Raw genomic sequence first — 72,089 nt, 5'->3', positions numbered from 1 at the left:
TCTGTGCTCTAAAAGATATAAGTGAAGCACACAGAGAAAAACCAACTAGCTCAAAAGATATAAGTGAAGCACATGTGAGCTGAATTGTCTAACCAAAGGATATAAGTGAAGCTCGACAAAATCACGGTGAGTACATGTCTCTCTCTCTCTAGGTGTGCAGCAAGGAAGATTGTGACACAACAAAAATAAAAGACTCATACGATACAAGACGCTCCAAGTAAAACACATAACATGTGGTGAATAAAAATATAGCCCCAAGTAACATTACCGATGGATTGGAGACAAAAGAGGGGATGCCTTCCCGGGGCATCCCCAAGCTTAGGCTTTTTCGGCATCCTTGAATCAACTTGGGGTGCCTTTGGAATCCCCAAGCTTGAGCTCTTGCCACTCTTTATATCTTCTTCCATAAGAACTTCACCCAAAACTTGAAAACTTCACAACACGAAACTTAAACAGAAACTCGTGATAACATTAGTATAAGAAAGCAAACCACCACTTCCTTAGGTACTATAGCAAACTTAAATTTTACTTATGTTGATGTTGGGTTACTGTATTTTCAATCTTCCATGGCTAATATCCCCCAATACTATCCATAGTTTCATCAAAATAAGCAACCAACTCAACAAAAACAGAATATGTTAACAGTAGACCAGTCTGTAGAAATCTGTATACTTCGTATACTGATGGTACTTCAAAATTTCTAAAACATTACGACAGTCTGAAGAATTTGCGTAGAAATCAGAACCAAAAACAATCAACTCAATAGCTCTTACACAAAAAAACGAAAATTCTTTTAGTGAGCAGAAAGTTTCTGTCTTTTCCAGCATGATCAAACGATCATCCCCAAGGCTAATCATAACGGTTTTCCTTGGCACAAACGCAAAAGAAACACAAAAACACAATCATAGCAGAATTATGAAAGTGTGGAAAACACAAAATAGAAAGAAAAAGATAAATTCATTGGGTTGCCTTCCAACAAGCGCTATTGTTTAACGCCCTTAGCTAGGCATTGACAATTCAATGATGCTCACACAAAAGACAAGAACTGAAGCACAACGAGAGCATCATAAAGCATGTGAAAATCACATCTAAGTCTAACATACTTCCTATGCATAGGCATTTTATAGGAAAAAATATTGTCACGACAACCAACAGTTACCATATGCAAGGAAGAAGAAAGAGATAATAGCAATCTCCACATAACGAGAGGTAATTTGGTAACATGAAAGTTTCTACCACAATATTTTCCTCTCTCATAGCAATTACATGCGGGATCATAATCAAATTCAACAAAATAGCTATCTCATAGGATATTCTTTTCATGATCCACATGCATGCAAAGTTGATGCTCTTCAAAAATAGTGGGATTATCATCAACTAAAGTCATGACTTCTCCAAACCCACTTTCAATATTATTGCAAATATCATTGCAACAAGTAGTGGACATAGCAAAACTAGCATCCCCAAGCTTAGGGTTTTGCATATTTTTCGCATGATTTTCACTAATAGAGTTTATAGTGAAACCATTGCAATCATGCTTTTCATTCAAGGAGCCCTCGTGAATCACTTCATGAATTTCTTCATCACGATTTTCAGATTCACGCATCTCAAGCAAAACTCCCTAGAGAAAGTCAAGTGCACTCAATCACTAGCAATTTGATCAACATAATTGGATCTCTTAAAGATATTAGCAAGTGCATGAGGATCCATATCACTAGATTTTCAGCAAGCAAAGATGCAAGCATATTGAAGGCACATAGCACACAAGCAAAGGAAAGGCAAACGAAAAAGGCAAACGAAGAAAAGGGCAAAGGAAAAAGGCAAATGAAAACGGCAAATGTGAAGTGGGGGAGAGGAAAACAAGAGGCAACTAGCAAAAAAGGTAAATGCCAGAGATGAGTTTGTGACACCTACTTGGATAGATCTTGACTTGATCTCTCCTCCCCGGCAACGGCGCCGGAAATAGTTCTACTACGGCAACAAAAGACCTTCCCTGGCAACGGTGCCAGAAATCCTTCTGCTACGGGCTACGCCTTTAGGGATTTCCTTGGCAAATATGCAAAGGATTCCCCCGCGGCATTGGAGCCTTGCGTTGGTGTTCCCTCGAAGCGGAAAGGTTGATGTAGCACAACGGCGGTAAATATTTCCCTCAGTTTGAGAACCAAGGTATCAATCCAGTAGGAGGAGCGTTCAAGTCACAAGTACCTGCACAAACACAAAGAGCTTGCACCCAACGCTATGAAGGGGTTGTCAACCCTTATAGATTGTTTGCAAAGTGAGAACTGAAAGCAAAAAGTAAACAAAGCGAAGTAAAAGTAAAAGTGGAAACGATAGTTGTGAATAGACCCGGGGGCCGTAGTGTTCACTAGTGGCTTCTCTCATGAAAGCAAGTAGACGGTGGGTGAACGAATTACTGTCGAGCAATTGATAGAGCCGCGCAAAGTCATGACGTTATCTATGGCAATGATCATATCTATAGGCATCACGTCCAAAACAAGTAGACCGATACTTTCTGCATCTACTACTATTACTCCACACGTCGACCGCTATCCAGCATGCATCTAGTGTATTGAGTTCATAAGAACAGAGTAACGCCTTAAGCAAGATGAAATGATGTAGATGGACAATCTCAAATCTATGATGAAAGCCCATCTTGTTACCCTTGATGGCAACAACATGATGCGTATCTTGCTGCCCCTTCTGTCACTAGGAAAGGTCACCGCACGGTATGAACCCAAAACCTAGCACTTCTCCCATTGCAAGAATCATAGATCTAGTTGGCTAAACAAAACCCAAGACTAGGAGAGACTTACAAGGATATCAAATCATCCAAATAAGAAATCAGCAAAGACTCAAATATAATTCATAGATAATCTGATCACAAATCCACAATTCATCGGATCTCGACAAACACACCGGCAAAGAGGATTACATCGGATAGATCTCCATGAAGATCATGGAGAACTTTGTATTGAAGATCCAGGAGAGAGAAGAAGCCATCTAGCTACTAACTACGGACCCGTAGGTCTGAAGTGGACTACTCACGAGTCATTGGAGGGGCGATGATGTTGATGTAGAAGCCCTCCAGCTCAAAAGTCCCCTCCGGCAGGGCACCGGGAAGGGTCTCCAGATGAGATCTCGCGGAAACGGAAGCTTGCGGCGGCGGAAAAGTGGTTTCGTGGATGCCCTGATTTTTTCTGGGACTTTATGGAATTTATAGGCCAAAGAGCTAGGGCAGTGGAGCGCCAGGGAGGCCACAAGCCTGGTTGCCGCGGGCCCCCCTGGCCGCGGCAATAGGGCTTGTGGGCTCCCTGTGGGTCCCCTGCCTTGGCCCTCGAGTCCCCCGATCTTCTTCTGTTCTGGAAAAATTTATTTCGGGGATTTTATTCCGTTTGGACTCCGTTCCAAAATCAGATCTGAAAATAGTGAAAAACACAGAAAAAATAGGAACTCGCACTTGGCACTGAATTAATAAGTTAGTTCCAAAAATATATAAAAGGTATATAAAACATCCGAAGTTGACAAGATAACAGCGTGAAACCATCAAAAATTATAGATACGTTTGAGACGTATCACGCGCCTACCACGCCGCGGCAGCGGAGCACTCGGACGACGAAGAAGACGAGCCACCTCGCGGGGACCCATGCAAGAAAAAGAAGCAGCTCATCCCCATGGAGCGCCCTGGGACTTCGGGCCCCGTCCCCGGGGACGTGGTCTTGCCTCCCATCGCATAGTAAGGCACGCTTGGCACCCCCTTTGGGTTAGGACTGGGGGATCCCACCGGGGAGGTTCCCGGCTCGGCCAGTGAGGGGAGGGTGGCGCTCGAGCACAACCCAAGGGTGCACTCCGGCGCGTGTCCGCCCAGCTCCCGCGAGTCCGTTACCAGAGAAATCCAAGAACTTTGAGAGGCCCGGGACGTGCGAGGCAGGGACTACCCTCCATCGCCAATCGCAGTCGCCATCGTCGGCATGGTCGATCGGCCGCACGAGCTAACTATGGGTGGTATGCCCGGGCGCTGGCACTCTCATGCCCTTCGGGTTGGGGAACGCGGCTACTACCTGCCGGGGGCTCCATCAGGCCATGCTCATGCCTTGCCTGCTGGGGCATGGAGAGGAAGAGTAGGAGATGCTCGGGCCTAGCGAATGTCCCGAGCCTTGGGAGACGGCGTACATGTGAGGGTCACGACCGTGGAAGCAGGAGATCGGACGATGACGGCGCCTTCGGCCCTTCAGCGGCACGGCCGCCAAGTGACTTTTTGTTGGCTGCTGCGAGGTAACTTTTTGGCTCCCTCTGTCCGAGGGCGCCCATAGGGCCATGTGGCCTCCAGGAGTTCAGGGAACTCCCCAGCTGCCACTTTCATTTGCGCATCCTTCAATTGTTTCCATCGCACCGACTTCGAACCCTAACGTTCTACCTTGCTTGCATCTTTGGGCGGTCCTTGCAGGCCTCCTGAGTCAGCAGACACCCAGCCTCACTCCCAAAGAAGAAGAAGTCAACATGGTTTACCAATGACACAAAAGGGAATCATGCGCCTATGCCTCGGGGCTAGGGACACTCGCGAGGCCAACACGTCCTCGCGACCTCCCACATACAGCCCCACCTTGACGCTCTCACGTAATAACGAGTTGGGTTGTATACGCCCGGGCCCCCTAGGACGCGAGGGGTCCCTCCCACACCTAGTGGCAGCCCTACGCTGCGCGCTAGGGAGAAGACGAAGACAATCAAATCAGCCCGCAGCTGGCAAGGAAATCAACTCAGTTCGCCAATGACTATGCCCGCAGCTGGCAAGGAAATCAACTCAGTCCGCCAATGACTATGCCCGCGGCTGGCCAGGAAATCAACACAGTCCACCAATGACTATGCCCACAGCTGGCCAGGAAGTCAACCCAGTCCACCTGCGACCACGCTCACGCCCAGTGCGGGGGACAGACAACTTGAGGTACGGAGACGCTCGTACGTCAAGGGGGGCTGACCATCGCGACTCACGGGCCTAACTACGCCCATAGCCCCTTCCCTCTTGGGCCGTCCTGAATCTGGTCGGTTCAACGGCGATGGAGGTACGTGTGGGGCGGGTCGTGTCAACACAGAGCCTAGTGCGCTCAACAAGGCACTTAAAGTTTCTCAGGGAGAACGCTGGAGTCACTCGTACGTCAAGGGGGACTCCTCAGCATCACGACTCAGGAGCCTGGATTGCGCCCGTAGCCCATTCCCTCTTGGGCCGCCCAGGCAGTTCGACGGCGGCGAAGGTACGCCCGGGGCGGTCCCTGCCGATGCAGAGTGCCGAAGGAGTTCGAGAGTCTCAAATTGTCAGTTTCTTAGGAGGCACATTGGAGTCGCTCGTACGTCAAGGGGGACTCCTAAGCATCGTGACTCGGGAGCCTGAACTGCGCCCGTAGTCCCATCCCTCTTGGGCCGCCCAAGCGGTCCAACGTTGGCATAGGTACGTGCGGGGTGGGCCCTTCCAACGCGGAGTGTTGAAGGTATTCTGAAGTTTCAGAAACTTCGTCGCGTTCCCCTCCCGAGGGTTGCTCGCACATCAAGGGGAACTCCTGAGCATCGTGACTTAGGGGCCTAACTGTGCTCGTAGCGCCTCCCCCCTTTGGGCCGTCCTGGTATCCGGTCGTTCCACTCGCGATGGAGGTACACGCAGGATGGGCCCTGTCGACGCACAGTATCACAGCAAGCATGAAAGAAACAAGGCGAAGAGAACATTCCAGTAGTCAGCCAGTTATTACAAGCCTTAACAAGTTCTTGAAAACACAAATGAGTTTGATGCCTCCACGAGGCACGATGTGCATTGCGGGGAAAACACGGGAGAAATCAGGAGGAACCACTGCCGTCGGTCGCTCCATCTTTAGGGGGCTTGTCATCGGCATCGCTGGAGTCGTATTCCCCGCCACCGGCTTCAGCGGCGTCCAGAGATGATGGAACTACGACACAGGCGAACCTCTTCACCAACGCCTCCACGGGGGCCTTCACCGCCTCTGTAGTGTCGTCGCGGGCCTGAGCAGGGACCGGCAGGATCACGGAGCCAAAGTCAAACCCCAGCACACGAAGATGAAGGTGACTGAAGACGCATGTCGCGGCCTCAGAAAAGAGGTCGCGACACTCACTGTCCAAGACCTTGTCCACCTGGATGACGTCGTCCTCCAATGCCACGGCGAGCTCCACCGCGAGCATGGCGAAGCCGTCCTCTGGGGTGGCCAGAGGTTCGTCGAACCCATCCCGGCAGAGGGCATGGAGCGTCGAGCGAAGCCTGAGCTCAACATCAGGGAAGTCGACCAACTCCGTGGCCTTCTCCTTCTCGGTCGCGGCGAGGGCTTCCCCCTTGGAATCTAGAAGGGTCTTCTTCGAGGCGATCTCCTTCTCCTTCTCGTCCAAGTGCGTGTAACGCCCAAGATGCGACCCTATCCTTATTTTGGCACAAGGGCCTCGACAGTGATAGAAGCGCATCTCGTCATTTCGCAAGAATGGATATTGTTACAAGTACATGTACTGAAAAGATGAGATATATGGAATTGTCTTACACTCGCCACAAGCTACATCAGAGTCACATCAGTACAATACATAAACATCATGAAGAAGAGAAGGGTCCGACTACGGATGAAAACAAACGATAAAAGAATGACGTCCATCCTTGCTATCCCAGGCTGTCGGCCTGGAACCCATCCTAGATTGATGAAGAATAAGAAGAAGCAACTCCAAATGAACAATCATCGCGCTCACGTCTTAATCACCTTACATGTACCTGCAACTGGTGTTGTAGTAATCTGTGAGCCACAGAGGACTCAGCAATCTCATTTCCAAAGGTATCAAGACTAGCATAGCTTAATGGGCGAGATATGGTTAAGTGGTGAGGCTGCAGCGATCGACTAAGCATTTATATGAGGTGGCTAACTTACGAGTACAAGAATAAAGAGGGGGATGATCTACGCATAGCCGACGTGAACTACTGATGATCAACTGAATGATCCTGAACACCTACTTACGTCAAACATAACCCCACCGTGTCCTCGATCGGAGATGGAACTCGCGAAGAGACAGTCACGGTTACGCACTCAGTTGGCAAGTTTTAATTATGTTAACTTCAAGTTGTCTAGAACCAGTGTTAAACAAAGTTTCCACGTTGCCACATAACCGCGAGCACGGCTTTCCGAAAGATTTAACCCTGCAGGGGTGCTCCAACTAGTCCATCACAAATTTCTGTTGGAAATATGCCCTAGAGGCAATAATAAAATGGTTATTATCATATTTCCTTGTTCATGATAATCGTCTATTGTTCATGCTATAATTGTATTAACAGGAAACAGTAATACATGTGTGAATAAATAGATCACAATGTGTCCCTAGCAAGCCTCTAGTTAGCTAGCTCGTTAGTCAATAGATGATCATGGTTACCTGATCATGGGCATTAGATGTCATTGATGACGGGATCACATCATTGGGAGAATGATGTGATGGACAAGACCGAATCCTAAGCATAGCACTGGATCGTATTGTTCGTATCTTAAAGCTTTTCTAATGTCAAGTGTCTTTTCCTTCGACCATGAGATTGTGCAACTCCCGGATACCGTAGGAGTGCTTTGGGTGTATCAAACGTCACAACGTAACTAGGTGACTATAAAGGTACACTACGGGTATCTATGAAAGTATCTGTTGGGTTGGTACGAATCGAGATCGGGATTTGTCACTCCGTGTGACGGAGAGGTATCTCTGGACCCACTCGGTAGAACATCATCATGAGCTCAATGTGACTAAGGAGTTAGTCACACGATGATGTGCTACGGAACGAGTAAAGATACTTACCGGTAACGAGATTGAACAAGGCATAGTATACCGACGATCGAATCTCGGGCAAGTTCTATACCAACAGACAAAGGGAATCATATACGGGATTGATTGAATCATTGACATCGTGGTTCATCCGATGAGATCATCATGGAGCAAGTGGGAGCCACCATGGGTATCCAGACCCCGCCGATGCTTATTGGCCGGAGAGGCATCTCGGTCATGTCTGCCAGTCTCCCGAACCCGTAGGGTCTACACACTTAAGGTTCGATGATGCTAGGGTTATATGGAATTGTTATACGAGGTTACTGAAAGTTGTTCGGAGTCCCGGATGAGATCCCGGACGTCACGAGGAGCTCCGGAATGGTCCGGAGGTAAATATTGATATATAGGACGGATGGTTTTGGACACCGGGAGTGTTTTGGGCGTCACCGGTAACGTACCGGGACCACCGGAGGTGGCCCCGGGGTCCACCGAAGGGGGGAAACGACCCCAAAAGGCTAGATGGGCCTAGTGCGGGAGAGAAACAGCCCCTAGGTGGGCTAGTGCGCCTCCCACACCCAGCCCAATGCACAAGTGGTGGGGAGAGGGGGCAACCCTAGGCACAGGTGGGCCTTAGGCCCACCAAGTGGTGCGCCACCCCCTCCCACCCTAGACGCGGCCCCCTTTCCCATCTGGTGGCTGCCGCACCACCTAGGGGGGAACCCTAGGGGTGGTGCACCCCCCTCCCCCTCCTCCTACAAATAGAGAGGGGTTTTGGCCCTTGGGAGATAGACTTCTCCCTCTCCCTCGGCGCAGCCCTGCCCTTCTTCCTCCTCCTCTCTGCCGGTGCTTGGCGAAGCCCTGCCGGGAGATCTCGTCTCTCCATCGACACCACGCCGTCGTGCTGCTGGAGTTCTTCCCCAACCTCTCCCTCCTCCTCTCTGGATTAAGGTGCGGAAGACGTCACTGGGCTGCACGTGTGTTGAACGCGGAGGTGCCGTAGTTCGGCACTAGATCGGAATCGCTGCGAGTACGACTCCATCAACCGCGTTCTAGCAACGCTTCCGCTTAGCGATATTCAAAGGTATGAAGATGCTCTTACCCCTCTCTCGTTGCTGGTCTCTCCATAGGAAGATCTGAATATGTGTAGGAAAATTTTGAATTTATGCTACGTTACCCAACAGTGGCATCCGAGCCAGGTTTTCTATGCGTAGATTCTATGCACGAGTAGAACACAAAAGTTGTGGGCGATGATTTGTCAATTTGATTGCCGCTACTAGTCTTATTCTTTTCCGGCAGTATTGTGGGATGAAGAGGCCCGGACCGACTTTACACGTACGCTTACGTGAGACTGGTTCCACCGACACATATGCACACCGTGCATAAAGGTGGCTAGCGGGTGTCTGTCTCTCCTACTCTAGTCGGATTGGATTTGATGAAAAGGGTCCTTATGAAGGGTAAATATCTTTCGCATATCATCGTTGTGGTTGTCACGTAGGTAAGAAGGCGATCTTGTTAGAAACCCAAATCAGCCACGTAAAACTTGCAACAACAATTAGAGGACGTCTAACTTGTTTTTGGAGGGTTTGACATGTGATGTGATATGGCCAAAGTTGTGATGTTGCATGTATGATGTATGAGATGATCATGTTATTGTAATAGGTTTCACGACTTGCATGTCGATGAGTATGACAACCGGCAGGAGCCATAGGAGTTGTCTTAATTTATTGTATGAGATGCAATGCCATGTGCTTACTACTTTTACTTCATTGCTAACGGTTAGCTATAGTAGTAGTGATAGTAGTAGTTGGCGTGACGACTTCACGGAGACACGATGATGGAGATCATGATGATGGAGATCATGGTGTCACGCCGGTGACTATGATGATCATGCGATGCCTGAAGATGGAGATCGAAAGGGCGAAGATGATAATGGCTATATCATGTCACTATATGATTGCATTGTGATGTTTATCATGTTTTTCATCTTATTGCTTAGAACAACGGTAGCATAATAAGATGATACCTCTTAAAATTTCGAGAACGTATTCCCCTAAGTGTGCACCGTTGTGAAGGTTCATTGTCTTGAAGCACCACGTGATGATTGGGTGTGATAGATTCTAACGTTCGCATACAACGGGTGTAAGCCAGATTTACACAAGCGAAACACCTAGGTTGACTCGACGAGCTTAGCATGTACAGACATGACCTCGAATACAAGAGACTGAAAGGTCGAACATGAGTCGTATGGTTGAATACGATCAGCATGAAGTTGCTCACCATGGTGACTAGTCCGTCTCACGTGATGATCGGACACGGGTTAGTCAACATGGATCATGTATCACTTAGATGACTAGAGGGATGTCGATTTAAGTGGGAGTTCATACTTAATATGATTAAATGAACTTAATTTTCATGAACTTAGTCTAAAAGGTTTGTCTTTATAAATATTGTAGATGGCCAACGTCAACCTCAATTTCAACGCATTCCAAGAGAAAAACAAGCTGAAAGATGATGGTAGCAACTATGTAGACTGGGTTCGCAACTTGAAGCTCATCCTTGAAGCAGCTAAAAGGCTTATGTCCTTGATGCACCGCTAGGCGACCCTCCCGCTCCCGCAGCAGCCCAGGACATTCTGAACGTCTGGCAAACGCGGAGTGATGACTACTCTCTGGTTAGGTGTGGCATGTTATACAGTTTAGAAATTGGGCTTCAAAGGCGTTTTGAGCAGCACGGAGCATATGAGATGTTCCAAGAGCTGAAGCTAGTTTTTCAAGCTCATGCCCGTGTCGAGAGATATAAAGTCTCCGACAAGTTCTTTAGCTGTAAGATGGAGGAGAATAGTTCTGTCAGTGAGCACATACTCAAAATGTCTGGGTTACACGGTCGTCTAACTTCACTTGGAGTCGAACTTCCGGATGATGCTATAATTGACAGAATCCTCCGGTCTCTCCCACCAAGCTACAAAGGCTTTGTGCTTAACTACAACATGCAAGGGATGGAGAAGACCATTCCTGAGTTGTACTCGATGCTCAAGTCTGCAGAAGTAGAAATCAAGAAAGAGCATTAAGTGTTGATGGTCAACAAGACCACTAGTTTCAAGAAAGGCAAGGGTAAGAAGAACTTCAAGAAAGATGGCAAAGTTGTTGTCGCGCCCGGTAAGCCAGATGCTGGGAAGAAGAAAAAGAATGGACCCAAGCCTGAGACTGGGTGCTTCTATTGCTAGGGAAAGGGTCACTCGAAGCGGAACTTCCCCCAATACTTAGCGGACAAGAAGGCCGGCAACGTTAAAGGTATATGTGATATACATGTTATTGATGTGTACCTTACCAGCGCTCGTAATAGCTCCTGGGTATTTGATACCGGTGTTGTTGCTCACATTTGCAACTCAACGCAGGAACTGCGAAATAAGCGGAGACTGGCCAAGGACGAGGTGACGATGCGCGTCGGGAATGGTTCAAAGGTCGATGTGATAGCCGTCGGCACGCTACCTCTACATCTACCGTCAGGATTAGTCTTAAACCTTAATAATTGTTATTTAGTACCAGCTTTAAGCATGAGCGTTGTATCAGGGTCTTGCCTAATGCGAGACGGCTACTCATTTAAGTTAGAGAATAAAGGTTGTTCTATTTATATGAGTGATATGTTTTATGGTCATGCTCCGCTGGTGAATGGTTTATTCTTGATGAATCTCGAACGTGATGTTACACATATTCATAGTGTGAGTACCAAAAGATGTAAAGTTGATAATGATAGTCCCACATACTTGTGGCACTGCCGCCTTGGTCATATCGGCGTTAAGCGCATGAAGAAGCTCCATACTGATGGACTATTAGAGTCTCTTAACTTTGAATCATTTGACACATGCGAACCGTGCCTCATGGGCAAGATGACTAAGACTCCATTCTCAGGTATAATGGAGAGAGCAACCGACTTATTGGAAATAATACATACTGATGTGTGTGGTCCAATGAACGTTGAAGCTCGCGGTGGCTATCGTTATGTTCTCACTCTCACCGATGATTTGAGTAGGTATGGGTATATCTACTTGATGAAGCACAAATATGAGACATTTGAAAAGTTCAAGGAATTTCAGAGTGAGGTTGAGAATCAACGTGACAGAAAAATTAAGTGTCTACGATCTGATCGTGGAGGAGAATATTTGAGTCACGAGTTTGGCACACACCTAAGGAAGTGTGGAATCGTTTCACAACTGACGCCGCCTAGCACACCGCAACGCAACGGAGTGTCTGAACGTCGTAATCGCACTTTATTAGATATGGTACGATCTATGATGTCTCTTACCGACTTACCGCCATCATTTTGGGTATACGCATTAGAAACTGCAGCATTCACTTTAAATAGGGCACCGTCTAAATCCGTTGAGACGACACCGTATGAACTATGGTTTGGCAAGAAACCTAAGTTGTCGTTTCTTAAAGTTTGGGGCTGCGATGCTTATGTGAAGAAACTTCAACCAGAAAAGATCGAACCCAAAGCGGAGAAATGCGTATTCATAGGATACCCTAAGGAAACTATTGGGTATACCTTCTATCTTAGATCCGAAGGTAAAATCTTTGTTGCCAAGAACAGATCCTTTCTAGAGAAAGAGTTTATCTCGAAAGAAGTAAGTGGGAGGAAGGTAGAACTTGATGAGGTAATTACACCCCCTCTCGAACAGGATAGTAGCACAGCGCGGGAAGTTGTTCCTATGGCGCCTACACCAACTAAAGAGGAAGTTAATGATGATGATCATGAAGCTTCAGATCAAGTTACTACTGAACCGCGAAGGTCCACAAGGGCACGCTCCGCACCAGAGTGGTACGGTAACCCTGTGATGGAAATCATGTTGTTAGACAACGGTGAACCTTCGAACTATGAAGAAGCGATAGCGGGCCCGGATTCCAACAAATGGCTTAAAGCTATGAAATCCGAGATAGGATCCATGTATGAGAACAAAGTATGGACTTTGGTGGACTTGCCCGATGACCAGCGAGCCATAGAAAATAAATGGATTTTCAAGAAGAAGACTGATGCAAACGGTAATGTAACCGTTTAGAAAGCTCGACTTGTCGCAAAGGGTTTTCGACAAATTCAAGGAGTTGACTACGAAGAGACTTTCTCTCCCGCCGTGAAGCTGAAATCAGTATGAATCATGTTAGCGATTGCCCCTTTTATGATTATGAAATTTGGCAAATGGACGTCAAAACAGCGTTCCTTAACGGGAACCTGAAGGAAGAGTTGTATATGATGCAACCAGAAGGTTTTATCGACCCTAAGGGTGCTAACAAAGTGTGCAAGCTCCAGCGCTCCATCTATGGGTTGGTGCAAGCATCTCGGAGTTGGAACATTCGCTTTAATGAGGTGATTAAAGCGTTTGGGTTCATACAGGTTTACGGAGAAGCCTGTCTGTACAAGAAAGTGAGTGGGAGCTCTGTAGCTTTCCTCATACTGTATGTGGATGACATATTATTGATGGGGAATAATATAGAGATGTTGGAGAACATAAAGGCCTATTTGAACAAGAGTTTTTCAATGAAGGACCTTGGAGAAGCTGCATACATATTAGGCATCAAGATCTATAGAGATAGATCGAGACGCCTCATAGGTCTTTTGCAAAGCACATACCTTCACAAGATATTGAAGAAGTTCAATATGGAAAACTCAAAGAAAGGGTTCTTGCTAGTTTTGCAAGGTATGAGATTGAGTAAGACCCAGTCGCCGACCACGGCAGCAGATAGAGAGAAGATGAATTATGTCCCCTACGCTTCAGCCGTAGGCTCTCTTATGTATGCCATGTTGTGTACCAGACCTGATATAAACCTTGCCATAAGTTTAGTAGGGAGGTACCAAAGTGATCACGGTATGGAACACTGGACAGCGGTCAGGAATATCCTTAAGTACCTAAAAAGGACTAAGGAAATGTTTCTCGTTTATGGAGGTGAAGAAAGAGCTCGTCGTAAAGGGTTACGCCGACGCTAGCTTCGACACAGATCCGGATGACTCTAAGTCACAGACCGGATATGTATATGTTTTGAATGGTGGAGCAGTGAGCTGGTGCAGCAGCAAGCAAGAAGTCGTGGCAACATCTACATGTGAAGCGGAGTACATAGCCGCTTCAGAAGCGGCTCATGAAGGAATTTGGATGAAGGAGCTCATCACCGACCTTGGAGTGGTTCCAAGCGTGTCGGGTCCAATGACACTCTTCTGTGATAACACTGGGGCCATTGCCATAGCCAAGGAGCCCAGGTTTCACCGAAAGAAGAAGCACATCAAACGCCGCTAGAACTCCATCCAGGACCATGTCCAGAGTGGAGTAATAGATATTTGTAAAGTACACATGGATCTGAATATTGCAGACCCGTTGACTAAACCTCTTCCATGAGCAAAACATGATCAACACCATAATGCTATGGGTGTTCGATACATCACAATGTAACTAGATTATTGACTCTAGTGCAAGTGGGAGACTGTTGGAAATATGCCCTAGAGGCAATAATAAAATGGTTATTACCATATTTCCTTGTTCATGATAATCATCTATTGTTCATGCTATAATTGTATTAACAGGAAACAGTAATACATGTGTGAATAAATAGATCACAATGTGTCCCTAGCAAGCCTCTAGTTCGCTAGCTCGTTAGTCAATAGATAATAATAGTTTCCTGATCATGGGCATTAGATGTCATTGATGACGGGATCACATCATTGGGAGAATGATGTGATGGACAAGACCCAATCCTAAGCATAGCACTAGATCGTATTGTTCGTATCCTAAAGCTTTTCTAATGTCAAGTGTCTTTTCCTTCGACCGTGAGATTGTGCAACTCTCGGATACCGTAGGAGTTCTTTGGGTGTATCAAACGTCACAACGTAACTGGGCGACTATAAAGGTGCACTACGGGTATCTCTGAAAGTGTCTTTTGGGTTGGTACGAATCAAGATCGGGATTTGTCACTCCGTGTGACGGAGAGGTATCTCTGGACCCACTCAGTAGAACATCATCATGAGCTCAATGTGACTAAGGATTTAGTCACACGATGATGTGCTATGGAACAAGTAAAGAGACTTACCGGTAATGAGATAGAACAAGGTATAGGTATACCGACGATCAAATCTCGGGCAAGTTCTATACCGACAGACAAAGGGAATCGTATACAGGATTGATTGAATCCTTGACATCGTGGTTCATCCGATGAGATCATCGTGGAGCAAGTGGGACCCACCATGGGTATCAAGACCCCGCTGATGGTTATTGGCCGGAGAGGCATCTCGGTCATGTCTGCCTGTCTCCCGGACCCGTAGGGTATACACACTTAAGGTTCGATGACGCTAGGGTTATAGGGAATTGTTATATGAGGTTACCAAAAGTTGTTCGGAGTCCCGTATGAGATCCCGGACGTCACGAGGAGCTCCGGAATGGTCCGGAGGTAAATATTGATATATAGGACGGATGGTTTTGGACACCGGAAGTGTTTCGGGCGTCACCGGTAACGTACCGGGACCACCGGGGCCATCGGAGGTGGCCCCGGGGGTCCACCGAAGGGGGGCAACGACCCCAAAAGGCTAGATGGGCCTAGTGCGGGAGGGAACCAGCCCCTAGGTGGGCTGGTGCGCCTCCCACACCCAGCCCAATGCGCAAGTGGTGGGGAGAGGGGGCAACCCTAGGCACAGGTGGGCCTTAGGCCCACCTGGTGGTGCGCCACCCCCTCCCACCCTAGCCGCCGCCCCCTTTCCCATCTCGTGGTTGCCGCACCACCTAGGGGGGAACCCTAGGGGTGGCGCACCCCCTCCCCCTCCTCCTATAAATAGAGAGGGGTTTTGGCCCTTGGGAGATAGACTTCTCCCTCTCCCTCGGCACAGCCCTGCCCTTCTTCCTCCTCCTCTCTGCCGGTGCTTGGCGAAGCCCTACCGGGAGACCTCATCTCTCCATCAACACCACGCCGTCCTACTGTTGGAGTTCTTCCCCAACCTCTCCCTCCTCCTTTCTGGATCAAGGTGCGGGAGACGTCACCGGGCTGCACGTGTGTTGAACGCGGAGGTGCCGTAGTTCGGCACTAGATCGGAATCGCTGCGAGTACGACTCCATCAACCGCGTTCTAGCAACGCTTTCGCTTAGCGATCTTCAAAGGTATGAAGATGCTCTTACCCCTCTCTCGTTGCTGGTCTCTCCATAGGAAGATCTGAATATGCGTAGGAAAATTTTGAATTTATGCTACGTTACCCGACAATTACCACAAGCCGCATAGAAATCCTCGATCGCGAAACTCGCGATCTCGTCGGATTCCTTAGTGGAAAACCTCAACTCTGAGATTACCCAAAGCATCACCGGAATCCCGATGCACAAGACATTCGTCAAAGGAAAAACTAATCCAGCAAGGCCACCAGACGTGTCGACGATCCCAATAGGAGCTGCGTATCTCGTTCTCAGGACACAACGGATAAACGACGCGTACGGTGGCCTGATAGAAATCACCCAAGTTGCCCTGGGTTGGCCCCGCATAGTGCTTTGTTTTGGACCAGCACCATCAGCACTGGCCCTCCCTGTATTATGTAGAATTACTCCTTGAGTTCATGACGCCCTATGCTTTTCAGTATTAATAGAATTATTATGTTGGGGAAATGTTGTACCAATGTTGGGCCTTGCCAGACCAGCTTTAATCTAAAACGAATTATCAAGGGGGTCCCCATAACAACCCCGATCGTGTTAGGAGCGCTCAGTTATGGAACATAACACCGGTAGCCGAAACTAAGGGGGCAAAGGTGGAACAAAACACCAGGCTAGAAAGGCCAAGCCTTCCACCTTTTACCAAGTATATAGGTGCATTAAATTAAATAGCATTTAATATGGTGATATAACAAGGAACCCAAGTTATCACATGGAAGCAACTGCACCTGCAACTAGCAACACTAACACATGGTTAAGCAAGCGGTAGCATACCCAATCAGTGGTTTGCTAGGTTGTGAACAGGTTGAAGGGTTCATGGCAATGTTGAGAGGCTGATATTAAACATGTGGTAGGCAACAAGACATAGCGATAGAAACGATACAACTAGCATGGCATTGATAGTAATGATATCTAGGGAAATGGTCATCTTGCCTGAGATCCCGCTTGGAAGAAGAACGACTCCGTGAAGCAGACGAACCGACGTAGTCGAACGGGTCCTCACTTTCCGACACGCTTGCGGAACTCTATCGAGACGAAGAAAACCGGAAACAAGAATCAACACACGATATTCACCACGGCACATGCACGACAAGATGCAATCCACATATGATGCATGATCAATTAAATATATGCAAGACATGACATGGCAACTCACAACAATCAAACACTACACATTAAGTGAAGTTCAATATGCAACGAGTTGCATATTGACGAAACTCCACATACGAATTATTTAGTTCTATCCCGTTTAGGTACATGGCAATATTAAATGTTGGTTAACATGTCAAGAGGTGAATCATAACTAAACTATCTATCTAGGCATTTCAAATGAGGTCGGAAATGACATATAGCATCTCCGAGATGACCTCATACGTTAAATGATAAATCTGTCCAGATCTGAACTAACACGTTTTAATATTTGTTAAATAGCAAAAAAATAGTTTCACGTGATTCTACGCGTCATTCCAATCAATTTACACATAGAGAACATCTCCAACGGAGCTACGGTTCAAAACATACGAACACCACAAGATATGATGGCATGCATGTAATATGTGTGCAACGACAGTCACAAGCATCCCAAACCAACAAGGCAGCAACAAAATATGAAACTACACAAGATTCTAAGCAAGTTTCATATAGGAAAGGATCAAAACGGAGCAACGGTTCAACAACTACGAGCTAAACAAGAAATCACTACAATCTACTAAAAACAGCCACATAGCATTTTCTACGCCCTCAAACAACTAGCTACACAAATCCAATATGCTCAACCAAGGCATGAGACAGTAGAGGGAAAGATGCACTACAACATACTACTAATAACATCTAGCAAGGAAGCATGTATCACTAGGAAAAGAACTCAAATAATGGCATCTCACACACACTTTCAGACTTAGTGAAAATATCAGTTTTAGACAGTGCAATTTTCGATCTGAAGGCATATTAACAGCAACAAAACTATATACTACAGGGCACCAAATGGCATGAAAATTGACAGCATGCTAGAGAATCTTAAGGACTACAACTAACTCCATTGCACCACCCTCAAAAGAGCTACAGGTCACCAGATAAACTCATGGAAAGACAGCGTTAGATTTCAGACTTAGAAATATTTCAGCATCTCCAAATAAGCACTATTTCCTAGCATGTTAAGAGCAAGAAAACAACACCTAAACATGGATTTCTATTGCAACCAAAATTAACACAGGCTAGCCTACACATCCAAGGGCATATCTCTAGTTGACAACTCATTCATATAATGCACGATTAAATCCCACAAAATAAACAAAAGGGCAACATGGCAAAATATCACTCGCATTAACTTGCTCAAAAGCTAAAACTAAACGCACATTTAAATTCTATGGATTTTTCTACCCCGAAAACATTTATAACATGAGGGGTTGCAACACAAAAATATCGCCACACGTATATGCGAGATTATGTCCTAAACACGATATAATAAACTAGCGGCGGAACCTACATGCAAAAATACAAACAACTACTCTAAAATACATGGCAAAAGGTCCCTAAAAACATGAGCATTTAAACTACGGGATTTGAGCAATCCGGACACGCACAAAATTAAATACGGAACAATTCCCTATTGGGACAGCACGTAAATCTAGGCAAACGGCGGGTCAAACTACTCCAAACATGCATGCAAGTAGTAAAATATTAATCTACGTGGAAAACTCCACAAGTTACATATATAATTCGTTCCGATCCGATACACGATATAAAAGTTACGCGCGTTTGAAAATCTAGCATTTTCTGCAATAATAATAAATCGCAGGACCTAAAATAAAATACTAAACGGATCGAATCTCGACTATCGGGCCTAAACTGTGCATGCGCAAGATACTACCTAGCGCCTAGTGCGCAAAATAGAGGAGGCAGGGGAGGTCTTACCTCGGGCCGAGACCCGGTCTGGTGGAGGAAAGGAGCTGGGCCGCGAAGCTGGGCCGGGCAAGAGGCCGACTGGGCTGAGGGTGGCCTGGCTACGAGGCGAGCTCTAGCTGGACAGGCCCATGCTGGCGGTTGGCGCGGTCAACGCACCCGAGCGGGCGCTCATCCTCCTGCTCGACCCCGAGCGACGCAGGGCCGACGGTTGGCTCCACCGGGGCAACGAGCGAGGGTGGTCGCGGTGCCCAACAGCGCACCGGCGAGCGGTTCGGGCGGCTGGCTACGATGGGGTGGCACGAGAGTGTAGTGCACGGCGGGTCTCGGCAGAGTCCCACTAGATCCAGACCGGAGATGGCCGGCAATGGCGCGGGAGATCGGAGGGGCAGCGCGAGGCCGTGCGGAGCGATGCCGTCGCGAGGGGGCGATCGGCGGCAAGGCTAGGGTGGCGCGACGACTGTGGTCGCCGGTGAAAGGCGCGGGTTAGGCGGTTGCTGGTGCTTTGGGTCGGGGCTCTCTCCTGATCTGGAGCTTTGGACGGCGACGTTTGCTGGTTCGGGCCCCGGATGGGCTCGAGTGGGCTTGATTCGGGACCGGGCGGGACTGGTGCGAGCTGGAAGAACCAGAGGTGGCTAGGTGGCGGCAGAGGTTAGGGTTTGACACGAGTTCGAGGAGGAGCTGGGGTTAGGGTCCAGATTAGGAAGGGGGTTGTTTAAATAGGGAAGTGGGCTAGGTTTAGCAGTTTTTCGCCCCGGTTTCAACCGCGCGATCGGAATCGAGCGGTCTCGCATGCAGAGACGGCTAAGTGGTTGTGTAGAGTAGACTAGCCTGAGATGAGAAGGAAAACGGCACCCGGCAACGTGATTTTCAAACACCAAAAAACGTCCGACGATAGACCGAATACGGTGCCGCTACGGTCGACCGTTCGGGTACCAGACGGACTCCGATTGCGACGAAAATTTGGTAGGCGGCCTATCTACGTGTAAATAAGACCGCACGCCAAGTTTCAACCCAATCAGAGAAAGTTTTATACACACTTTTAAAACAAGGTTTAAATGATGCGGCGGGCGCATGCATGTGTGGTCGGGCTCAACACAGTCAACGACGAACACGGAGAGAACCGACAACTAATAACGGATGCAACTTTTGAAAACTGGTGGCAACGGGATGCCGATGCAAAGCGTATGATGCGCGTGATGCGATGATGATGCGACAAATAAAAATAATCACACGACGAAAACAGAATAAAGGGGGAATCTTCTGGAGCATCGGTCTCGGGCTGTCACAGCACGCCTGCTTCGCGCCCAAGCGAGCTTCCTCCTGGGACAACTTTTCTTCCTGATCGGCTAGCTCGGCTTGTTATTCTTGGAAGGCCCTCAGGCGAAACTCCGCCTCTTCGTAGCGTGTGGCAGCCGCCGCGGCTTCCTTCATTGCCTCCTCACGCGCGCTCGAGAAGATTCGGCTTCCTCCAACGCCTCCCCGCGCGCAGCGCGAGCGGCCTTGGCCTCCTTTTCGCCCTCCGCCATCACGACCACGACCTTGCTCTGGGCAGCGAAGGCCTTGCTCAGGTCGCCTTGGGCGAATACCGAAGTCCCGTGGATCTCCTCCTAAGGAGCCTCTAGTGATGTCGCGGGCGGTGCCATCACAGAGGCATCTTCACGAAGGACAGGGGGCTCCGAAGGCTACTCGGAGATTGCGAGCATTGGCGCATCACTGGACCAGGGGGCCTCAAGATCTTGCCCCTCGGGCAACGGCGCCATCGCGACCGCCTCGGGGGCTCGGGGAGCTCGGCGACCAAGGTTTGAGAGGTCACCTCACGAGTCTCCCCTTCTTCATCGGCACGCGGCGACGCGTTGGGGAGGGCCGGCGGTGCATTAGGAGCCGCCTTCGGCTTAACGCGCGCCTTCTTGTTCTTCACCCCCGACAAGGCAACGCCCGTGGACATCAGGCAAAAAGGGCATCAGCCATGCGTGGACGATGGATGCTCGGGGCGTACCAAGACGATTCACTTACTCTTCAACGTTGACCCATCTCCTCTTCCTCTCTGCCCCGGCAACGGCAGGAGCGGTAGGGCCCCCCACGGAAGGGGACGAGCCCGACGCCTCGGACTTCCCGCCGGCGGAGGAAGGATGCGCTAAAGGTGACCCAGCCCCACACTTCCGGGAGGCGAGCATGCACGCGGACCGCATGGCGCGCGGGGCCGACGCGGATCCCATGGAAATTCTGGTCAGGCGTGGGGAGATTACAGCGAAGACTTCGCCGGTGACATCGTCGTCTTCAAGCTCGCACAAGAGGGCGGCCTGCGACGGGACAGGCGCGCTAGTCGGGCCGTCATCGACAGTCTTCTCTACGTCCTCCCTACCGGAGGTGTCGTCCGATGACACCTCTACCGGGACAGAGCCCTCGGCCGAGAGGAGCCCCCGCTCACCAAAGATAGGCAGCGCGGTGATCAGGTTGCCCTGGTCGTTGAGACGGTACAGCGGAGCCAGAGCCTCGGGCAAGTCACCAGGGTCGCCACGACCCTGTTCAGCTCCTCCGTAGGAAGGTCCTCGGACCAGAGCCTGAGATTGTCGTCACCGATCTGGTAGTCCCAGAGGGGCCTGGAATGTGCCTGAATGGGCGCCAGGCGCTGCGCCAAGAATTCCTTCACTATCATCCCACCGGTCAGCCTCTTGGCGCTGATGTGGCGGGAGAAGCGCTCCAGGATGGGCGCAGCCCGAGGATCGGAGAGCTTCGCTGAGCTCCACGTAGAAGTCTTCTCCAGCAGGCCCTTCAGCTCCTTTAGCTCAGGGTTGGCATCCTTGAAGCTCATGAGAACCCAACGGTACCTGAAGTTTTCCACCTTCTTCCCGGCCTTTAGGAGGAAATTGCCGCTATTGGCCGATACGAAGGAGACGCACGCTGACAAATGGGCGCCGTCGTGCACGCGCAGACTGAAGAAATGGCGGAAGAGGGCTAGTGAAGGCCGCACGCCCACGAAGGCCTCGCAGTAGAAAGCGAAGACGGACAGAAGCAAGATGGAGTCGGGCTGGACGTGAAGGGCCTGGATCCCATAGTGATCTGGGATGGTGGTGAAGAACGAGGAGAAAGGCGGCACCAGCCCGACAAAGACGCTATGGAGGAAGAAGGGGTATACCGTCTTCGACGCGGGCCGCTTCGCTATGGCGCCGGGCCAGATCAGGGTCCGCCCGTGCTCGCTGGACTTGGACGTTGTCCATGGGAGCACGGGAGCAAGATCTACATCCCTGGAGAGGGTGCACTCCAGGAGCGGAGGAGCCGGGGCAGGACCTTGCGTCTCTGGCTTCTGCTTGTCGGCGGGCGCCGTCGCTGAATCGACATAGGAGCGGCGCGACGCTGGATCTGGGAGACACCGGTTGGAGTTGGAGACCGAGAGGGAAGAGCGAGTGCGGGAGGTAGGAAAGCAATAATGGACCAACGCAACAAGTCAGACTCCCGATAACTTGAGCGGAGACAAAAGGCAAGGGAAACCCGACATCAGCCGCGTGACGCGCGCCAGACCTGGCCCACAGGCATTAAGGGCCCGCGGCAATTAAGGCCGCCCTCAAGGCTTCGCCAGGAAGCCAGCCTAGGCGCGGCTTGGGCCTGGGGGCTACTCTCGGCGCTCTGGGAATGAGGGTACCCAGACCTACCGGTCTGAGGCCCAGGGCTGGCCCACTTCATCAAGCAAGCACAACGAGGCACAACACCACTTAGGGAAAGGCCCTCGCGAGGGCCCGAGCCTCGCGAGGAGGAGCAGCACCAAGGCCCGCAGGGGGCCTCCTCAGGACCTCTCCGGAGCGGCGGATATTCCAAGGCAAGACCCCGCCTCATGTTTCAAGGATGACGCAGGGAAAGGACATGCGAGCAGCGGATTACAGGACAGTGCAGTTCCCCCTTTCATACAAAGGAGGGAAAGATGTACGCGGGTTCCCAAGGCATCTTCCAAAGGTTTCCATTTTGGTGCAACAAGGCCATTGCCGCCCGCTAGCAGGACGGACGTCATCCCTGGACCTGTCCCTGCAGCGCTGGCAGCCACTTTGCAGGCGAAGACCACCTTTGGACAGGGGGAGCATGTTCCCTTGTTCCCCTTCAAAATTGGCCATTGTGGGATCCCTTCCCGCCCTTGCGATAAGGGAAGAGGACACGAGCCGCCGCTATATATTAAGGATAGGTTACTTCGTAGCGGGGGATCCGATCCGCTCATTCGCACACCCACACCACCCGAAGGCCACCCACCCTCCAAAGGCCCTCGAAGATCGTACTAGTTCATCCATCGACCTCCATGAGAGGCAATCCACCAAAGCAGGAGTAGGGTACTACGCTTCTCAGCGGCCCGAACCTGGGTAAAATGTCGTGTGCTGCGTCTTCCTCACCATCGAATGAGTTCTTTGCCATCCCGTGCGAGTAGCGAGCTAGGTGAGGCGAGCCCGCGAGAGATTTTCGTACACGCCCCTGAGTTCGAATCTTTAGGGTTTTGCGAAGCCCCAAATCCGACAAATACTACCTTGTCGACTGTTGATATCCCAAGAGAGTTGGATATCTAGCATATAACAAAGGGCAACGGTATCATGTACCTGATTTCCAACAACACCCTCCCATGGGGAGGTATGAGACATTCATCCATCGTCATTCTTTCTTGCGAAATGTTGTAGAAACATCGTTTGGTGTTATCAAAATGAAATGGCGTATTCTCCAAGGAATACCACGATGTAAACCGGAGACCCAAAAGATGATCATCACTACATGCATGTGCCTTCACAACTACATTCATTATAGCAAGTTACGTGATGAGCATTTTCACAATTTTGACAATGATGCGTACATGCAACCTCCACAGCAGTTTACAGGTGCCAACGCTTTACCACCGGAAGATGACGGTACCATGGCCGCTACACGTGAGGCTATTGCTGTGAGTCTTGTCCCTTGAGATCATCTATTTCTAGTTTACAACTCGCTTTTAACTTGTAATATTAAGGAATGTCATTTCCAACGCAGGTTCTAATTTGTAATATTTGTCCGCTTTATGATATTTTCAACTCGCTTTTGTATTGTAATATTATATATTCTATTAGATTTGCAGCTCTTTTTTGTTTTCATATTATATACATAAACTGTTAGAAATAATCAAGTGTTGGCAATTCATCAATTATTTCAATCTAGGGACATTTGAAACATTTCAATAGACAACTCATACAACAATTATATGCTAGAATCATAAAAAAAACTGAATAGATCATTCTGTAGCTAGACAATTTTATGGACAGTTTCCAGAATTATTTCGAAACAGGCTTTCGCCCCACTTTATTTATAAAGCACATAGACCAGAATCCATACATCATATCTCAACAAAGAAATAAAAAAGAGGGTCCGCTGGGGCAACAACACAATCCAGCCACAGAAAAGAGAAGACACAAAAAAAGCCATCACAGGAACAAGCTAAGAAGCAAGCGAGGTAGAGGAGATCCGTCGGGCGGCCACCATCAACGCGTCCAGGTAGCGCTGAAGCCGGTCCCGGTCTCGAGGCCTAACGAGCGGATGCCAGAGCTGCAAGAAGGCAAGGAATTTGAAGAACGAGTCAGATGCACGTCGCTGAAACACACTCTCAATCACCATCTTATTGCGAGTAGTCCAAAGAGTCCACGTCATAGCTGCAAAGACCAGCCAAAACAGTTGGCGTTTACGGCCGACCTGGGTGGCCCGCACCTGCAGAAAATCTGCAAGGTTATAGGCCTCCCACTCCGGCCCCAGAGCCTCGTGTACAAAGCACCACAGTGCCTGTGCCGCAATGCAAGAGAACAGAATATGAGAACCAGTCTCCAGGACGTGGCACATGGGACAAATGCCGTTACCCGGACCATGGTGTTTCAGCACCTCGGTCCCAAAAGGTAAACGGTCTCGGAGAAGCTGCCAAACAAAAATCTTAATCTTCAAGGGCAACGGTGCCTTCCAGAGTGGGGATAACCACGGGAGGACCGGCATCCTACACAACGCCAAGTAGGCCGAACTAACAGAGAATTCTCCCGAGGGAGAAAGACTCCAAGAAACACTACCGCTGAGCGCCAAGACCGGGAGGGGAACCACTGCCAGTAGTAATTCCCAGTCCTGGACCTCAGCTGAACCAAGTGGACGGCGGAAAGAAACATGACATCCGTCCTCCAACGCGAGACAAGGACAACAGAGTCGGAGCAGATAGCAAAAAGCCTTGGAAAACGAAAGCGTAGAGGCTCCCCCTCCAACCAGGATCTAACCAAAACTTGGTCCCAGACCCATTGCCCACCGAGACACGCAGACCCAACCTAATCTCGTGCTTAATGCTCTGGATAGATTTCCAGAACTGCGATCCTTTCGCGAGCGAGCAGGCTAAGAGGGGTCTGCGTCGAAGGTACTTGGCCTCAATCAATTGAAGCCACAAACCCCCATCACCCTGCAGGATCCGCCACACCCAACGGAGCATCAGGGCCACGTACATGCGGCGGGACACAGGTATGCCCAAGCCCCCTCGGTCTTTTGGCACGCAGATGTCGGCCCATTTCACCATGTGATACTTGGGTCTACCATTTCTTGCCTGCCAAAAGAATCTAGTCAGCTCCTTGTCAAAGGCGTTGTGCACACCTTCGGGCAAGAGATATATCCCCATCATATACATGGGGAGGCTCGCAAGGTTAGAGCTTATGAGAATGGATTTGCTACCTTTAGATGTGAACCTGCCGCACCAAGGCTCCGCACGGGACGCTACTCGTCCCACAAGCGGATCAAACCCACTAACCAGAATCCTGGACTCAGCCAGGGGCATTCCCAAATAAGAGATGGGAAAAGCTGTCAGCTTGCAGTTAAGGTTCTCCGCGATCCTGTGCTGCTCAGCCTCAGAATAGCTCAGGACCACCACCTCACTCTTATCAAAGTTAATCTTAAGTCCAGACATTTCCTCGAGGCAGAGCAAAAGGAACTTAAGATTAGCAATGTCCGAGTCCGAGCCTGAGACCATTATCATGGTGTCATCCGCATATTGGAGGTGGGAAACCCCACCACCCGGGATGAGGTGCCCAACCACCCCCTGGATATGCCCGGCTAGCTTTGCCTTATCCAGGATGCCAGCAAGAGCGTCAACAGCGAGATTAAAAAACAGGGGGAAGATAGGATCTCCTTTCTTGACCCCCCTGGAAGCCCGAAAAAAAGGGCCTACTTCACCATTGATATTGATCGCGGTGCTACCGGATCGAACCAGTTGCATGATCCAGAAACACCACCTCTCGTCAAATCCGCGCCGCTGCATTATCAACCTCAAAAAGGACCAATCAAGACGGTCATACGTCTTCTGAAAATCCAGAATTATGATTGTGAAGAATTACAAGGTGATAAAAACTGGCCCTAAGGCTCGTGGCCGAGGCTGACTGAGGCCACCCACCCCATCTCCGTGCGTGTCAATCGAGTGAAAACGTTTTGTATGGCGTTGATCTTTCCTTGTCAAGCAATTAACGATATGTGTTTGTACGTATGCGGTGATGCTAGGGACGCCCAGCGCTGTGTCAAAGGCTCAATCACACGCTGGAAGAGTACAAAAGGAAATCAAGACGAAGCTCCAAATCAAGGAGGCCTTGCGCAGTGCCCGCGTGGCTCTCGGCGGCCTATTTATACGCACCCCCTCCCATCACACATATCACTCTGCAGCTAGCTTGCACGGCAGTGCATGCCCATATTTCTTCTTTTCTAGTACAAGCTACAAGCCATTGATATTTCCCTAGCCGGATCTTTAGGCCGCGCGGCGAGAGGGGAAAATCGGCCGCATGCGTGTGTCGATCGCTCTGGTGTGGCCTCGTAATGTAAGCTCACTCTCTCTCTCTCTCTCTGCTCGTAGCGTAGCATGCATGCAGCTGGGTGGCTTCGTTTAACAAGAGTTGTTGAGTTTAATTTGAAGATAAACGACGATGCATCCATGTACTACTACATAGTACCACACAACCATTATCTTGTATGCCTTGGTACGGAAGGATTTCGCCACGCCATGCATGCCGATGCGGACGGTCCCTCCGTCACATATGCTGATATGCATGCATGTTCCCAGATTTGGTCTTGGTCCCAAGTTTCGACACTCTGTTCAGAGTTCGTACCTGGCACTACTAATAGTACGTCAATGTGTTGTTAACTTTATGAAGTAGTTTAATAAAGTATGCAGATCCAGCTGCATACCAATAAGCTATGAAATTCTTTCTTGTGCGGGATGAAATTCACCGCTTGGCAAATGTGGTCAGCAATACTCCACACGAGACACGACCCACCTCAATTCACCAGAATTCAAGTCATAAATTTCGCATCAATGCTCTTATTTTCTTGAATTTGTCCTGTGTAGGCCTGTAACGACTTCGTCAATATTAGAATGATGTGCCGATTTGAAAAACTTGTGTTATAGACTTAGGATGTGTGTCATATACTCCCTCCGTTCTTAAATATAAGTCTTTTTAGAGGTTTTACTAATGAACTACATACGAATGTATATAGACATATTTTAAAGTATAGATTCACTCATTTTGCTTCGTATGTAGACCGCTAGTGAAATCTCTTAAAAGACTTATATTTAGGAACGGAGCGAGTAGATGAGTATACGTTAGTGATTTTGATTTTCTGTGTTAAAAAAAAAATATACCATCTGCCTGCCCAAGCACGCAGGAAGAAATTACCCACACGGGCCGCAAACTGCACGACTCACTCTCACACCGATGGGGAGCTCACAGTAGCCCGAGGCCAAAACAAAACATGGACGTTGCTCTCCCGGTCACTCTCCGAGGCAACAAGCACCACACACCTCTCCCGTCGCTTCGCACGCTCCGTACGCCCGAGAGCGTCTCCTCTCAGAGGGGTCAGGTCGACTCGCCTCTCCTCTCATCCGTAGCCGTGTCACGTCGCAGCAGTCAAGATCGCGTCTTGATGAACTGCCAGCCAGCCTCTTTTGGAGTTTCCCGGGGGCCCATAAAAACTTTTGTGCACCAAGTCTGGGAAAGTATAGGACAGCCAGTCCCCACGGCCGGCGTATGTGCGAAAAATGGATGTTAGCCCGGCTGTCACCTCCGCCTGGACCTCGAGCGAGTGGCCGTCGTCGCGCCAAGCTTTTCTACGGAGCGCGCGCTTGGGTCTTTTGACCTGTTTTCAAGTGACACCGATGGTATACTCGTCGCGGCCAGTTTATGGGAAACCGACCTATCAGATTGGACTAGAGGGCGACCATGCGAATGTGATGCCCGGCCGGTCCTTGTCGCCGCACGCGACTGAGCTTGATCGATCTCTCTGTTGCTGTGCCACAACGATAGCTTCTGGACGAGCAGATTAACAAGGCCACGTCCCATGCAAAGACCCCTGCGTAGGCGCTTTAATTCATACGAACAGGAAATGGTTTACTGATTGGCCATTTGAACTTTTTGGCCCGTGAGAGAGAAAGACGGTACTCGAATACTGCATTTACTCGCTTCATAAATAGTTCAAATTACACCAAATATATACATGTTGACAAATTATACATGTTGCAATGATAGAGCAAAAGAGGTGGTAGTACAAATTATGTGCCATAATTCTAACCGCACAAACATTTATATCTATGAATATATCCTATCCTTATGTGCATATCCGAAAGACAGATGCGACAATTTTTTATCTTTATGAAGTCACCAAATCCACCTCATAGCCGCACATAGTTCAAAATTTGTTTTGTTTTGATCGTCAATTACACCAATAATATATGATTTATGTGTCATAAATATACCATTTTATTTTGTACTCCCCCGTCACGGTTTAGAATGCACGTTTAAATTTATATGATTTTCACAATAGACAATGTTTATGCATGTGTTAAGGCGCATTGCATTTACTTCTAGCAGCTAATTAGTACTTCATTGTACTACTTCTATATGCATGTCTAGTGTGAATGTTTTTTTTGGTCCATCTCACAATCAATCAATAATCACCTAGGTTTCAGAGAATTTCTAAACACGCCTTTTAAACCATGACGGAGAAAGTATATGAATCCAATGGCATGTTTTTAGGACGTATAATTAATAAAATAGATGACAACAACTGATAATTTATTATTGATGGTTAAAGTTTGTCACAAAATATGTGTGAGCTTGAAGGGAGTATGTCTTCATCGATGCTAATGCTGATTGAGTATGACGTTAAAGTTATTTTAAATGGCTACAATAAATTTTTATTACTAGTTGGTGAAACAAAGGATATCAAAGCAAATTCTTTAAATAAAAGAGATTGTGTAGGCCAAAGGAACCCAAGTGGCAAATCCCTGCCAAGTTCGGTCTAGTCAAACTAAAGCATGTGCGAGATGTGACTAAGACTAATTCATCCACATCCACAGTAAACGTACAGTTAAAGCAATATTAGCTATAAGCCTATTTGCGTGACATTTTTCTTATGTTAAGAAAAAAAAGAAAAAAGAAATTGAGATCGATGTTCGCGTTGCGGACAGCCAGATGCCGACGGGGACCGTTGGCATAGGACTATCCTTAAGGCTGGTTGTAATGGGTAGTATCATATACTTCCTCCGTCTCGGTGCATTAGACATCTTACGAAAATCAAATAATCCCAAAACACTAAGGCACATTAGAGTAGTACTAGTTGCATGCATATTAATTAGACCACATCTATTAATTGAAGGACCAATGCATGCAATTTATGCGGCACACTTTTTGGATTTCAAGAGGTATTCTAATTAATAGCACGTTTTCAGTTGAGAAAGGAATGGTGTGATTGGCTTCCTCTGCAATTTAATTTTCTTCTCCTACCCAATCTATGCGTGCCTAGGTTGCAGTGCACCTCCTAAAATGCCTAATGCACCGAGACGGAGGGAGTAGTAGTATCATGCATATGATACTAGTTTATGATACACATCCGTAATGCATACTATCATAAGATAGTTTATTTATTATCATGCAAGACACATAATAGCACATCATTTAATATGATACAGTATCATGATATGATATTTAATCCATTCTTTCTTTATTTAATTTCATAACATCTCATCAAAGTTGCCTAGTTGGCATGTATGATACTATCTATAATACTCTCATTACGAACTGCCTAACCCGTTATTTGGATAGTGAAGAACACTCATGCAATAACCAGCCTTTACAGGTGCCCCTAGATAGAAACAAGTAATGTGAGGGAGAAACGCAAGAAATGAATATTTTACTGAATTAAGGGTCAACAATATATCCAACCGTATTGTACAAATGCAAATACATATTGTTAAATATTTTTGACATATAACAGTCTTATATAGCCATCTTCCTTGTTAATAATATATTTTCTTCGTATCTAAACAATTGTAGTTAAAAAACTAAATTAGTCCTTCTTAACTACTACCTCCGTTTTACGTATAAGTCTTTCAAGATATTTCATTAGGGAATTACATACGGAACAAAATAAGTGAATCTATACTTTTAAAATATATCTATATACAAACATATATAGTTCTCTAATAAAACATATAAAATGATTTATATTGAGGAAAGACGAAAGTATAATTATTTAGATACTAGGACAAGTATTAACCTTTCTCTTGTCCAGACCAAACACCGGCCGGCCCTCCGGTTAGCCGTAGAGCGTCCGAACACACGTGCCGTCCGTGTTAAATAGGCCGATCCTAACCACGAGGAGATAACACGTAGCGACCTCTCTACCACTCGTGAGTCGCAAGATCCCCTACTCTTGCTCCTGCTCCTGCTCCCTGGAATTCCAGCGCCACCAAGTGTGACTTCGGCGGCTTGCTCAAACCCTTTGCCCCTCTCCCGTCCGGTACGTGGAAACCCCTCGCTCACCGCCGCCACCGTGCGAAACTCTAGCTTGACCGAGTGGCTGCGCCCATACGCCAGCCGGCGCCGTTATGCCGGTGGGCGGTGCGGCGGTGGCACCGTACCTAGCAAGGCGCTAACTATTTTTGGCCATGCTGACTGACCACCGTGCTGATCCTCTGAACCGGTTTTGGCCATACTGACTGACCACCGTGCTGATCCTCTGAACCGCTATCTAGAGCGCAGGCACCGCCGATCAGACTTCATTTTCCCGTCGTGATCACCTTAGGCGCTGCGCAACTGACGAGAAGTTTGAGTGATTTGAGTGCCGTAGTTGAGAGATCAATCTTCAATTCATGATTGGCCTCCCCGTGTCTTCTTTGCACACATTGATTCATGCAGCTTGTAGCCATTAGTTTATTAACATGCACTTTCTGTTTCTTTGCACCGGTTCCGCAGGATCTAAGCAAGAGGAAATTTTGACTGGCATTATTGTCGCTGGCTGATCAGTTGCGCTCCATCAGCTGAATTTCTTTCCTCCGGGGAGGATCTTGCTAGATTGGATTGGAGGAGTATCGATCGGAGATGGTGATGGAGAGTACGGCCAAGGTGGTGCTGGGATGCGTGGCCTTCACCATCTTCTGGGTGCTGGCCGTGTTCCCGTCCGTGCCCTTCATGCCGGTGGGCCGGACGGCGGGGTCTCTGCTGGGGGCCATGCTCATGGTGCTGTTCCGCGTGATGACGCCCGAGCAGGCCTACGCCGCCATCGACCTCCCCATCCTCGGCCTCCTCTTCGGCACCATGGTCGTGAGCATCTTCCTGGAGCGGGCCGACATGTTCCAGTACCTCGGCAGCATGCTGTCCTGGAAGAGCCGCGGCAGCAAGGACCTCCTCTTCCGCGTCTGCCTCGTCTCCGCCGTCGCCAGCGCGCTCTTCACCAACGACACCACCTGCGTGGTGCTCACCGAGTTCATCCTCAAGGTGGCGAGGCAGAACAACCTGCCCCCGCAGCCCTTCCTGCTCGCCCTCGCCTCCAGCTCCAACATCGGCTCCTCCGCCACGCCCATCGGCAACCCGCAGAACCTGGTCATCGCCGTCACCAGCGGCATCTCCTTCGGCTCCTTCCTCTTGGGCATCTTCCCGGCCATGATCGTCGGGGTCATCACCAACACCTGCATCCTCCTGTGCTACTTCTGGAAGCACCTCTCCGTCGACAAGGAACGGGACCAAGAGTCGGCCGGGGGCGGGGGGCAGGACGTGGTCGTGGCCGACGAAGAAGTCACCTCGCACCGGTTCACGCCGGCGAGGATGTCGCGCGCCAACTCGGTAAACGGCGATGCCGACTACATGAACGAGCCCATCCGCAGGAGCGACAGCATGAGCAGGGGCGCCGACACCCTCCGGAGCAAGAGCTACAACTCCGAGGGCGACCGCGACATCCAGGTCGCCATCAGGTCGCTGCGCGCGTCCAGCCTGTCGCAGGAGATGGTGGAGGTGTCCACGGTGTGCGACCGGCGCGACGAAGGACCCAGGAAGGTGACCAGGACCACCAGCCGCCAGCGGAGCGTGATCATCGAGGACGCGCCCGAGCCCGAGCAGACCTTGGACGGCGACGACAAGGAGAAGCCGGACCAAGAGGAAGTGGTGAAGCACAAGAAGTGGAAGGTGCTCGTGTGGAAGACCGCCGTGTACCTCACGACGCTCGGGATGCTCGTCTCGCTCCTCATGGGGCTCAACATGTCATGGACCGCCATCACCGCCGCCCTCGTCCTCCTCGCTCTCGATTTCACAGACGCACAAGCTTGCCTAGAGAAGGTATATATATACTTGTCTTGTCTTCTGAAATCGACAATGTACGCGCTACTGCTCATTGGGATCAAAATTTGATGATTTGCATTCAGGTATCCTACTCGTTGTTGATCTTCTTCTGCGGGATGTTCATAACGGTGGATGGCTTCAACAGAACCGGCATACCCAACGCGCTCTGGGAGTTGGTGGAACCGCACGCCAGGATCGATAGCGCCAAAGGAATCGCCCTTCTTGCGGTTGTGATTCTTCTTCTTTCAAATGTTGCCTCAAATGTTCCAACAGGTAACTCTTGTCTTTCCCAATATAACCCATAAAATAATGTTGCCTCAGTCAATGCAACTAGTTTATCCTCGAATCTGAATCTCGTATATACGTACAATGCAGAGAGAAAAATCTTGTTATTTTCGGATAACCAGGCTCGCTAATTAAACATGTTATCTCCGAATCATCATCTTTGCTTTCAGTGCTGCTGCTGGGCACAAGAGTGGCAGCATCCGCTGGTGCCATCTCACCGGCTTCAGAGAAGAAAGCCTGGCTCATACTAGCTTGGGTTAGTACCGTGGCCGGCAACCTCACCCTTCTCGGCTCAGCTGCGAACCTCATCGTCTGCGAGCAGGCGCGGCGGGCGCAGTTCCACGGCTACAACCTCACCTTCTGGAGCCACCTTCGTTTCGGCGTGCCGTCCACCATCATCGTTACCGCTATCGGCCTCATTATCGTCGTTAGCTACTGAACTGAACGTTGCAGCACGTGAGCAGATAGCTTCCATAAGCAAGGAAGCAACCGTCAAAATGGGGGATTTACCTGCTTATCGTCTTTTACGTCTTTTTTTTGTATAAGATTCTCGCCCGAAATTAGGCGCGAGACGTCGTCGTCGCCCTTCTGCTAAAGCAAGTAATGGGCATGTGTTGTACGTAGATGTAAGAGTACCCGTCGACGCAAGTAGTCGGTGTCCGTCCATCGTATTCAAAACCCAAGCTTTGCTTCGATAGGATGGATGGACGGACAGGGAATGCAGTGACAATGTTATTTCGGATGTATGTTTGCAGATAAAGATATTTATACGGTGGATTGATGGAGAGTGCCGACAATATATTTCAACACTATCGCTCATGTCTAAACTTTTCTACTTTTTATCAGTGGGACTCATGTAGGTCCAAGATATCTTCTTTTTTTTTTAGAAAAATCTACTTAGAACGGTCATCCTGTGAAGCGGGACCAAGATATGTGTGGGCAAGAAGCAAGTGACCTATGAGAGCATCTCCACTAGCGTCCTCAACAGGTCCTTCAACCCATCTTTTAGGGCCGAAATTCGTCCCGGCGGTCCCAAGCCGAACCCAGCAAGCTTGGAGCGTCCGGGGAAGCCATTGGAAGGAAAAACGACGCGTCGACCCCCCCCCCCCCCCCCTTAATGGAAAAAAGGGATTTCCTCCTTCAGATTTGCCCCTCGTGCACTACACCTTTCGTCGCCGTGCTGATCCCGACGCCGCCCACCTATCTACCGCCGCTACAAAGCCCATCTCCCCATCGACGAAGGGAGGGTACGCCGCGGCTTCGCCCCCCTCTTCTTGGCGGGTTTTTCCGGAGCTCCGAGCACACACGTGTTCGCGCGTCGGCCACGCCCGTCAGGTGTTCGACATTTTGCCTAGGTGACGGACTCCGACGAGGAGGAGGCGTTCACGGCGTGTAACACCCACAATTTTTAATTTGGATTTCTTGACTTTTGAATTGTTTTTCAAAATGAATTTAAAAATTTGGCTTTGACAAAAAGTTCTTGAAGCTCTTTGAAAACCTCTTTAAGAAAATCTTTGGAGCTTTCTTTTCTCAAAATGCCTCGTTTGAAAAGGATTCCTTTAGCCTCTTCTCAAAATGAATTGGTTTGAGAAAACCTTTTATTCTTTTGCAAAACCTTGGAATTAATTTCCATAAATTCAATTGTCAATTTTCTTCAAGATTTCTTTTTCCTCCTTCCATTCTGTTTTAGACCCTTTGGCACTTCTCTAACATCTAGGTCTTCATTTTCATTGATTTCCCAAAGTTTTAGAAGGGTTTAACCACCTTTCATACTTTATTTCAAATAAAAGTATTTTCTATAATCTGTTTTGACCCGAACAAATTTACAAGGAACACATTGATTCCTTTGGAATTAGAGACCCAAACTCCTAAGATCCCGTGACTTACACTTAGTCATATTGCTTGCAAGGCTTGTGTGTGATGTTGTGTTATCGAGTGGGCCCCGAGATACCTCTCTGTCACACGGAGTGACAAATCCCAGTCTTGATCCATACTAACTCAACGGACCTCGGAGATACATGTAGAGCACATTTATAGTCACCGAGTTTGCGACGTTTGATGCACACAAGGTATTCCTCCGGTGTTAGTGAGTTATATGATCTCATGGTCATAGGAACAAATACTTGACACGCAGAAAACAGTAGCAATAAAACGACAAGATCAATATGCTACGTTCATAGTTTGGGTCTAGTCCATCACATGATTCTCCTAATGATGTGATCCAGTTATCAAGCAACAACACTTGCACATAGTGAGAAAACCTTGACTATCCTTGATCAACTGGCTAGCCAACTAGAGGCTTGCTAGGGGCATTGTTTTGTCTATGTATCCACACATGTATCTATGTTTTCATTCAATACAATTATAGAATGGATAATAAACGATTATATTGTAATAGGAAATATAATAATAACTATTTATCATGGGCTTAACTACAGAGCGGCGCCGCATGCAAGTCTTCCCATGCTGCGGCTAATTCCATCTCCCTACCATGCATGCATGCAATGACGTCATCAAGATTCTCTCTATTGTCTTAAAATTTAAAAAAATTTATCTCTAAAACCGTTAATTTAATTGACAATCCGTTTTCACCGTTGGCTTTGTCGCGACGAGATCTTCAAAACTAGACCCTATGTCAACATGTTTCGAGAACTTTTTTTCTCCGTCCATAATTGCCACATTTTTAGACTTACTTGTCGTATTATTAGCCACTTACTTGTCCAAAAAATAACTTAATTGCCATTTTTTTCTCGATGTGAATCATGTGCTGCATGTATCCATATTGCAGCACACAGCAGCGTGGGATAGAAGGATATGCAGATGGCATCACAAAAATATGCATTGCATGCAAAGCGTCACACAGAAAATCGGTAGAAAAAATGTCTCACACAAAACATGTGTTGGCAGACCTTATTCACTAGCTAAATGCATCTCGTTAGTACTAGTACTACTAATAGTAGTTTAAAATTGCATAGTTGCCAATTTTACAAAAACTTACTTGTCAAGATGCTAGTTTAACTATGCCGAGTTGTCATATTTACAAACGATGACCAAAAAAGATTTTTTTGTGGTCACCGGTTTTAAATATGTTGAGTTGTCATATTTTTGCGTGTAATCGCCTCAAAAAGTTGTTTGTGCTTGTCATTTTGGTTATGTCAAGATGTCATATTTATATGCAATTTTTGAAAATTTGACGATTAAGTTATTTTTTATCAGACAAGTAAGCACTTACTAATATGACAAGTAAGTGCAGCAAATGTGGTAATTGTGAGCAAAAAGAAAAGTTGTCGAAACATGTCGACATGGGATCTAGTTTTAAAGATTTCGTCGAAACAAAGTCAACAGTGAAAACGGATTATCGATCGAATTAACGGTTTAAGAGATAAAAGTTTTTGAATTTCGGTCATTTAGAACGAATCTGATGACATCATTGCATGCATGCATGCAAGAGAACACACAAGCCGCTGCACCGGATGTGCACGGTGCGACACTTCTAGATAGAAATTCCCATTTATCATTGCCTCTAGGGCATATTTCCAACAGTCTCCCACTTGCACTAGAGTTAATAATCTAGTCCTCACATCGCCATGCAATTTACATTGTAATAAATCTAACACCCATACAGTTCTGGTGTTGATCATGTTTTGCCCGTGGAAGAGGTTTAGTCAGCTGGTGTGCTACATTCAGATCCGTGTGCACTTTGCAAATATTCACGTCCTCTCCTTCGACGTAGTCGCGGAAGAGGTTGAAGCGTCGTTTGATGTGTGTGGTCTTCTTGTGAAACCTTGGTTCCTTTGCTAGAGCAATGGCACCAATATTGTCACAGAACAAAGTTATTGGATTTAGTGCGCTCGGCACAACTCCAAGATCCGTCATGAACTGCTTCATCCAGACACCCTCCTTTGCTGCCTCCGAGGCAGCCATGTACTCCGCTTCACATGTCGAATCTGCTACGACGCTTTGCTTGGAACTGCACCAACTTACCGCACCCCCATTAAGAATAAATATGTATCCGGTTTGCGACTTAGAGTCATCCGGATTGGTGTCAAAGCTTGCGTCGACGTAAACCTTTACGACGAGCTCTTCGTCACCTCCATAAACGAGAAACATTTCCTTAGTCCTTTTCAGGTACTTCAGAATATTCTTGACCGCCGTCCAGTGATCCACTCCTGGATTACTCTGAAACCTGCCTGCCATACTTATGACCAAGCTGACATCTGGTCAAGTGCACAACATTGCATACATGATAGATCCTATGGTTGAAGCATAGGGGACGGAACTCATCTGTTCTCTATCTTCCGCAGTTGCTGGGCACTGAGTCTTACTCAATTTTATACCTTGTAATACTGGCAAGAACCCTTTCTTGGACTGATCCATTTTGAACTTCTTCAAAACTTTATCAAGGTATGTGCTTTGTGAAAGTCCTATCAAGCGTCTCGATCTATCCCTATAGATCTTAATGCCTAGAATGTAAGCAGCTCCTCCTAGGTCCTTCATAGAGAAACTTTTATTCAAGTAATCCTTTATGCTCTCCAAAAACTCCACGTTGTTTCCAATCAGCAATATGTCATCCACATATAATATTAGAAACGCCACAAAGCTCCCACTCACTTTCTTGTAAATACAAGATTCTCCAACCACTTGTATAAACCCAAATGCTTTGATCACCTCATTAAATCGCTTATTCCAACTCCGAGATGCTTGCACCAGTCCATAAATGGATCGCTGGAGCTTGCACACTTTATTAGCATTTTTTGGATCGACAAAACCTTCGGGTTGCATCATATACAACTCTACCTTAAGAAAACCGTTAAGGAACGCCGTTTTGACATCCATCTGCCAGATTTCATAATCGAAAAATGCAGCTGTTGCTAACATGATTCCGACGGACTTAAGCATCGCTACCGGTGAGAATGTCTCATCATAGTCAACTCCTTGAACTTGTGAAAAACCCTTTGCCACAAGTCGAGCTTTATAAACGGTCACATTACCGTCTGCGTCCGACTTCTTCTTAAAGATCCTTTTGTTCTGAATAGCCTTGCGGCCTTTAAGTAGTACTTCCGAAGTCCACACTTTGTTCTCGTACATGGATCCTATCTCCGACTTCTTGGCCTCCAGCCATTTGTTGGAATTCGGGCCCACCATTCCTTCATCATAATTCGCAGGTTCATTGTTGTCTAACAACATAATTGATAAGACAGGATTACCGTACCACTCAGGAGCAGTACGTGATCTTGTCGACCTGCGAGGTCTGATAGGAACTTGATCTGAAGTTTCATGATCATCATCCTCCTCAACTGGCGTTGCAACGACACGGGTTTCCCCTTGCCCCGCGCCACCATCTAGAGGGATTAGAGGTTCGACAACCTCATCAAGTTCTATCTTCCTCCCACTCTGAAAGGATCGATATGGTTGACTAGAGGGGGGGGGGTGAATAGGAAACTACCACTTTTTAACAATTCTTAACAAGTTAGGGTTAGCAACATAAAGGTTATCTAAAATGACAACTAGGTGATCAACCTATATGATGCTACCAACTATAATCGCTAAGGCAAGTAAGAAATAATCTACAACAATAACATACACAATGTAAAGGTTAGAGATAACCACAAGTGGAACCGATGAAGATGAGGATGTATTACCAAAGTTGCTTCCCTTTGACAGGAAGTACGTCTCCGTTGGAGCAGTGTGGAGGCACAATGCTCCCCAATAAGCCACTAGGGCCACCGTATTCTCCTCACCCCCTCACACAATGCAAGGTGTCATGATTCCACTATAGGTGCTCTTGAAGGCGGCGACCGAACCTTTACAACCAAGGTTGGGGCTAACTCCACACAAAGCTTGGAGGCTCCGAACAAGACCACGGAGCTTCACCACAATGGAATGTGGCTCCCAGGTGACCTCAACCGTCTAGGGTGCTCAAACACCCTAGAGTAACAAGATCCGCAAGGGATTAGTGGGGGGGGGGTTCAAATTTCTCTTGGTGGAAGTGTAGATCTAGGCCTTCTCCACCGATCCCTAGAAAATCAACAAGTTTGATTGGCTAGTGAGAGAGATCGGGCACTTATGAGCTTAGGGAGCAACAATGGAGTCTTGAAGAGTCAAAGGCAGGGTTCTTGAAGTGGAAGAACCCTTTATATAGTGAGGGAACAAAACCAACTGTTACCCTCACTCTCAGCATGAGCAGGGCGGTACTACCGTTGGCAGCAGCGGTACTACCGCTGCCCCTCCATCAGTACTACCGCCAGCTCCAGCGGTACTAATGCCAGCTCCAGCGGTACTACCTCTAGGACCAGAGCGGTACTACCGCTGAGCCCATGGTAGCGCAAGGGCTACTACCGGGCCTACCACCGCTAAGAAAGTTTTCGGAAAAAGTCCGATGCAGTACAACCGCAAGGATGGCGGTACTACAGTCTTGGAGCGGTACTACCGCTGGCCAGGGGCGGTACGACCGCCAGCTAGCGGTACTACCGCCAAGCTGGGGCGATACTACCGCTAGCCCAACGGTACTACCGCCAGCTCCAGCAGTACTACCGCTAGGACCATAGCGGTAGTACCTCACCTCCAGCGGTACTACCGCCAGAGTCCTTTTTGCAAGATAGAGAGAAATAACAGAGAGGGAACAAGCTCCATAGTTGCAAGGGAAAAGAGATGGAGATAAAATATGTGCGTGCGAGATTGATTCCACCCAAACCTTTCCGACATGGATCTCCTCTTAATAGTACGGTTTTCCTACGACTCAAAACCACCAAAGTAATCGTAGAAGACATCGTGATTCAATTCCACGGAGGGGTGCCAAATCGTCTTGTGCCTTTGTCATGTATTATATGAAATACTCTATGCACACGATTGGTCCACTGAGGTACTGTCATCAATCACCAAAATCACTTAGGCATAAATATGCCCTAACAATCTCCCCCTTTTTGGTGAATTGATGACAATACCGGATTTGCACAAAAGAAAGTATACTGAATATAACATCAAACCCAAAGTCTATGGTCCAGGGACTGGATCCTCCTGGATAAGTGCATGATTTTAGGATAGTGCTATGAATGGTAGTGCACTTAGTCCAAGGAGAGAACTCCCCCTAGAAAACATAAGCTGGTACTCCTTGCAACGACCTCATACATCATTTGAGAGAGGAAGCAAGGTAAAGCATGTGAGCATGAAGATAATCTAATAGAGATAATGTAGGGCATACGACTCACACCATATGACTAAAGTAAAGTCTCACAATTAAAACAAAGTCTCACAACACACTCACGAAAGGTAGCAAACACCATAAGACCAGCCAAGTTCAAAGCATAGAAAGACTGAGAAAAAGATAAAGCAAGCAAATCCAAATCCCTACACTCTCCCCCCCTTTGGCATCATGACACCAAAAAGGGACAGAGAGGACACCTAGGACACACGTGGTCACTCAAGCAGTCGCATCAGACTCGTCTGTAGCATCTGCATCCTCCTCATCCTCCTCCTCCTCAGCGTCCTCATTAGAAACCTCATCCTCAATATCGGACCCACCCCATTGGTAGCCTTGAGCCTTCATCGAGTCAGTCTCTGGAGTGATGATGTCCTGAGAGCCGCTCGAGATCTCCACATCAAGTGTCCTCATGACACGCTTGTGCCTATGACGGTTCTCCTTCTAGGGCACATGAGACTGATATTGTCCCTTGGCCTGCATGCAGAAGAGGGTCTTCATCTTATCTTTCAGCTTCACAGCCCAAGATGGCATAGTAGAGGAGCGGGTATGCGAAGCAGGGCCTCCTCCAGTAGCAGCAGTCTCTGTGTCAGTCTCCATGGGCTGAGTAGACGTTGAGGTGTTGGCCCATTTCTCCTTTTGACATAGCTTGATAGGATCATGGGTTATATAGTCAGCTTCAACAGGGAGAGGCACATCTGGAAAGGATTCTGCCCACTTCTTCTGGATCACATATGTCGAGATGTCCGGTGTCCTTCGTCCTTGCCTCCTCACACATCAGAAGCAAATCCACTAGATAGGAGTGAACCTCGTCCTTGTTGCCAATACGAGGAAACAACATGTTGTGGAAGATCCGATGCATAATATCCAAGTGCGGGGGAAGCACATTCTTCCTCGCATAGAGATGTTGCAGCTTGTTCTTGGGGGTGGGGCCAGGTTGGTTATGAGGACGCAATCCAACAGCACTCTGCGACCCCTTGTCTTCTACCTTCAGGAGTTGCATGAACTCAACCCATGTGCCAGTCAATTTCTGACCACACGTCATCCAAGTCATAGTGTGATCTTCATCAGAGTGGAAGTGAACAGTAACATAGAATTGGGCCACAAGCTCTGGATCTAAGTCATTATGGAAGGTGATGATGTCCTCAATGCCAAGTTGCTGAATCAAGGTGAGGGCCTCGCCAAAGTACACATAATTCCGCTGAAGGTGAGGGAGGTCAATCCAATGCACTGGGACATAAGCCTTCTTGAAGTCCAGAATCACGTCACGATAAATCATTGCTTGTTGCCTTGACCAAAACAGATCATAGTTTTTGAGGTGAGCTCTTTCATGGACATAAGGGTCGCGACTGCGGAGTGCTTGAAACTGTTTAGGAGGCATAGTACAGAGGTTGAGGTTGGCCTCCTTGGACTTTGTGGCAGTCTTCTTGAATGGGTGCTTTGGAGGGTTGAGATTGGAAGTTGCGGAACCTTCTGGAGCTTCGGTAGTGCGGTACCGCTTTGACTGGGTTTCACGCACTGGGTTCGAGCAACGAGAACCACCACCTGTGACACACAAGACACACACACAGAAAGAGCGACAAAAGGAGTCACGACAACGTTCAGAACTCATAAAAGGAAACACAAGTTGACAAAAGAAATCAAAACAAAGTGCCGAGGGGAGGTAGTACCTCTCGCCCTGGCGGTAGTACCTCTGGGGTCATAGCGGTAGTACCGCTGCCCCCTCAGCGATAGTACCGCCAGGATGGCGGTAGTACCGCTGCCCCCATAGCGGTAGTACCACCAGGATGGCGGTAGTACCGCTGCCCCCATAGGGGTAGTACCACCAGGATGGCGGTAGTACCGCTCCGGGGTGGACTTGCACATCTAGACAGAGATAAAGCAGGGAAAATAACTAGATTTATTCAGAGATCCATATCTAGCATATAAAATTTTGACAAGAGTCACATGATCTTTAAACCATGTGGAACTCTAGGTTATTTAGATGGAGACAAATCTAGTCAATGGGATCCACATCTAAACCAAATCCAAAAGGCTTGTGACAAGAACTATCAGATTCAAAACATGGAGAATACTAGGGCATGTTGGATGAATGCAAGGAAGAACATTAGACCTAAAATATCCTAAGATTTCTCCTCCGTTCCATCCAAAAACTAAGCATATAGCGTATCCATGGATCTAGTACATCAAGCTCCTAACCCTAGAAGCAAAAACACCAACCAAGAGAGGAATGAGAGGAGTTGTACCGGACTCCATTGCACTTGAAGGAGGAAGGAGGAGGGGAGCAAACCCTCCAACCGGAAATAGAGGGGAGGCTCCGCGGAGGGAGATCCGATCAGGGAGATTTCGGTGTAGAGGGAGAGAGCACCACGAAGAAGAAGAAACATGGGCAAGAAAAACGGCCCCCTCCCTTTATATAGCCCTTAGGGCACGGGCGGGGCGGTAGTACCGCTGGGATCATAGAGGTAGTACCGCTACCCTGGTGGTAGTACCGCTCCCCCTGGCGGTAGTACCGCTCGGGTCATAGCGGTAGTACCGCTCCCCCTGGCGGTAGTACCGATGGGGTCATATCGGTAGTACCGCTCCCCCTGGCAGTAGTACCGCTCGGGTCATAGCGGTAGTACCGCTCCCCGTGGTGGTAGTACCGCTCGGGTCAAAGCGGTAGTACCGCTCCCCCTGAAGGTAGTACCGCTCCCCCTTGATACAACCCTAAATGTGATTGGACATAGCCCTAGCATCGGTTGGTCATTGCTGTAGTACCGCTCCCACGGCGGTAGTACCGCTGGGGTCCTGGCGGTAGTACCGCTCCCCCAGGCGGTAGTACCGTTGGGGTCCTGGCGGTAGTACCGCTCCAGAAAAACATATAGAGGCTTAGAACAATGTGAAAAATGTTGTGGGCAATGACTAGTGAGTGTAGAGGAAGAGAAAACACAAGCAAAATATGCTGACCAGTCATTTTGTAACGTTTCTTCAACGAGAGAGAAAGGTGGGCCGTGGCCGGAGCCAGCTATGTTTGAGACAAAGGTATGACACCGTGAAGAATTATCCTTGGGTTCATGACCAACGCTCGTCTTTGAAGCACAAGTACCATTTAATAATGGTCAAAGTGAAAGACTTGATCAATTCATGCATAATGGGGGGGGGGAGGGAAAGTTCATTGAGAGAAAAACACTCCCCCTATGTCCATGCCTACACCTAGAGCAAGATATAATGCAGAGTGAGGTGCAAAGTGCCTAGTTTCAATCCACATTACATGAATCAATGATATTTAACTCATGCCTTAACTCCCGGAACCTTGCTTCATCGAGGGGATTAGTGAAAATATCTCCAAGTTGCTCTTCAGTGTTGATGAAGTGAATCTCAATGTCACCACGCTTGATATGCTCACGAATGAAGTGATGGCGAATATCAATGTGCTTGGTCTTGCTATGTTGCACCGGATTGAGGGAAATCTTGATGGCACCTTGATTGTCACATAGAAGAGGCACTTTGTCAGAAGTGACACCGTAATCCTTTAAAGTTTGCCTCATCCATAGCAACTGTGCACAACAACTCGCAGTTGCAACATACTCAGCTTAAGTGGAAGACAGTGAGACACGGTTCTGCTTCTTTGAAGACCAACTTACCAGTGAACGACCAAGAAATTGACATCCTCCAGAAGCTGACTTCCTCTCCACACAGTCTCCCGCCCAATCTGAGTCAGAATAGCCCACTAGGTTGAAGTTTTCTCCTTTGGGATACCATAGGCCAAAGTTTGGGGTATGAGCCAAATATCGAAAGATTCGCTTAACAACCATATAATGGTTTTCTTTTGGTGCAGATTGAAACCATGCACAAATCCCTACACTCAACATGATATCCGGTCTAGATGCACAAAGGTAAAGAAGGGATCCAATCATGGAGCGATGTACCTTTTGATCCACGGCTTTACCATTGGGATCACTATCAAGCTTGCATCTGGTTGGCATGGGAAACTTGACCGGCTTGACATCCTCTAGCTCGAACCTCTTGAGCATGTCTTGGGTGTACTTGGCTAGTTTGATGAAGGTCCCTTCTAAACCTTGTTTAATCTCGAACCCGAGGAAGAACTTCAACTCACCCATCATTGACATCTCAAATTTCTCGGTCATTAGTGCAGCAAATTATTCATTGAAAGATTCGTTAGGGGAACCAAAAATGATATCATCAACATATAGTTGGCATATGAACAAATCCCCTTTGACCTTCTTGGTAAAAAAAAGTGGGATCTATCTTCCCAATTTCGAACCCACGATCTTGTAACAACTCAGTAAGGTACTCATACCACGCACGTGGGGCTTGTTTAAAGCCATAGAGTGCCTTATTAAGTTTGTATACATGATTGGGGAGATTGGGATGTTCGAATCCCGGGGGTTGTTTGACATAAACCAACTCATTTAAAGGACCATTAAGAAAAGCACTTTTTTACATCCATTTGTTGTAATTTGAATTATGATGAGAAGCAAATGCAAGCAGCATGCGAATAGATTCTAGGCGAGCAACGGGGGCAAAGGTTTCAACGTAGTCGATACCCTCGACTTGAGTAGCCTTGAGCCACCAATCTTGCCTTGTTTTGAACCACAATCCCATTGGCATCTTGCTTGTTTTTAAAGATCCATTTGGTCCCGATGACATTATGTTCCTCCTTTGGTCTTGGCACTAATTTCCAGACTTGATTACGCTCGAAGTTGTTGAGTTCTTCATGCATGGCCATAAGCCAATCCTCATCATCGAGCGCTTCCTGTACCTATTGAGGTTCACAATACGAAACAAATGCGTGATGCTCACAATAATTTGAAATTTGTTGACGAGTGGATACTCCCCCTTTTAAACTATCAAGCACGTTCTTCATAAGATGTGACTTGACTCTCAGCTTGTTTGCAATCTTGGCCGCGCGACGCTCCAAGAGTTCTGCACTTGATTACTCGGGAGCATCAATTTGATTAATTTGCTTGGCCTTGCGTTTTGATCCTCCATTGGCATCGATACCCCTCTTAGGTGATGCAGAAGGAAATGGAGAAACATCATCCTGATCAACTTGATTTTTGACTTGAGCAGGCTCACGGGTTTGTTCTTGATCTTGTGGTTGCTCTTGATCTTGATCTTGTGCATGCATTTGATCTGGATCTTGTAGCTGCACTTGATCTTGATCTTGAACAGATTCGGAACCTTGCGTAAGCACTTGGACATCATGTGGTACATCACCATCTTTGAGCGATTGATCCTGTCCTTGAACCTTTTCAGCTGGTTGAGGGTTTTCTCTTTGTTCATCGGAAGCGTGTGGGGCTTGCAAGGGTGATGGCTCCACTTGAGTAGAGCATTGTCCTTCTCCTTCGGCCACAGGGGGTTCCTCAATGGGGAGTATTTGACCAATCCCCATTCTTCTTATGGCTTGGGGAGGAATTTCATTACCTACATCACAGAGACCACTTTGCTCCACTTGGGAGCCATTATTTTCATCAAACTCCACGCTACACGTTTCCTCAATGAGCCCGGTGGACTTGTTGAGGACACGGTAAGCATGAGAGTTTGTAGCATAACCAACAAAGATGGCTTCTTGAGCTCTAGAATCAAATTTAGCTAAATGTGCACCTTTCTTGAGAATGAAACACTTACACCCGAATACCCGGAAGTACTTGAGATTGGGTTTGTTTCTGGTGAGAATATCATATGGGGTCTTGTTCAAGCCTTTGCGGATATAGAGCCGATTGGATGCATGACATGCTGTGTTGATGGCTGATGTCCCACAAGCGTATGGGATCGCAACGGTTTTCGAGGGTAGAGTATTCAACCCAAATTTGTTGATTCGCTAAGACGGGAAGCGAAAGAATATTCTCAAGTATTAGCAGCTGAATGTGTCAGATTCAAGCACACCTGAAAGATTAGTGTCTGCAAGCAAGGTATCAGTAGCAAGGTAGTATGATAACAACGGAGCCAGAAACGATCTGGTGACAAGGCAGACTATTCCAAACTGTTGTATCAATGGCGCCAGTAAAAGCTTTGACAATCCCCAGCGACGGTGCCAGGAAAAGCCTTGTTGACGGTATGTTAGCGCCAACAAAGTCTTGCAACAAGTAACAACGGAGTAGCAAGGAACAGTAGTAGTAGCAGCAGCAGAGTAACAAGTAACAACAGTAGTGACAACAGCAAAGTGACAACAACAGCAAAGTGGCCCAATCCCTCTTGTAGCAAGGAACAAGCCTAGGCAAAGTAACGTAGCGAGAACCAATAGTAAAAGACTCTAGGCATTGGATCGGTGATGGATGAGTGTGACGGATGTGATTCATCATGTAACAGCTATAACACGGAGAGATATGTGACTAGCTTCCCGTTCATCAATCTAATGTAGGCATGTATTCCGTATGTAGTCATACGTGCTTAGGGAAAAGAACTTCCATGACATCTATTGTCTATCCCTCCCGTGGTAGGGGCTCCTATTGGAAACTACGGGATGTTAAGGTCTCCTTTCAATAAAGAATCGGACCAACGCATTAACACGCGGTGAATACATGAACTCCTCATACTATGGTCATCTCCGGGAGTGGTTCCGGCTATTGTCACTCCGGGGTTGCCGGGTCATAACACATAGTAGGTGACTACAACTTGCAAGATAGGATCTAAAACACACATATATTGGCGACAACATAATAGGTTCAGATCTGAAATCATGGCACTCGGGCCCTAATGACAAGCATTAAGCATAGCCAAGTAGTAGCAACATCAATCTAGAACATAGTGGATACTAGGGATCAATCCCCGTCAAAAACTAACTCGATTACATGATAGATCTCATCCAACTCATCACCGTCCAGCAAGCCTATGATGAGATTACTCACGAACGATGAAGGGCATCATGGAATTGTCGATGGAGAAAGGTTGATGATGACGATGGCGACGATTTCCCCTCTCCGGAGCCCGAAACGGACTCGAGATCTGCCCTCCAGATGAAGAACAGGACGTGGCGGCGCCTCCGTATCGCAAAACGCGATGAAACCTTCTCTCTGATTTTTTTCCAGGCGAAACGGAAGATATAGAACTGAGATTGGGGGCGGTGGTGCCACGTGGGCCCCACAAGCCCTCATGGCGCAGCCATAGGGGGTTGCCGTGGCCCAGGGGCTTGTGCCCCACTGGCATGCCCCCTCACGTGGAACTTTGTGCAGGTATTTTTCTTTTATTCCAGAAAAATCTCCGTAAATTTTCAGAACATTCCGAGAACTTTCATTTCTGCACAAAAACAACACCATGGCAATTCTGCTGAAAATAGCATCAGTCCGGGTTAGTTCCATTCAAATCATGCAAATTAGAGTCCAAAACAAGGGCAAAGGAGTTCAGAAAAGTAGCTACGATGGAGATGTATCAACTCCCCCAAGCTTAAAGCCTTGCTTATCCTCAAGCAATTCAGTTGACAAACTGAGAGAGACAAAAGAAAAACATTGACGAACTCTATTTGATCTTGTTGTTGCAACTATGTCTAACTCATAACCAGAATTTCAGCAACATCACAAGCAAACCACAATAGCAAATGACATCTAGGTCTCACGGTAAACTCATATCAATGGCATAATCAACTAGCGAGCAAATAATAATAAGCCTCAAGTGTCAACACTCCAATCAAAACAACATGAAGCAATACGAATAGATGGTATCTCGCTAGCTATTTCTGAGACCGCAAAACATAAATGCAGAGCACCTTAAAAGACCAAGGGCTGACTAAACATTGTAATTCATGGCAATGAAGATCCAGTCATAGTCACACTCAACACAGTTAAAAGCAAAGCATAAAAATGACAGAGGTTCTCTCTAATTGGTGCTCTTGTAAGAGGAGGATGACTCGACAGGAACATAAATAGACAGACCCTTCGCAGAGGGAAGCATTGATTTGCAGAGGTGCCAGAGCTCAAGCTTTGAAAACAGAGATAATACTTTTGGGTGGCATGCTTTCATTGTCAACGCAATGACTAAGAGTTCTCAACATCTTCCACGCTACACATGCTATAGGCGGTTCCCAAACAGAAAAGTCAAGTTTTGACTCCCCCACCACCAATCAATCACACTCCCCGGCTAGCCGAATCCTCGGGTACCGTCCATACCAACATCAATCCTGGGGGAGTTTTGTTTGCAATTATGTTTTCGATTTGAGCATGGAACTGGGAATTCCAATTACCGGCCCCTTTCTTGTGAATGATAGTTAATAAACACATATCGAGGATAACACGCCTAGCATGGAAGATACCAATAGCCCCCTGTCACCACATGAGCAGTTCGGGCATGCAAAACAGATCATTTCTTGAAGATTTAGAGAGTGGCACATGCAAATTTACTTGGAACGGCAGGTAGATACCGCACATAGGTAGGTATGGTGGACTCATATGGAACAACTTTGGGTTTATGGAAGTGGATGCACAAGCAGTAATTCCCGCTTAGTACAAGTGAAGGCTAGCAAAAGACTGGGAAGCGACCAACTAGAGAGCGACAACAGTGATCAAAATGCATTGAGAGTAACTAACATTGAGTGCAAGCATGAGTAGGACATAAATCACCATGAACATGAACATCATAGAGGCTAGGTTGATTTTGTTTCAACTACATGCGTGAACATGCGCCAAGTCAAGCCACTTGAAACATTCAAAGGAGGCTACCATCCTATCATACTACATCATAGTCATCTCAACATTCATGTTGGAAACCAAGACAAACCATTATAAGCTCCTAGCTAAGTAAGCATGGCATGAGCAACTATGATCTCTAAGTTGTCATTGCAAACATGTTTCTCTCACAACAAAGCTAAATCAGGCATGATGAGCTAGTCATATTTATAAAAACAAAATAGAGCGAGTTCATACCAGCTTTTCCAGGCTCAGTCACTTCATCATATATCGTCATTATTGCCTTTAATTTGCACGACCGAACGATGTGAACAATAATAAGTGTGCTTGTGCATTGGACTAAAGCTGGAATCTGCAGGCAAACACAAAGGAGAAGACAAAGTAATATGGCTCTTTGAAAGCTAAACAGGTATGCATGCAAGAGCCACTAAACATTGTAACCAATATCTTCTACCTTGACCCAAAGAAAAAGAAAACTATCTACACGTGAAAGCTCCCAACAAGCAAAAGAAGAAAAGAAAATCTTTTTGGGTTTTCTCAAACTAAAGAGACACACGAAAAGAAAACGAGAAAAAGAAAATAAACTAGCATGGATGATACAGTGGCAAAGTGTGAACACCGGCTAACAAAGTGAAAGCATAAGCAAGAATGTAAAGTCGGTGAGAACACGTACTCCCCCAAGCTTAGGCTTTTGGCCTAACTTGGGCTATTCCCAAGGAGGGAAATAACCAACTCCTGGGTACTCCAGAGTGGACTGAGGATGCCACTGTTGTGTGAGCTCCTCTAGCTCCCACTGATAAACTGGCGTCTGGTACTCGACTAGCGGCTCGGGCACGGGCACCTGTGGTTGGGCCAAGCCCCAATATGCGTAGATGTCCAAGGGCATAATAGTGTACCTGCCTGCATGAAGATTGAACAAAGAAGGAGCAGGCAAAGTAATACTCTCACGAGGACCCTGACTAAATACCAGGTTATAAATCATCCTTCCATCTATCGTAATCTAGATATCTCTCGGGAAGAAGAACCTCTTCTTCTTCCTCTAGTCTAATAGGTATCTCAAAGTGTATGGCAAGACGAGTAGCGTAGATACCTCCATAGACAACACCCTTAGAACAGTTCAGGTTCAACCGTTGAGCTACTATAGCGCCCAAGCTATAAGTTTTATCGTTATAAAGGGCTTCACGCAAGACCGCAAGGTCTGGGGAACTAAGTGACCCAGCTTTCCCACGACCAATCAAACATTTTCCCACAAAAAGTGAAAAGTACCGAAGCACGGGAAAATGTATGCTAGCAGCTCTAGCGCAAGACACTCCTCTCTCCTCTCCTACATCAATTGTACCGATAAAAGCTTCCAAGTCCCGTGGACGAGGTTCATGAATATCCCCAACATAATGTAATTTGCAAACATTGCAAAAATCCTGGAGTGACATGCGCTGAGGGACATCATAAAGTTTAGACTGAACCATAGGAGGATTCTTGCTCGGATAGAAGTTAAAGCTTTGTACGAAGATATTAGTGAGGAGGAGGTATTGCGAACACTTATCTTCAACGAAGGCGGTAAGGCCTGCGTTTTCCACCAAGTGATAAAAGTCCTCATAAATTCCAGCGGCGCGTAAGAACGCGTCGCTTGGCCACTCGCACGCTCGAACTTCCGCGATTCGAGGGACCGGATACTTGGGCTTCTTCTCACTCCCATCATCCTTGGGGTCACGGCTTGACGAGCCTCTTAAGAACCTCCTCATCTTTTCCCTTTCTATCTCTGAAAATTTGTGAAATTTTTAGTGATTCTAAGGGGAGGTGAATAAGGATCAACGAAAATTGTAGCAACTACTCCAACAAGTTCCTAGAGACCATATTACGCATCAAAACTACTTGGGACCAGCTAGAATCAGCATACAAAGCTCAAGAACATTGTCACCAAGGGAGCAAAAATATGTGGAGTATAAGGCACTAGAGCAAAAACTAATTGGACAAATGAAGGAGTCACTTATCAAGGAGTAATTTCCCCAAAACGGTTCGGAGAACGGTGATTTGAGCAAAGAGATCGAAAATCCCAGCAAGACGAGCAAGAACGCGGGTTTGAGCTGCGAAACGATTTTTTCTGGAGGTAGGAGAACTGGATGGGAGCAAGAATGAGTGGAGGGGGTGCCTGTGGGCCCCACAAGCCTGGGTGGTGCGACCAGGGGGGGTGCCCGCGCCCCTAGGGCTTGTGGCCCACTGGTGTGGCCCCCAGACAGACTCTTTGTCCCAGTATTTTTCAAATATTCTAGAAAAAATCATACTTGATTTTCACAGCGTTCGGAGAACTTTGATTTTCGGGGTACTTTTCTACCGGACGCTATAACAGAAAACAGGGAAAACTAAACTAAATCTATCATTTTTCTTCTAAGCAACCTAAAGTGAAAGCTTGGTGCAGAGGTTTGTGACTCCTCGATTCATCCATCTCATGGTCATCGAAAGAAATCCATCAATGGGGTTGATCAAATCCCCTCGACAAAACTTTCTCGAATCGCATAATAAGACGGAGAATTTACGAATAGTCACTATGTTACCTCAATGGGGTTGTGTATCTCCCCAACAAGCAAGTCGTACTTCATCTTGACACGAGGAATAGGGCATTCAAAGCTCCCAATAAGAATCAATGAAGTTTTTTCGATAGCATTGATGCAATGTACTCGATATTGTTTCTTCGGAAAGTGCACCGTATGCTCATTACCGTTGACATGGAAAGTGACATTGCCTTTGTTGCAATCTATAACAGCCCCTGCAGTGTTTAAAAAGGGTCTTCCGAGGATGACCGCCATGGCATCGTCCTCAGGAATATCCAAGATAACAAAGTCTGTTAAGATAGTGGTGTTAGCAACCACAAGAGGCACATCCTCGCAAATGCCGATAGGGAAAGCAGTTGATTTGTCAGCCATTTGCAGAGAGATTTTAGTGGGTGTCAACTTATCTAGTTCAAGTCTACGATAAAGAGAGAGAGGCATAACACTAACACCGGCTCCAAGATCGCATAACACAGTTCTAACGTAGTTGCCTTTAATGGAGCAAGGTATAGTGGGCACACCGGGATCGCCTAGTTTCTTAGGAGTTCCACCCTTGAAGGTGTAATTGGCAAGCATGGCGGAGATCTCAAGATCAGGTATCCTCCTCTTATTAGTCACAATATCTTTCATGTACTTAGGATACAGAGACATCTAGAGCATATCAGTCAAACGCATCTGCAGAAAGACATGTCTGATCATTTCAACGAAGCGCTCAAAATCCTCATCATCCTTTTTATTAGATGGTTTGGGAGGAAAGGGCATAGGTTTCTGAACCCATGGCTCCCTTTATCTACCATGCTTTCTAGCAGCGAAGTCATTCTTATCGTATCTTCTAGTCTTAGGCTCTGGGTTATCAAGATCATCACTAGGTTCAACCTCCACATCCTTTTCATTGCTAGGCTGAGCATCATCATGAACATCACTATTGATATTATCATTAGGCTCATGTTCATCACCAGATTGTGTTTCAGCATCAGAGACAGAGGCATCGTTTGGACTCTCAAGTGTAGCAGCAACAGGGTTGCTAGCGTGCAGGTTCCTATCATCTTTCTTCTTCTTCTTAAGATGACTAGGTGCATCAGTGCTAACTCCTTGAGAATCTTGTTCTATTCTCTTCGGTTGACCCTCAAGGTACAGAGGTTCCTGGGTCATTCTACCGCCTCTAGTAACGACTCTGATGGAAGTGTCATTCAACTCATTGAGCAATTCATTTTGAGCTTTAAGTACTTGTTCTACCTGAGTAGTAACCATAGAAGCATGTTTACTCAGAAGTTTAAGATCATTGACGTTTCTGTCCACACAAGCACTTAAATGACTAAGCATACGAGCATTCTTTTCCAATTGTCTGGTAACATAATCATTGAAGCTCTGTTGTTTGGCAACAAATTTATCAAATTTATCCATGCATAAGCTAGCAGGTTTATCAAAAGGAATATCACTCTCATCAAACCTACGCAAAGAATTTACTTCTACTACGTTTATCTGGTTATCGAACCGTAGATCTCTTTGATAGGTGGTAGATTTTTGACATCTTCAAATTTAATGCCTTTCTCTCGCATAGATTTCTTGGCTTCTTGCATATCTTCAGGACTGAGGAATAGAATACCTCTTTTCTTCGGGGTTGGCTTAGGAGGTGGGTCGGGAATAGTCCAAGCATTCTCATTGCACAAGATGTTGTTCAATAGAATCTCAGCTTGTTCTACAGTTCGTTCCTGAAAAACACTACCGGCACAACTATCTATGTGGTCTTTGGAAGCATCGGTAAATCCATTATAGAAGATATCAAGTATTTTGTTCTTCTCAAGAGGGTGATCAGGGAAAGCATTCAGTAGCTGGATGAGCCTCCCCCAAGCTTGTTAGAGACTCTCTTCCTCAGCTTAAGCAAAGTTGTATATTTCCTGCAAGGCAGCTTGCTTCTTATGGGCAGGGAAATATTTTTCAGAGAAGTAGTAGACCATATCGTGGGGGCTACACACGCATCCAGGAGCAAGAGAAGTGAACCAGGTCTTAGCATCATCATTTAGCGAGAAAGGAAACAGCTTAAGCATATAGTAGTGGCAGATCTTTTCCTGACTAGTGAATAGGGTGGCTATATCTTGCAGTTTGGTAAGATGGGCTACAAGCGTTTCAGACTCGTAACCGTGAAAGGTTCAGATTCGACCAGAGTGATTAACTCAGGGTCGACAGAGAATTCATAATCCTTATCGGTCACAAAGATACGCGAAGTGGCAAACTTCGGGTCGTATTTCATCCTAGCGTTGAGTGATTTTTCTTTCCACTTGCGTAGAAGTTTCTCAACATCATAGCTATCCTTACATGCAAGAAAATCCTCAGCTATCTCTCCCTCCATAACATAGCGCGTATCAGGCATAACAGGCAATTCAGGCATAGTAGCAGGTTCTACTTCAATAGTATCAGCAGTTTCAGAAGTATCATCACATCTAGCAGCAACTCTAGCAATATGTGCATCAAGGGCACCTAGTGGCAAAGCAGTATCAGGCATAGCATCATCAGGCATAGTATCTAGCATAGCATCATCAGGCATAGTATCAAGCATAGCATCATAAGTATCATGGACAGCAGAAGTAGCATCATCAAGCACATGCGATATATCAAGATTTCTAGTAGGAGGCGAAGTCGCAAACTTACTCAAAACTGAAGGTGAATCAAGTGCAGAGCTAGATGGCAGTTCCTTACATCTCCTTGTAGTGGAAGACATGATTTTAGTTCTTGGATCTCTCGGATTCCTCATAGTGATCAGCAGACGTCAATCCCAAGTGACTCAGAGAATATAGTTGTGCTTCCCCGACAACGGCGCCAGAAAAAGCCTTGATGTCCCACAAGCGTATGGGATCGCAGCAGTTTTCCAGGGTAGAGTATTCAACCTAAATTTGTTGATTCTCCAAGACGGGAAGCGAAAGAATATTCTCAAGTATTAGCAGCTAAATGTGTCAGATTCAACCACACCTGAAAGATTAGTGTCTGCAAGCAAGGTATCAGTAGCAAGGTAGTATGATAACAACGGAGCCAGAAATGATCTGGTGACATGGCAGACTATTCCTAACTGTTGTATCAATGGCGCCAGTAAAAGCTTTGACAATCCCCAACAACGGTGCTAGGAAAAGCCTTGTTGACGGTATGTTAGCGCCAACAAAGTCTTGCAACAAGTAACAGCGGAGTAGCAAGGAACAGTAGTAGTAGCAGCAGCAAAGTAACAAGTAACAACAGTAGTGACAACATCAAAGTGACAACAACAGCAAAGTGGCCCGATCCCTCTTGTAGCAAGGGACAAGTCTAGGCAAAGTAACGTAGCGAGAACCAGTAGTAAAAGACTCGTAGGCAGTGGATCGGTAATGGATGAGTGTGACGAATGTGATTCATCATGTAACAGCTATAACACGCAGAGATATGTGACTAGCTCCCGTTTATCAATCTAATGTAGGCATGTATTCCGTATGTAGTCATACATGCTTAGGGAAAAGAACTTGCATGCCATCTATTGTGCATCCCTCCCGTGGCAGCGGGGTCCTAATGGAAACTATGAGATATTAAGGTTCTCCTTTCAATAAAGAACCGGACCAACGCATTAACACGCGGTGAATACATGAACTCCTCATACTATGGTATCTCCGGGAGTGGTTCCGGCTATTGTCACTCCGGGGTTGCCGGGTCATAACACATAGTAGGTGACTACAACTTGCAAGATAGGATCTAAAACACACATATATTGGCGACAACATAATAGGTTCAGATCTGAAATCATGGCACTCGGGCCCTAGTGACAAGCATTAAGCATTGCCAAGTAGTAGCAACATCAATCTAGAACATAGTGGATACTACGGATCAATCCCCGTCAAAAACTAACTCGATTACATGATAGATCTCATCCAACTCATCACCTCTAGCAAGACTACGATGAGATTACTCACGAACGATGAAGAGCATCATGGAATTGTCGATGGAGAAAGGTTGATGATGACGATGGCGACGATTTCCCCTCTCCGGAGCCCGAAATGGACTCCACATCTGCCCTCCAGATGAAGAACAGGATGTGGCGGCGCCTCTGTATCGCAAAACGCGATGAAACCTTCTCTCTAATTTTTTTTCTAGGCGAAACAGAAGATATAGAACTGAGATTGGGGGCGGTGGTGCCACATGGGCCCCACAAGCCCTCATGGCGCGGCCATAGGGGGTGGGCGCGGCCCAGGGGCTTATGGCCCACTGGAACGCCCCCTCACGTGCAACTTTGCGTAGGTATTTTTATTTTATTGCAGAAAAAATCTCCATAAATTTTCAGGACGTTCCGAGAACTTTCATTTATGCACAAAAACAACACCATGGCAATTCTGCTGAAAGCAGCGTCAGTCCGGGTTATTTCCATTCAAATCATGCAAATTAGAGTCCAAAACAAGGGCAAAAGGGTTCGGAAAAGTAGATATGACGGAGACGTATCAATGGCTTCGGCCCAAAAGTTGTACGGATATTTGAATTCCGCCATCATTGTTCTTGCCGCGTCGATCAACGTCCGGTTCTTCCTTTCCACCACACCATTTTGTTGAGGGGTGTATGGTGCTGAATATTGATGTTTGATTCCATCATCACTAAGAAACTTATCCAAGGTGTAGTTCTTGAACTCGGGGCCGTTGTCACTTCTAATCATCAAAATCTTTGCTTCATGTCGTCGTTGTGCTTCATTAGCAAAGTTGATGACGGTTTCTTGAGTCCCACTCTTCCTCTTGAAGAAATATACCCAGGTGTATCTTGAGTAATCATCAACAGTCACCAAGCAGTAGTTTCTTCCCCCAAGACTATCAAATGATGGGGGACCGAAGAGATCCATATGAAGGAGCTCCAACGGCCTCTTAGTGTAAATGGGAGTCGTTGGACGATGAGTAGTTTCATGAATCTTCCCTTCAATACAGGCACTACAAGCACGATCTCTAGCAAAACTCACATTTGTTAGTCCATGAACATGGTCCCCTTTGAGGAGGCTTTGCAAAGATCTCATATTGACATTATCCATTAGACAAGTCGCAGTCTTAGTGGGTCGCTATGAAAAGTTCACCACATAGAGACCATTTTTGACATATCCAACATAGGATACTTTATGAGTCTTGCTCCACAAAAGGACCACGGTATGAAGATTAAAGAATGTGGAAAAGCCCATAATTGCAAGTTGACGAACCGAAAGTAAATTGTAAGCAAGGGACTCAACAAGCATGACCTTCTCAATAGATAACTCTTGAGAGATGACCACCTTACCAAATCCCAATACCTTGGACGTTGATGCATCATCAAATTGGACATGGGTGGGCATAGATGGGGAAGGATGCACATCCACCACTAAGTCCTTGCTTCCGGTCATATGATTTGTTGCTCCACTATCAAGCAGCCTTGACACCCCACCGGAAGCAAACTCCTGCAATAGATCAAGGCTTGGTTTTAGGTACCCATTTTTGAATGGGTCCTTTAATGTTAGAGACAAGGGTCTTAGGAACCCAAATATCCCATTCAATGGACTAATAGTAAGAACCAACAAATCTGGCATAGACATGCCCATCACCAGCACAACATAAAACATATGATGGATTGAGTTTGCCGGCTCTGTTAGTAGGAATGGTTTTTCCCTTCTTGATGCTACCATTCTCCACCTTGTTCCTGTTCTCCTTTTTAGTCCCTTTGCCCTATTCGACAGATATGTCCATGAGGGTAGGGGATCGCTTGTTCTTGTTCTTCCTTTTCCTTTTTGACTTGGATGTAAGTCCAAGTCCCTCCTTTCCTACAACACCCTTTTGATTGCTCAAAAGGTCGTTTAGGTTCTTCTCGCATTGGATGCATGACACAAGGCCCTTCTCAAGTTGATCCTTCAACTTGGCATTTTCCTCCACAAGATGTACATGCTCACAACAAGGGTTAGTTGTACAAGAATTATCAATTATAACGAAAGGAGGAAAAGTAGAGATCTCCTTGGTAAGCTTTGCTTGGAGTTGATCATGAGACTCTTTCAGGGATAAATGAGCACCTTTCAAGACCTTGTGAGCCTTATCAAGTGTATCTAACTCCGCTTTGAGTCTGTCATGGCCAACCCCAAGTGTAGCCTTTTCAGACTTAAATACACGAGTAAGAACAATAGCATGATCTAGCTCCTTTTGCAATTTAGCACAATCATTGTTGTGTGACTCCTCAAGAGCCAAACGAAGACTGCACTCTTTTTCTAGTGCAATAGATAATTCAGCAATCTCATCGGCATAGTCACGACTATGTCCTTGCAGCTCGGAGATAGTCTCCTCATGAGACTCGATGAGGTCATTAGGCTCATCCAGTTGTTCCATAAGAGCAACAAAGTGCTTCTTGGATTCTCCTTTGATTTTACACAGAAATTTGTCAAAATCATGCTCATTAAGTTCCACAACATCACTATTATCAACACAATTTAATAATGAAGGAGCAGTAGTGATGGTGGTCCTAATGCTGGGGGTTACCTGATCGATACCTTTGGCCATAAGGCACTTGGCGATGCGGTTATCGTTGGGGGCATTGAAGAGAGACATCTTGGGAGAAGGGGTGGCAATGGCTATAGTCGCAGTTGCCACCATATCGTCATCTTGATCATCATCGGAGGGGTAATCTTCAAGTGCCACCATACCCTTTTGATGGGGTTTCTTGACAAAGTTGTTCTTCTTTGGGAAAGACCTGGCTTTGTCTTTGCGAATGAGGTTGCCCCCGTTGTCTTCCCTCTTCTCATAGAGACATTCTGCCATGAAGTGACTCACATTGCCGCAGTTATAGCATGTCCTCACACGTTGCTTGGTCTTTAACCCACTTGAGTTATTCTTGGAGAAGATGGGCCTTGAGTTTCTCTTGTTGCCCCAGAATTGCCTTGACGCAAGAGCCATGTGCTCGTGATAAGCATACTTAGTGCCTTCCGGGCAGCTCTCCTCTTCCTCATCCTCTTCTTCTTCTTCAGAAGCAGCCTTTGCTTTTAAAGAAAGGTTGGGTGAAGCTGTATTTGACCGAACGCGAGCAAGTGCATTATCGGTGGTCTTGTTCATGATTGACATTGCAATGAATTAATCCAACACCTCACTAGAGGACAAGGAATGGGTCGTTGGCGAATGAGGGATGACATGGCTTTGCTAAATGGCATGATGGCCTTGAGAAACTTGCGCTTGATCCATGTGTCATCCACATCCTTGCTCCCATGATCCTTGAGAGCAACAACAATAGCAGTCACCCTTCGATAGAGATCACGAGGCTCCTCATCTTCCTTCATCACAAACTCATCGGCCTCATCAAACACCACTTCATAGTTGGACCATTGAATGCTTGAGCTTCCCTTGTACAACACCATAATGTGCTCCCAACAGTCCTTAGCCAGAGTGAAGGGGCGCAAGTGAGGAAGATATTCAGGAGGCACTGCGGACTAGAGAATAAACAATGTGGAGTGATTATATTGATCATCCGCTTCTTCTCTTGGAGTGAGGTTGCTTGGGTCATGTGGATAGTAGCCTTGCTCAATGATTCTCCATCAATTTTTTGAGCTGTGATTCAAATGAGACTTAATGGAAAATACCCAGTTAGCAAAATCACCCTTAACAAGCTTAGGAGGAGGACCTACATGATTAATACGCGGAGTAGGAACCAGCCCTCCATAGACCATGGGAGGTGGAACTGAGGTATAGGTTCCAGTCCCATTAATATTGTGAGGGAAGAAGGTTGCATACCTTTAGCCGCTTCCTTGGAGGAATTCGCCTCCGAATCCGTGTTGACGGGTTTAGCCATCAACGTCGGTTCAGGAGAACTTTTAATTCCCTCAATTAACTCTTTAAGCACGGTCTTGACTTCGTTTGTCAAGGACGTCCTAAGGTTGGCCATAGCCGCATTTAAGTCGTCCCTAGTGATCGAAGTCAAGGCCATGGCCTCGGTTTATCCATGGGTTCCTCCCTCATCCTCATCCATACTCTTCGGGCGGTGAAACCCTTACTAAAGAGACGTGGCTCTGATACCAATTGAAAGGATCGATATGGTTGACTAGAGGGAGGGGTGAATAGGCAACTACCACTTTTTAACAATTCTTAACAAGTTAGAGTTAGGAATATAAAGGTTCTCTAAAATGAAAACTAGGTGATCAACTATATGATGCTACCAACTATAATCGCTAAGGCAATTAAGAAATAACCTACAACAATAACATACACAATGTAAAGGTTAGAGATAACCACAAGTGGAACCGATGAAGACGAGGTTGTGTTACCGAAATTCCTTCCCTTTGATAGGAAGTACGTCACCGTTGGAGCGGTGTGGAGGCACAATGCTCCCCAATAAACCACTAGGGCCATCGTATTCTCCTCACGCCCTCACACAATGCATGGTGTCGTGATTCCACTATAGGTGATCTTGAAGGCGGCGACCGAACCTTTACAACCAAGGTTGGGGCTAACTCCACACAAAGCTTGGAGGCTCCCACCAAGACCACGAAGCTTCACCACAATGGAATGTGGCTCCGAGGTGATCTCAACCGCCTAGGGTGCTCAAACACCCAAGAGTAACAAGATCCGCGAGGGATTAGTGGGGGGCATCAAATTTCTTTTGGTGGAAGTGTAGATCTAGGCCTTCTCCACCAATCCCTAGAAAATCAAAAAGTTTGATTGGCTAGGGAGAGAGATGGGACACTTATGAGTTTAGGGAGCAACAATGGAGTCTTGGAGGGTCAAAGGTATGGTTCTTGAAGTGGAAGAACCCTTTATATAGTGAGGGAACAAAACCAATTGTTACCCTCACTCTCAGCACGAGCAGGGCGGTACTACCGCTGGCACCAGCGGTACTACCGCTGCCCCTTCAGCTGTACTACCGCCAGCTCCAGTGGTACTACCGCCAGCTCCAGCGGTACTACCGCTAGGACGAGAGCGGTACTACCGCTGAGCCCATGGTAGCGCAAGGGCTACTACCTGGCCTACGACCGCCAAGAAAGTCTTCGCAAAAAGTCCGACGCAGTACAACCACAAGGATAGCGGTACTACAGTCTTGGAGCGGTAGTACCACTGGCCAGGGGCGATACTACGCCAGCTCCAGCGGTACTACCTCTAGGACCATAGCGGTACTACCGCCGAGAGGCCTTTTTGCAAGATAGAGAGAAAGAACAGAAAGGGAATAAGATCCATAGTTGCAAGGGAAAAGAGATGGAGATAAAATGTGTGCGTGCGAGATTGATTCCACCCAAACCTTTCCGACACGGATCCCCTCTTAATAGTACGGTGTTCCTACGACTCAAAACCACCAAACAAAATTGTAGAAGACACCGTTCTTCAATTCCACGGAGGGGTGCCAAATCGTCTTGTTCCTTTGTCATGTATTATCTGAAATGCTCAATGCACACGATTAGTCCACTGAGGTACTGTGATCAAGCACAAAATCACTTGGCATAAATATGCCCTAACACACTCAATTCTTTCGAGAGAAACTCCTTCTCAAGAAAAGCTCCATTTTTAGCAAGAAACAATTTGCCCTCGGATTTGAGATAAAAGGTGTACCCAACTGTCTCCTTTGGGTAACCTATGAAGACACTCTTTTCCTATTTGGGTTCCATCTTTTCAGGCTGAAGCTTTTTTACATAAGCATCACATCCCCAAACTTTAAGAAACGACAACTTTGGTCTTTTGGCATACCACAATTCGTATGGTGTCGTCTCAACGGATTTTGATGGTGCCCTATTTAAAGTGAATGTAGCTGTCTCTAATGCATAACCCAAAAACGATAACGGCAAATCGTTAAGAGACATCATAGACCGCACCATTTCTAACAAAGTACGACTACGACAGTCGGACACACCATTACGCTGTGGTGTTCCAGGCGGTGTCAACTGTGAAACAATTCCACATTGTCTTAAGTGAGCACCAAACTCGAAACTCAGATATTCACCCCCACGATCAGACCGTGGGAACTTGATCTTCTTGTTACTATGATTTTCAACTTCACTTTGAAATTGTTTGAACTTCTCAAACATTTCAGACATGTACTTCATCAAGTAGACATAACCATATCTACTCAAATTGTGAGTGAAGGTGAGAAAATAACGATATCCACCGCGCGCCTCCACACTCATCGGACCGCACACATCGGTATGTATGATTTCCAACAAGTCACTTGCACACTCAATTGTTCCGGAGAACGGAGTCTTAGCCATCTTGTCCATGAGGCATGGTTCGCACGTGTCAAGTGACTCCAAAAGTCCATCGGAATGGAGTTTCTTCATGCGCTTTATACCAATATGACCTAAGCGGCAGTGCCACAAAAACATGGCGCTATCATTGTTAATTCTAACTCTTTTGGTCTCAATGCTATGTATATGTGTATCATTGCTATCAAGAGTCAATATGAACAATCCTATCACATTGGGTGCATGACCATGAAAGATATTACTCATAGAAATAGAAATACCATTATTCTCTGACTTAAACGAGTAACCGTCTCGCAATAAACAAGATCCAGATATAATGTTCATGCTTAACGCAGGAACTAAATAACAATTATTTAAGTTCATAACTAATCCTGATGGTAACTGAAGTGAAACTATGCCGACGGCGATTGCATCAAGCTTGGAACCATTTCCCACGCGCATCGTCACCTCATCCTTCGCCAGCCTTTGTTTATTCCACAGTTCGTGTTTCGAGTTGCAAATATGAGCAACACTACCGGTATTGAATACCCACGCACTACTAGAGAGCTGGTTACACATCAATAACATGTATATCGAATATACCTGATTTTTCCTTGGCCGCCTTCTTATCAGCCAAATACTTGGGACAGCTGCGCTTCCAGTGACCCAATCCCTTGCAATAATAACACTCTGTTTCAGGCTAAGGTCCAGCCTTGGGTTTCTTCGTCGGATTGGCAATAGGCTTGCCGCTCTTCTTGGAGTTACCCTTCTTTCCTTTGCTGTTTCTCTTGAAACTAGTGGTCTTATTGACCATCAACACTTGATGCTCTTTCCGGAGTTCTGACTCTCCGACTTTCGGCATCGCGAATAACTCGCCGGGTGACTTGTTCATCGCTTGCATATTATAGTTCAACACAAAGCTCTTGTAGCTTGGTGGCAGTGATTGAAGAATTCTGTCAGCGATAGCCTCTTGCGGGAGTTCAATCCCTAGCTCAGCTAGACGGTTTGAGTACCCAGACATTTTGAGCACATGTTCTCTGACAGACGAATTCTCTTCCATCTTGCAAGCATAGAATTTATTAGAAGTCTCATACCTCTCGATCCGGGCGTTCTTCTGAAAGATAAACTACAACTCGTGGAACATCTCATATGCTCCATGACGCTCAAAGCGACGTTGAAGTCCCGGCTCTAAGCCATACAAGACTGCACATTGAACTACTAAGTAGTCTTCCTTACGCGTTAACCAAGCGTTCTTAACATCTTGGTCAGCCGTAGCAGGTGGTTCATCTCCTAGCACATCGTTAAGGACATAATCCTTCTTCCCAGCTTGCAGGAGCAACTTAAGATTATGAGCCCAATCTACAAAGTTGCTTCCATCAGCTTTCAACTTAGCTTTCTCGAGGAACATATTAAAATTTAGGGTGACTGTCACATGAGCCATTGATCTACAACACAAATATTTCAAAGTGGAGTTAGACTATGTTCAAGATAATTAGAGTTTAACTAATCAAATTACTTGCTAAACTCCCACTCAAAAAGTACATCTCTCTAGTCATTTGAGTGGTACATGATCCAAATTCACGAACTCAAGTCCGATCATCACGTGAGTTGAGAATAGTTTCAGTGGTAAGCATCTCTATGCTAATTATATCAACTATACGATTCATGCTTGACCTTTTGGTCTCATGTGTTCCGAGGTCATGTCTGCACATGCTAGGCTTGTCAAGCTTAACCCGAGTGTTCCGCGTGTGCAACTATTTTGCACCCGTTGTATGTGAACGTTGAGTCTATCACACCCGATCATCATGTGGTGTCTTGAAATGACGAACTGTCGCAATGGTGCACAGTCGGGGAGAACACAATTTCGTCTTGCAATTTTAGTGAGAGATCACCTTATAATGCTACCATCATTCTAAGCAAAATAAGATGCATAAAAGGATTAACATCATATGCAATTCAAAAGTGAGATGATATGGCCATCATCTTGTGCTTCTTGATCTTCATCACCAAAGCACCGTCATGATCTTGTAGTCACCGGCGCCACACCATGATCTCCATCAACGTGTCGCCATCGAGGTTGTCATGCTATCTATGCTATTACGACTAAAGCTACGACCTAGAAATATAGTAAACGCATCTGCAAACACAAATGTTAGTTTAAAGACAACCCTATGGTTCCTGCCGGTTGCCGTAGCATCGACGTGCAAGTCGATATTAACTATTACAACATGATCATTTCATACATCCAATATATCACATCACGTCATTGGCCATATCATATCACAAGCATACCCTGCAAAAACAAGTTAAACGTCCTCTAATTTTTTGTTGCATGTTTTACGTGGCTGCTATGGGTATCTAGTATGATCGCATCTTACTTACGCAAAAACCACAACGGAGATGTGCAAATTGCTATTTAACCTCTCCAAGGACCGCCTCGGTCAAAACCAATTCAACTAAAGTTGAAGAAACAGGCACCCGCCAGTCATCTTTATGCAACGAGGTTGCATGTCAATCGATGAAACCTATCTCTCGTAAGTGTACGAGTTATGTCGGTCCGGGCCGCTTCAATCCAACAATACGCTGAATCGAGAAAAGACTAAGGAGGGCAGCAAATCGAACATCACCGTCCACAAAACCTTTTGTGTTCTACTCGAGATAACATATATGCATGAAACTAGCTCATGATGCCACTGTTGGGGAACGTTGCATGGGAAACAAAAAATTTCCTACGCACACGAAGACATATCATGGTGATGCCCATCTATGAGTGGAGATTTGGATCTACGTACCCTTGTAGATCGCAGAGCAGGAAGCGTTAGGAAACATGGTTGATGTAGTGGAACGTCTTCACGTCCCTCGAACCGTCCGACGAACCGCCCCGCGATCCGTCCCACGATCCGTTCCGATCTAGTGCCGAACGGACGACACCTCCGCGTTCAGCACACGTAAATCTCAACGATGATCTCGGCCTTCTTGATCCAGCAAGCAAGACAGAGAAGTAGACGAGTTCTCCGGCAGCGTGACGGCGCTCCGGTAGTGGTGATGATCTACTCCTGTAGGGCTCCGCCCGAGCTCCGCAGAAATCCGATCTAGAGGTGAAACTGTGTGGTATAGGGTAGAGTTGCACGTGGCAAAGTTGTATATCAAAAATCCCTGAACCTTCACTTTATATCGGAGGGACGGGGAGGGGCTAGCCTTGAGGCACAAGGCCTCAAGGGTGTGTCGGCGCTAGGGAGGAGGATGACTCCTCCTCCAATTTGGTTTGAGAAGGAGGAGTCCTCCTCTTCCTTCCCACCTCCCTCTTTCCCTTTTCTTTTTCTTTTCTTTTTACTATTTTCTTATGTGGCGCCATGGGCTCCTTGGGCTGACTCCACCAGCCCACTAAAGACTTGTGGCGCCACCATAGAGCTTTGGGCTCACTCCCGGGTGGGTGCACCCCTCCGGGTGAATTCCCGAAACCCATTCGTCACTCCCGGTACACTGCCGGAATTGCCCGAAACTTTCCGGTAACCAAATGAAACCATCCTATATATCAAACTTTGTTTCCGGACCATTCTGGAAACCCTCATGATGTCCGTAATCTCATCCTGGACTCCGAACAACATTCGGTAACCACACATATAACTCAACTATACTAAAACATCGCCGAACCTAAGTGTGTAGACCCCGCGGGTTCGAGAACTATGTAGACATGACCCGAGGCACTCCTCGGTCAATATCCAATAGCGGGACCAAGATGCCCATATTGGATCCTACATATTCTCCGAAGATCTTATCGGTTGAACCTCAGTGTCAAGGATTCATATAATCCCGTATGTCATTCCCTTTGTCCTTCGGTATGTTACTTGCCCGAGATTCAATCGTCGGTATCCGCATACCTATTTCAATCTCATTACCGGCAAGTCTCTTTACTCGTTCTGTAATTCAAGATCCCGTGACTTACACTTAGTCACATTGCTTGCAAGGCTTGTGTGTGATGTTGTATTACCGAGTGGGCCGCGAGATACCTCTCCATCACACGGATTGACAAATCCCAGTCTTGATCCATACTAACTCAATGGACACCTTCAGAGATACATGTAGAGCACCTTTATAGTCACCCAGTTACGTTGCGACGTTTGATGCACACAAGGTATTCCTCCGGTGCCAGTGAGTTATATGATCTCATGGTTATAGGAACAAATACTTGACATGCAGAAAACAATAGCAATAAAATGACACGATCAATATGCTACGTTCATAGTTTGGGTCTAGTCCATCATGTGATTCTCCTAATGATGTGATCCAGTTATCAAGCAACAACACTTGCACATAGTCAGAAAACCTTGACTATCCTTGATCAACTGGCTAGCCAACTAGAGGCTTGCTAGGGACATTGTTTTGTCTATGTATCCACACATGTATCTATGTTTTCATTCAATAAAATTATAGCATGGATAATAAAAGATTATGTTGTAACAGTAAATATAATAATAACTATTTATCATTACCTCTAGGGTACACTTCCAACATGTGATACACTGGACGGGTTAGTATAGGAGTTGAGTGATATATTACTCCTTGTATCCGTGGACCAGATTGCATGACCAGAAATTTCGGGATTTCATAGGTGGGAATTCAAGTAGTTACTTATAGGACAATCTTCCAACAGATGCATGATTTGAGGTTGGGGCTCGACATCTAGTGGATTCGTTTGTTCAAGGTCGTCTTACAACGTTTATCGTCGTGTCTTAAAGAGTCCTTGTAGGTTGCTACGACTCGGGGACGCTTCGTATGTCGTGTGCACTGCCTTGTACATGATGGCTACTATAGGATTGAGCCCGTGCGAATCTATCCACGAAATATCGAGCGAAATCTGTATCATGGATTTGTTCTGGCTTGTTTCGTAAGCCTCATCCTTGTTTTTGTTGGAGTATGGTAATTCGAGTTGCTTCGATGTCAAATGGTGATTTCATATCTTTTGAAGAGATGTTCTCATATTTCTATGGGAATGCTAATTAATTATGTTGCTCAATCAAATTGTCTTATCAATTCTTGTCAACCGGAGTTGTCATGTCCATTCTTTTCAACCGGTGCGCTTCTCTTCAAGTTATTTAATCCTCTTCAAGATTTGCAAGATCAAACTCTCTTGTTTCCAGAGTTTGTCTCATTTGTTCCAAGTTGTCTTTGTTTTTTCCCCACCCTGCCGCCCTATTCTTCAGTGATTAGTTATCATCCTAGTGCCTTCCTTTTCATTGTTGCTTCTGCTATCTTTTCTGTTCTTTTGTTCCCGGTGGATGCAGTACAAGCTTTCGGTGTTCATCTTATCCTTTTCTTCCTCTAATGATTTCCGTGTTGGAAATTCTTATTCAAGCCTCTCTTGTTATTCATCAATCTCTGTTCTATCCGGAGTGTTGAAGAAATCTTAGAAGTTTCTTGTTTTCTATTCTTTCAATTATTTTGAGGGTCTCACCTCATCAAATTTTCTTTATGCTGGTGCAATATCTCTCTTCTAAGCAATCTTTTCAACAGTGGTTTCTTTGAGTGGGCCCATAAGCCATAGGTTTTCCCAGGATTTTATATGGGTCTTGTAATCTTTTCCGGAGATGTCTTAATCTTTTCAGGTGTGACATAAGTATGGATTCCATCACTTATGTTCATTCTCCAAGATCTATTTGACTTTATTTTCATCATTGGCTCAACTTTTCATATTCTTATTACAGAGTGTCTGAGTTATTTTTGGTGATGGTTCTTGCCTTCATTCTTAGCTTGGAAGAACGAAGGAGTGTTTCTCTTAAATCTTTCTCCATTCTTTTGAAGAACATCATTTAAGCTTCCTAGCATTATCTTGACTTGTTTCTAATCATGAGTAATTCCTTTCTCGCTATCTGGTGCATTTCTGAGTTGTTTTCATTCTTGATCCTCCGAAGGCCATCATTTTAGAAGATTTCTTCATTCTCAGCTTTCAGCTTTCGTTCTCAAACTCTTCTCAATTGTTGTCTCTTCGTTTGTCTCTCAGTTATTCTGGTGTCCTGTTCAGTTTTCTATTAGGCGGCTCAAGATCTCTTCATTCTCAAGGTGTTATTCAAGATTCTAGTGGTAATAGTTCTCATGTTCTTCTTCGTTCTTTCTTCCAAGATCTAGTTTCTATTCTTGTAATGGAGGAGTTGTGATGTTGCTCTCTTTAATCTATCATTTAATCGTTTCAACATCATATTCTTCCCTTGTTCAATTTAGTTAGTTTGTTGTGAATCTTGTCTAGCTCTTTCTATCTTATCAATTTTGTCCTCTTTTCGTACTAAAGTGCTGCCGAAATTTTGTGTGAATTCTTGCTTCTTTCTCATATTATTCTTCAACCTCTTGCAACCTTCAATATTCATTGGTTTCACTCGTCTGTCAGAAGCAACTAAGTTTTAACTCTTGCTCTTTCTCTTCCTCTTCCCCTTTCATCCTTGGATCTGAGGTCAAGATCCTCTTGTATTGTAGGAGAGTTGTGACATCCCGAGACCGATGCCCCAGAAGATTCCCCTCTTTTTCCGTTTCTGGCGTGTGTTTATTTTTATTTGTCGCATGATCATCACATCATGCGCATCATCCGCATTGCATCGGCACTCCGTTGCCGCCAGTTTTCAAAACTTGCATCCGTTATTAGTTGCCGGTTCTTTCCGTGTTCTTCGTTGACCGTTTGAGTCCAACCACACTCGCACGCGCCCGCGACATCGTCAAAATCTTGTTTTTTAAAGTGTGTATTAAAATATTCTCGGATTCAATTGAAACTTGGTGTGCTGTCTTATTTGAATATAGGTAGTTCGCCTGCCAATTTTCATTGTAATGGAGTCCGTTTGGTACCCGAACGGTCGACCGTAGCAGCACCGTCTTCCGTTTATCGTCGGACGTTTTTTGTGTTTGAAAATACATTGCCGGGTTCCCGTTTTCCCTCTCATCTCCGGCTAGCCTACTTGTAGCGACCGGACTCAAAATGAGTCAAGCCTCTTTGTATCTGTGTCATCCCTAGATCAGTATGCTGGCACACACAGTACACCAATGTATATATCAAAGTGCAATCACATGTAAATAACGTAAAATTTGATATATTCCTCAAAATCTTAGCGGAAACAGTCAAAGGAGTGGAGTCCCAATAAGCACCAACGGCAGGTTGTGTGTAGATCGTAACCCTGAATCATACTCTTATTCATCGAAGAAAGTATCTGCAACATAAGACGTTGCAGCCGTGTAGGCCAGCATATTGAATATGCCGACAAGTCACAAAAGAGAGAGGTGTAAATATCATCTATACTATATGCATGTATGGTAGGTGGGGCTGTAGTTTAAGTTTTGCGTAAAGCAAATTTTCCTACAACAAGAGAGAGGTAAAAGAAAAATTTGCTACATTGTTCATTGTTAATGAGAAGGTTCCACCAACCATTTCTCATACCCAAGTTATAAATATTACCCACATCAATAGTAAATGGTGTTGAGAATTCCTGATAACTTCAGTTCCTTCAGCTCAAGTTGTCCATGATCGTGGACACGGCTAATCGATTAGGTTTGAGAACTCTGCAGAGTTTTGCACACGTTCCCCACAAGATTATTCCGCCTCCGTTGAAGTCCTCGCACTTCAGGGTGTTTGAGAACCGGATGGTTAAAACATGGTCTTTCAACAGGTTGCTCTGAGCCTCTGTCGGTGCCCATCCAATCCTACCATTCTTCTACATCTCGTAGCATGCCCGTCAAGAGTCACCACGTTGTCCAACCAAGCCAGAGCCCATAATGACTTGTGGCTGTGTAGGTAAGCCTTGGGTCTTTAAATATCCATCCATCTCTTTGAGCCTGGGTGAAGCTTTTTGCAAGATGTCATGGTGCTTCTCCATGCATCCCGGGTCCTCCACTGGTTTTCCCACGGAGCCCATCAGAACCGTCCTTCACCCAGAGGTATATTTCGTTCCGAGGTCTTGCAAGTCTTGGAGTCTTCAGGTCTTGATTATTAAGTTTCTCACAACACTCATGATAAACAATCAACCAAACCCCGTCTACTAGGAGCATAGCAAAATAACGTCTCGACAAAAGTAACAAGGGTTTAGGGGTGCCTATCATAACATCCTACTCAATAACCAAAGTTTCCAAGTACCTACTTGCATGCAATGGGTGAAGAAGGTTGAAACTAATGCAATAAAACCATAGGTAAAATATGATCAATGTGAACTTGCCTGGTAAGGTTGATAGAGATAGATATCGCTCTCAAGAAATAACTTGATAGAACTATTCGTCACTCTCCGATGAAATCTATATAATCAAACATAGTATTCATATAAGCAATCATACTAGCAATCAATATAACAAACAACAATAAAATTTGATGCAATAAAATCAATAAGAAAGATCAAATAGAGATCCAAAAGAAACTTCAAAGAAAACTATGGAGTCTTCTACTACAACAATCACTAAATAGTTTTGTTCTAAATTAAACTTAACAGAAAATAAAACACTAAAAATAAGTAAATAACAAAAAAGAAAATATAAAATTAACTAAGATAACAAAAAGTATTTTTCGTAAAACTATATTATTTTGAAAGTATTTTCAAATAGGACATCAAACTACCAACGAAATCAATTTGCGAGTTATTACCGAACTAGAATTGATTTCATACTATCAAATAAAATAAAATTTTGTTCTTGTTGAAAACCTACTGTTAACTAATAGAAAAACAAAATATAACTATATACAAGTATACAAGAAAACAAATTAACAACAATTATAGCAAAAGAAATAGTAATAATCCTAGAAAGAACTAAAACAGAATCTGTTTTACATAAAATAATGATTTAATATACTCCAAAAATTCTGTAATTTTACCTACTGATAAATAAGATCAATAGTGATTAGTAGCAAAAAGAGTGAACTAAAAATCTATTTTGAAACTCCAGATATTAACAAAATAAGATTTAAACCAAATCAATTTAAATTCTAAATTTAAATTTTCAAACATGGACTAATTTTATATCTACAGAAACTACATAAATTTTTTGTTCCAATGCAAAAAAGAATCACCTCAATTGTAGTTATATAATAAAAGTTATAAGCAATCTAAAATCAGGGTCAAATCTGTTTGAGAATTAAAAACAGAAAAAGATTAAAAAGAAAAGGGTGACGTGGCAGATTCTGATTGGTTGTGGGGTGTCAACGTTTTAGGCTAACAAGAGGACGGTCGCAAAGTAAAGAAAAGCTCTCTCGTTAAATTCTAACTAACAGAAAAATCGCGGTATTCTAACTAAAACCGAAAGGGTAAACTAATTCTAATCTAAGCCGTATACTTTAGATCTAAAAGTGGGGACGAATAAAAGAGAGAGAGAGGAAACCTTACCTGCTGCTACAGGAATTCCGGCGAGGTGGGGCGGCGGCTAGAGGCGAGGGGAGGAGCGGCTCTTGGGGAAAATGGAGAGAGAGGAAGGAGTGGGGATCTTAAATAGGGCGTGGGGGGCGATGGGAGGGAAGGACACGGAGATCGGGGAGGGGATTCCGGTGCCATGGCTTCATGGAAGCTATCGTGCACACAGAAGGAAAGAGATCACAGGTAGGAGAAGAAAGAATTTGGGCCTAATTCGGTTTCCTAACTCGCCCACGATTGCTTTCCTAATAAAACGATTTGTTTCCTTTTTATAAAAACAGGAAAGTAAAACATACAAAAGAAAATAAATATGATTCCAAATATAGAATTATTATGTATCAAAATTATCAGAAAAATATTTCGCATCACATGAACATTTTATTTTTTACAAAATAAAAGCTTTACAATTTGTTTTTTTAAATGGAATAAAAATCCGACTTTTGTTTTTTTGGGGTGTCATGTCACCTCCTCTCTTTCTTGCTTGGCAAGTATATTGTGAGGAAAACATTTGTGGTTGAAATCTTGTGCCAAAAATAAATTCAAATCAAATACCGAAATAAATTCAAATGCCACCTTGATTCATATTCTTTTTAGTTGAAGAAGTCATGTTATCTTCTCTCACTGATTTTAAACGGATGAGTTTGAGTTGAGAGGAAAATGGGGAAAGTCATTTTATTCCCTCTCATTTCAAAGTTTTAAAAGGTTACAGATTTCACTAAAGTTTCAATCACTCACTCAAACAAACAATCAATCTAGTAATTATATTAACATTCCAAAATTTGGGATGTTACACTACTCTACACAACCACTTAGCGTGTCCCCGCGTTCGAGGCCGTCTGATTTAGATCGTGTGGTTGAAACCGGGGCGAAAAACTGCTAACCCTAGCCCCCCTTTCCTATTTAAGCAACCTCCACCTCCAAATTTGGACAACAAACCCTAATCCCCTCAAAATCCGCGCCCACCTACCTCCACAACCCTCTCTCCCACCTCCTCTCCCCTTAGCCGCCGGCCCGCCGAGCCCAGATCTCGCCCGGGTGAGCCCATCGCGTCGCCGCCTAGGGGCCGTGCCTCCCCTCCTCCCCGAGCGGCTTCTCTCCTCCTGTGTTGCGAGCTCCTCCCGAGAGTCTCCCCGCCGCCATGCGATGCCCAACTCCCCCGTGCGAGATATAGCCTGCAAGAACCGCCACGCTAGGGAGCTCGACCCTCCTCCCGTGCTCCCTATCACAGCTCCGCCCAGATCCCGCACCTCCGGTCCGCCGCGGCCTAAGCTCGCCCGAGCTCCCTCAAGGCGGTCGCCGCCGGGAATGGGCCTCCGACGGTCGGATCCGTCCAACCCCGCCGCTATGCACCGCCAGCCGCCGCCATGCCCCTCCTCGACCGCAGCTCGCCGCCGTTGCCCCATGGCCTCGCCTTGGCCTCGACTGCGGGAGGTCGGGGACGAGCGTAGTACCTCGCTTGCA

At 46.2% G+C, this 72,089-nt stretch overlaps 1 protein-coding gene across 2 annotated transcripts; it reads left to right on the top strand.

Annotated features, from left to right (window-relative positions):
- The first annotated feature begins 26,485 nt into the window (after nucleotides 1–26,485).
- Nucleotides 26,486–33,555, top strand: LOC123429935 (silicon efflux transporter LSI2-like). 2 transcript variants are annotated; one of them, XM_045113902.1, is made up of 4 exons: nucleotides 26,486–26,661; nucleotides 31,093–32,448; nucleotides 32,535–32,724; nucleotides 32,907–33,555. In XM_045113902.1, the coding sequence occupies exons 2-4, from the start codon at nucleotides 31,219–31,221 to the stop codon at nucleotides 33,173–33,175; spliced, it is 1,689 nt and encodes a 562-aa protein (XP_044969837.1). In that variant the 5' UTR covers nucleotides 26,486–26,661; nucleotides 31,093–31,218; the 3' UTR covers nucleotides 33,176–33,555. The 2 variants fall into 2 exon arrangements, with proteins under 2 accessions (XP_044969837.1, XP_044969845.1); XM_045113910.1 differs by lacking the exon at nucleotides 26,486–26,661 and adding an exon at nucleotides 30,484–30,637.
- The last annotated feature ends 38,534 nt before the right edge of the window (nucleotides 33,556–72,089 follow it).

Source organism: Hordeum vulgare, chromosome 1H, assembly GCF_904849725.1.
Source record: "Hordeum vulgare subsp. vulgare chromosome 1H, MorexV3_pseudomolecules_assembly, whole genome shotgun sequence".
Lineage (NCBI taxonomy): Eukaryota > Viridiplantae > Streptophyta > Magnoliopsida > Poales > Poaceae > Hordeum > Hordeum vulgare.
Note: the sequence above shows the minus strand (reverse complement) of the source record. Positions and strands in the feature narration are given on the sequence as shown.

Bases quoted from the DNA above. Each gene is read 5' to 3' on its own strand.
- LOC123429935 (XM_045113902.1), top strand. From the start codon at position 31,219: ATGGTGATGGAGAGTACGGCCAAGGTGGTGCTGGGATGCGTGGCCTTC. The intron at 32,449-32,534 runs GTATATATATAC...ATTTGCATTCAG, and splicing joins CACAAGCTTGCCTAGAGAAG to GTATCCTACTCGTTGTTGAT. The intron at 32,725-32,906 runs GTAACTCTTGTC...CTTTGCTTTCAG, and splicing joins TGCCTCAAATGTTCCAACAG to TGCTGCTGCTGGGCACAAGA.